The sequence below is a fragment of the Triplophysa dalaica genome, chromosome 10, assembly GCF_015846415.1.
Source record: "Triplophysa dalaica isolate WHDGS20190420 chromosome 10, ASM1584641v1, whole genome shotgun sequence".
Classification (NCBI taxonomy): domain Eukaryota; kingdom Metazoa; phylum Chordata; class Actinopteri; order Cypriniformes; family Nemacheilidae; genus Triplophysa; species Triplophysa dalaica.
Genome location: NC_079551.1, coordinates 22,659,033 through 22,731,121, shown reverse-complemented (window position 1 = coordinate 22,731,121; position 72,089 = coordinate 22,659,033). Strand labels below are relative to the sequence as shown.

Sequence of the window (72,089 nt, the reverse complement as noted above, 5' to 3'; positions counted from 1 at the left end):
GTAATAAAAACTTGACGGCTGTGTTGTTTGCTTCTGAACAATAGCCTGAATAAAAATGTAGTTTCAAATGGAAAGAGACCTCTTAACAGACCTACTTATTTTGTTTGCATGGATAGAAAATTGACTTTCCCAAAAGGTGCAAGTTCTATAAGCCTTCAGTTATATGATCACATTAATAATCTAAAAAAGCAATTGGCGTGTGAACATTTTTATGATCTAAATTAGGACAGTTGTTAGACAAAATAGTATGTTTAAAAAAAAAAGTGTTATTTTTTACTCACCCACTTCAACAAGACCTCCCGGCATCTTTGGAACAATTGGGAGGGATTTCCAGGCCTCCTCATAGACATCAAGGGAAATGTAAAAGGTCTATAAAAGTAATAAAAAGTGTATTAAATTGCTCCATCCGCTCATAGTGGCTCGATTGAATTTTTGAAGCGACAACAATGCTTTATGTGCGAAAAACAGACCAAAATAATGACTTTAATCAACATGTTCGGCTCTCGTCAGTCTATGGTGCATATTCACGAGAGCACTTCTGCGCATGAGCATTTGGTGGGGGCAGACGCCGGCATTCTGACTGACAACCTAGAAGCACAACTCTGTGGTTACAAGCAAAGGTACGCTGTATTTAAGCTGGTCTTTGCAAACTATCTGATGATTTCGATATTGATGAAGACTTTTTGACGTAACCGAGAAAATGAATGCGCATGCGTCGAAGTGCTTTCGCATCTTTATGTATATCCTTATTTGTGTTTCAATGACACCGCGAGGTCTAAAAACATGTTGGACTTCATGTGGGTGAAGAAAAAAAGCACAATTTTGATTTTGAGATGAACTTTGATGAAGATGAAGTCCTCAAATACAAAAAAAATGCATATCATGTAATCATTTTCACAGCTTTTCATGAACACATAGTGTACAGTTCCAAAGTTATAAATTTTGTTTTTCACATAAACATTATTCAAATATCACAGGTTAATTGACTGGTTAGCACATATTACAGAATGCAAAGATTATGAAAAGCTCCTCCTAAGAAGTATTTTATGTTTGGTTTGTGGGGGTTGCAGGCACATTGCATATAGTTGAAATTTAAAGGTAGTCTATTCCTGAAAGATCCAAATTGTTGTGAATTGGCATCTATTTATAGGTGTCACATGTATGACGTATGTATAATTTGCGCGACCAAGGAGTACAATTTCAAAAAGGTTTTCTTTATTAAATTTACAGAGGTACACAGGAGCAACTCAGGAACCAAAACCACTCAAAATCGTAACAACAACAGACAATGAACTGAAGAAACATGGGGTTTAAATAAACAAGGAATGAAATGAAGGAGAACATAAACTAGGTGTGGATCAATTAATAACTACAAACTAGGCAGGAGAACATAAACACATAAACTGAATCAAAACAGAACATAAATGTGACAACATGACAGAAGCCCAACCATAATTTCACTCTGTTATGCTTGTTACAAATCCACTCTTTCTCTAGACAAGCAAACACAGACCTGCCTTTATTAGTGTTAAAAGTTTACTGATTAGGTTGGCTCAGAAGAGCGGGTATGAAGCATGCAGGGGAACGAATTCTCACAGTTTTTTATTGTCCCACAACCCCCTCCCCCCAAAGACGCTGTTCTCTTACTTACAGACAAGATGGCAGGCCATTAGAATAAACCCCATTTCATACCTCAGGATGTGATCTGGGAATAACATTAGGATTAGTGTAAAAAAATGTTAGGGAATAAGGTTTTGGTCTGCTTTCAACTTTGAGCCCAAAAGGAAAACAGAAAACCTGATCTGGACTTTCCAGACCGCTGGCGGATGAATCCACCAAATTCAAGAAAAATAATACGTATTGATTTCACTTTATTTTAGACAATTAACATTTGACATTTGTGGCTAGAGTCTCGATGTCTAATTAATTGTATTGCTGCTCGCTAATTCTGAATGATACTTCACATCATTCAGCTTCTCAAAGAGAAGTGGTCTACTCATTTTATTGCATGCAAAAACATCCCGCAGACCTATTGGAGGAGGAACCTACAGAGCCAGAAAAGAGAGCAGAAAATTAACTTGACTTGGGCCAGCAACAGAACACATTAACAACTGCCTATCAACCACACAGAAAACCCTACCAACCGCATGACAACACAAAAGGGGTCATACACAAAATACTAGCATAATGGCTGATTTTTTTTAAAGTAGAATCACATATACACATGCATGCTCATAAACTGACAGTATAAGTTTTAATAAAGAACAAGCTTTAACCAGCTAACACACATCATTAAAATGCTGTTTATAACTCATGTTCTGCGACAAATAACTCAGCACAGGATAGTTTATAACTCAACTGTTCATTTTGATTATATTGATTAAGTTGTAGTTCCAATATTTCAAAACCGTATGCTGTTGATTTGTCTCCCTTTTTCTGCCAATTACACATAGATGCTTTGTGACCACAAATTCAATTAGGACTGGGTGTAGGGATCTTGGCACCAAAATTAAATTTTGCTTCCCGTCCTGAGGATCGGAAGCGGGAGTCACTTTAACCCCTATGAGTGGGCACTTCTCAATTAGGAGGATTAACGCCACAGGCCACCGTTGATCTCAAAGTTGAAGGACGGGAAACCCAGTGCACCCAGTGGCCACTCCCCTTCACTTCCCATTCTGATTAAACTAATTATCTCAGATCCCCTTTACCAATTTCACTCCATCTCATCTTATTCCCCAACCACGCCACCCACCCAAACACATTCGAGATATAGACTCTTCTGGTTGGCAACCTCAGAAGATGTGACAGTGTAAATATTATATCTGCCAAAAGTACAGGAAATAACGAGAGGCCATTCACACCAGTCATATGGCAATATCGTCTTTGGGTGAACACTTAGTGGCTGACTACATTCCTGAGTTCTCTAAAAAACTGGACTGACAGAGTCGCAAGGCCGAGATCGAAATTAAATAATGTGTGTGATATGAATGTGAGTAGGCTAAAAGCCAGAACTCAATTGCAGCTGTAGAATTTAACATTATATAATACAAGAATTAAAGAAATTCCATGAAAAACCCTATTTGCAATCTACTGTAGGAATAAAAACATTAAAAACAGCTGCTGTCAACTTGAATAGAAAGGAAAAAATCCTCCAAAACTAATGGCTATTCTCAGGTATTAGTTTCATATTGCTTACATTAAGAAACATTGTATCTCCATATTTTGTGATGTTTAATCATTATTATCAGTCACCCTTTATGTTGGTCACTGCATTTTGCAAATATCTAACCAACATAAAGCAATATAAATTGACAACACAGTACGTAATCATTTAAAAAGTCGAGCGTTTATCCATTTCCTGAAAAACAGAGAATTTGGACATACGAGGTTTCATAACGACAGTGAGGAGTTTTTAAATAGCCAAGAACAATTAGCCCTGGAACACACTAGCATGTTGTGCCACTGCTTCAAATAGCGCCAACAGTGCTAACACAGACAAAATGAACACTGACCAACATTCAAACACCCCTAAACATTTCTGACCATCTGGTTGGTGTCCCAGGCTGAAGTTAGACTGTTTATTGTTATATCTTTATAACTGTATTTTTGTTGATGAAAATCTAAATACAGCAAAAAAAATAATGTAAATATTTCAAACAGTAATTTTGACGTATGCTTCCAACTGCAAATGATGGGCTCATTTCGGAGGCATGCTAGCGCAAATTTACTGGCGTGCCTCGAAGCAAATGCGTTTCAGCATTGCCAGCAGCACAAAGCGCTCTTGTGAAACAACGTAACTTGAATGTCATGCAATGAAACTTTTAAATAAATTCTGGGTTCAGAAAAGCCATGAGCCAAATGACAGCCATGCCACACCAGTATTATCTCCATTTTAACACCTCATGTTCCAAACGCAGATGATTGAATGTAACAACAACGTTAGTTAGGACTGCACAGAGCCTGAGCTCATTTTTACTAGTTAGCACCAAGGAGTTGGAAGTATAAACAGGCAGGAGGATAAGACACTGTCAATAGGGTGTGAAATTCCGACAGAGACCTCCATCTGGCTAATAGCAGGAGACTCGTCAGTGCGTCTGCCCCGCCATGTGGGTTTTCCTCCCCTGAGCATGTCCTGAGGATTTAACTGTGCGCCACAGATCCAAAGCCATGACATCCGGAACCACACGACTGACTGCCCGTAGGCACTTAGTTAAGAAAAGACTTCTTGTCCATTGTAATTGTGAGGTCATTAAGGTCAGTGACAATTCCTCATTAATGGGCACGAATAATCAAGACTTAATTTTCAGGATATAAAAACAATGCACAAGGATTTGTAGATGTGAAATTTCAAAAAGAATTATAAAGCTTTGTGTTGCCTGACCTTTGCCCATCAGCATAAGAGCCACTCACTTGGAAAGTAAGAATGTGAATGAAATAGCAAACATCAACTGTTTGTTTTGATGTACTGGCTGTTCTGTGGTGGGTAAACCTGAAAATTTACATCACAAATATAGAATTAAGTAGAAAAAGAATCTATGACACTTTATTCTTATTTACAGCAATATACTCGTGAGCAATTCAAGAGAAATTGCAACATTAAGCCGAATATACAGTTCTGAAGCCGACTGCAAGACAATTCACAGTGATAATACAATTTCTTTGGATGGATGGATGGATGGATGGAATATTTCAACGATTATTGGTAACATTATATGGACACAAAACCAAGTCTCAAAATATTTTTTGTGTTCTGCTGAAGAAAGAGCAGTTTTAAATGATATGCAGTTGATTGATTCTCTGAATGAATAAAAAAATGATGATTTACTTAAGAAGGTGTCATTCTGTTTGTTGATTTATCTGTTGAAAAAAAAAAACATTTTATTAAGGAGATATAGCGAGTGCCAATATATTTCCTGAAATTAATAAACTGTATAATAAATAAATGTAGGTTGATTGGCATCTCTGGAAAAAATTGTCCGTAGGGTGTGAGTGCGTGAGTGAATGAGTGAGTGTGTGTGCCCTGCGATGGGTTGGCACTCCATCCAGGGTGTATCCTGCCTTGATGCCCGATGACCCGAGGTAGTTCGGATAAGCGGTAGAAAATGGAATGGAATGGAATAAATAAATAAATGTTATTGAATAAGTGATGACAGAATTCTTCGTTGAACAATCCCTTTATAAGGTTTGTTGCAACTGGGCGATGATCATCTATGCTATTTGCAACTGAAGGCCTCAAAGGAAACCTCCTAAAAGGAGTTTCTCCTAAAGGTTTGATTCTATAAATCTCACATACGTTGGTTAATTTAGTGGAAGTTTAGTAGTCAGAGAATTTTGTATTCATGACAAATACTTAAAAAAATCAACATATTAAACTGATTAACAAAGCGATGAGCAACTTTCACTCCGGGTATTGTATAAATATGATTTTTACATCTCCTGTTTTTGACACAGTTTTTTATATTAAATAAATAGTCTCAATGCTATTTCTTTTTTACTGGGTCATTTCAGTTTAATGCTGTGATGCATTCTGACGTAAAATAGCTTATTTTTGCTGTGTAATAGCTAAGGATCTGGCCCTCCAGGCTGAAGATGTTAAACCATTTCACTTTCAAAGATAGTGATCTAAACATTCATTAATTATCTCGCTGAACACGGTGTTCAAAGATGGGACAGATTCTTGCCCCAAGCTGGCCATCTCGTTTCATTTGAGTTCACTCAATATGAAAAAAATCTATTTGTTTCATCAACTGTGAATTCAATTTGCAGTATGTTTTAATATAGATACACCTTTGCCCCCAGCACCAAGGAAGGGTTTGTCCTATTCTAATTTGATTAAATGAAAAGAGAGTGACCTTGATAACGGATCAAGCTTGCACTATTAAGAACGATGAAATAATTTTTGTCATGTGATGTAGGCCTAGTTGTTTTGGCTGCTCTCCAGTTGTTTGGTCTCAATTCTACATAGCAGACATTTTTAATTACTTTTGCAACTTTATAGGATTGTCTAGTTTTCTGATGAGCAAAATCTCTTTTTTCAAACGAAAACATATTAGTGTGGATAAGGTCTTAGGGGGTAAGACCACACCAACTCCACCAAAGACTAATAGAAAACAGGATTTCAACAGGTTCATACAACCATCACACTGCATTTGCTATTTTTTTCAGTTTATGTTTTTGTTCTGAATGCAAACATTGCTTTTGGCACTTCTGCATTTCATTTGGCTCTATAGTTTATATGTTTGCAATATGACAAACATTTTATCTGAGACAGACGATGCTTCCAGCATTTTTTTGGGCTAACACTTTACTTAAAGTCTTTATGTTTTATACATTAAAAAGGGTTATTAAAGAATATGATGCATTATAATTGTAAATAAAATGTGTTGTTAATGTTACAAATACAATTATTCATAAGACATTACAATGAATTATAAGGTGCATTACAAGGCATAATCAATACATTAAAACTACTTTTATAACGCATTATACAAATATTCTTTAAATAAACTGTACTTTTTTTCTTTGTGGTCAAGACAGTTCCGTAGCCATTGCTTGGCTTAGGGTTATTGACTGAACTGACCAATAAGTTATTCACAATTAAGTGAAAAAGATCTGAAGTTGTGACTGCTATCTTGAAAGCACTTACACAAATTGATGAATAACTAACTTGGAAGAAAATGTGTAAGTTAGCCTTCCAGAGTTGTGTGCTGAGAACGATAGCAGGATTTGTTAAATGTTAAAGAAGTTAGTCTCGACTAAACTTACTTAACAGTGGGTGGGCAGGGAAAGTGTCAGAGCTGAAAGTAACCCTGTATTTACTCACTGCATGTCAACAGTGAGGAATGCCAAACGCAGAACCATTCAATCTGTCATGTGACATCATACTTGTGAACTGGGCCAAAAATATACCATGTACAACTGCTCTGCAAATACACACAATCTACCAGGAGATTGATGTAAATTCTGACTAATAAAACAATATTTAAAGATGTCTATTTTGTTTTTCATGCTGACACAGTATAATTATGTGTGTAATTGTGATTAGTTTTTATTTGGATTTCTTTATCGCACATTTCCTTAGACTGGTAAGCCTCTTGTGTTGTAAAGGGGTAAATCTTGAATATTAACTGGCAGTTTCTACATAATTACAAGCCTGTCTTTCCAAGGATGATGACGACAGAATCTGTCCTGAGACCAAATGCAGGAAGTCTCGGTCTGTGATTATCTAGCGGTGTATATTACAGAGAATTTAGACTAAACAAGGGACCAGGTGAGTTCTAAAAATGCCAGGGAGGGAAAAAGCACATATAATGCAGTCCAGTCTGCCTGTGGACCGTCACAGCCGGGGTTCACTTTGAAATACCAGGTGCTCGCTTGTTGACGCCAGGCATCCTGAGTGTTTACATTTCAGCATAGGAGCCAAGAGAAACTCCAGACACCCTTGTCATGCTGTTTGTGAGACCTGCAGCAACGCTACACCTTCCCTAAGGTACCACAGAGAGGATGTCTGAAGACAAAAAGGCCACAATGCCCTAAAAGTGATGCTGATCTTATCCAACACGCTGCCAGAAAGCAATGCAAATGACCCCAAACAGCAGAGGCTAAGGTTGCAATTGTCACCCACTTGATCTCAGCTTGGGAGGTCAAAGTATGGTTAAGTTCGTGTTTTGTATTTGATGATTTGTCAACGTCAGTCTCATTTCCATCACCTGTAAGATGTACAAAACAGAACTTGCACTCTTATTAGTGGCTTGGCTGGTGTTTGAACTATATGGGTGAGAGTATGTGTGAATTACCTTCTTTTTCAATAATTTTTCCCTTTCTTTGGTTGGAGCTGTGTGTCACAACACTCGCCAGTGAGATTTAAAGGCGACACGTTCTAAAGCTGAGATGAAACACAGTTTACATTCAAGTTTTCATTGACTGCAAAAGATTCTCATGAAGGACGAAACATGTGGCCAAATTAATATATATTTAAGAGGGAGTTGCATACCATTTTTTAGACAAATCACGTAGCTGTACAAATAGTTGTATGTCTAATAAACTAGATCAATCTTCATCCAATACCATTCATCCATTTTTGACTTGGATAAATACTGATGAGAGAATTTGCTCACTTTACTGACAAAGGAACATTTGCATTCGCATGTGTCGCCAGACTTGTTAGTGATGGTTAAACCTTGTTATTTACCAATATATGCAGAACAATTTGGACAGTTATTTTCCAACAACTGGGCTATTTCTAGTACGGAGGGCTCTATATCACTGTCAGTGTGAAGATTCATATTATATATCTCATTCTTTCAAATTGGAGCTGTAATTCAGGTAGGAAACGGTAAAGCATGTGGAATACTTTCTGCATTTGGGTTGCGTTAACCATTGCTCAACATCTCCAGGTGTTTGCTATGAAGTGAACTTTATGAAGATTCATGAGGTCCCAAAACCAATGTGACACTTGCAGAAAAATAACAACGACGAAGTGTGTAGATGTTTCATCCTGTCAAAATAACTCCTTCCTAAGCACACGCATCAGTCAACAGCCCCTTGCTCAGAAGATTCCGAACATCAGTCGTATTGAGGGCTTTTGTGCATTCCCGGTCTGACCAAACATCACAGAGCACTCTGGTTCCCATTACCCATAAGTTCTTGATCTGAGAAATATGGGTGGTTTCATCACACACTGCACAACAGTAGGGGACCCATGTTAAAAGTAGCTTGCCCCTAATTCAAACCAGACACATTTGTGGCGAGGTGCATTGCAATAAATACTAAAGAGAGCTTTTCACCAAGGTACTTCTAGTATCATTCTCTGCCACTAGCCTGCCATAGCACTGAAAATGTTAAAAACATAAATCGAATTAAATCGGATCTGAAGAATCGCAAGGGGCTTGAGACAGATGGGGTTTTAATACTCATATATCTAATGTACTTTTCAGGATGAAAAATGTATCAACCGACCTTTGGATCACCTCAATCCCATAATAACAGAGTGATCGTATCCGCAATGCATTTGAAAATGAAAGTGAATTCCCCCTGACCCCTAATGGCCTGCTTCCTCTGGGGCTTAAAAGCGGTGTTGACATTGACCTACGGTGATCGACTATTAATAGTCATTTGCTCAGTACTGGTGTGGAGCAGCTGGATATGTAGAACGGGCGAAAAGTCCAAAGAGGAGACAGAATGAGATTGGGTAGACTGTTCTTTATATTTACATTGTGTTCATATTCTCTAAACAAAATTGTTTGGCGTCTGGATGATAGTGCCTATTTGTTATTGTGATATTAGGTTACGAGATGATTTTACAATCATTTTGCTTTTTGCTAAGGCAAGCACCATAACAACTATTGCACATATAGTATACAATCCTTACACTTTATTGTATTGTACATGAGCAATGACAAATCTATCTATATATTTAAATATATCACTAAAGAAAGAACCAGATACATCCAGAGAATATCACATGAAGTTATAGGCAGCCACATAGCAATGCTCTAGCAACCATCAGGAATTCCTTGTTAACAGCATAGAAATGCCCCGATGACCACCCAGACTACCCCAGCATCATTCAAATGGCACTACACATTTCTTTAATGCCATTTATTGGGCAAATGGCAAATGTGTGACTTTAAATTTGTCTTAAATTAAGTATTTCATGATTAAAAATATGTATGTTTCTAAAAATCTGCATATTTTGGTACACTTAAGAATAACAATATTCAGTAATTTTTTTTTGTTATTTATTTATTCAATATTTCTGGTAAGACCTTTTTATGCTACCTACCAGGAAAACAGTATTTAGAAAATTTTCAGTTATGTTTGTTTATACACTGTTGTCTTTGGCATGGTCAGAATGCTCAGGGCAGCTCACAATACTCAAGGCTGCAATTACATTTTGTTCTTTGAGACAATGTATTTCTAAAGCCAGAAACTTTCTCAAGCCCTTTACTTAAAGTGGGTGAAACCTGTCAACCAATATTTCACGCTTATGCCCTTATTTACACGAGTCCATACATGCCAGGTTTGAGTGTGTGTGTGTGTTCCTACTTTAGCTATTTTTGAGAGGGATGTGAGGTTATTTTACTGGTTCTCACCACTGATCTATAAATGAGTGGATTGCGTATGATGTCATTACACTGAAGCTACCGCGCCGCAATATCGGTATGCCCAAATGTTCCATTAAATTAATATGGAGTTATCACGTATCAATGATAAAACAGTAACTTACCAGTCCCTTTTATCTAAAGTCTCACAGCAAATGCTAACAACGAAAATGTTTTAAGCATGTAAATGGTTAATTATTTAAAGTCTTGGATTTTCCCGTCTTATTATAAAGAGTGAGATACGTACATTTTCACTACAGTAATCAGATGAGCAGACTAACGAGACACCTCAACATATGACAAATGTGCCTATTCTGAAATCTTAATACAGATAAATAGAGGCTGTATATGTTTTTTAAGTCATAAAGCTTTTATCCCATGTGCCATGTGCCATTACAACAGTGTGCAATACAAACTTCCCTTTTACATTGTAAAACATTATTCTGAATCGTAGTAGATTTCATGAAATTAATTAAGTAAACTTTACTTAATACAACTGTGTTCTTGTTTTTTAACCATATTGTAAGTTAATATATCCGAAAATATATCCGAATTCTAAATGCACAAATAATTGAGTGAATTCGACTAAATTTTATCATGTTCAACCCACTTAAACTTGTATAAAGGATCTTCACTTAATTATTTTGTGGTGGAACTACATTAATTATTTAAGTTAATTTCCTTAACTGAGCATTGAATTTAGAGTTCCCAGCATGCTCTGCATGTGACACCATGAGGAGAATCATTTTTGTGAAAAAGTGCTATTTTATGTGTTTAAGAAAAAAATCAAAGACTTGATAGTATTTATTGTTCAGTTTTCTTTAAGATTTAGAAGATATTCTGTTTGTGTTTCTGAGTTTCGTGGTTACCATATTTCGGAACAGAGCTGCTGTGCTTAGGTTGTGGGAGAGCTCATGCTGTGTGTTTTTTCACACAGTGAACAGTAATGTTGCTAATGTCAGTCCTAAGTCAACTCTCGGCTAACTTGTACATCATATATGTTGTTTACAATAATAAATGTTAAACTGAAGTTAAAAAAGATCAAGAAGTTAACTCCAATGCTCAAATTAGTATGTTGTCTTGATTGTGACGTGCTTAAATAATAATAAAAATAACACAGCTCAATTCACCTCTTGCCGCTGGTTTAGCGTTCTAGGTGCAAACCAGTCATCTATATACTGTAGATCAGTGGTCATCACTAAATTAAAGAATTATTAGTGGTTATGTCGCGTTTCTCTTTAGGTCTTATGTCTTGCATAAGTTTGTCTGATGGTTAAGTTTGGGGATAGGTTTAGGGGATTTATTATATTCCATTATTCCAGGAGAATAATGATAAATATGTAGCTTGCCAACATAAAAGTATGATACACCTTAAGCATCTGGGGTAAGAGACAGGGAAATAAAGCAACCATAATAACGGCGCATTGTGTCAAAAGGAGGAGTGGGGTGTCCATCAGCTGACCTGGCAATGGATTTTGCCACATCGAGTGCTTCCACTGTTGATTATACACTGAAAATCAATTTTCTATACTGCCATTCCTATGTAGGGTTGGAGGGAGTCCTGGAACCTATCCCAGTATATCTCAGGCAGACGGGAGGGAAACGCCCAAAACAGGTGGTCAGGCCATCACAGGCCTAATACACATACAGTGAAACATTCACGCTCTCACTCACACCTATAGGCAATTTAGAGTCTCCAGTTGAACAGAACTGTGGAGAAACTGTAGTTAACTGATAGAAACCCACGCTGGCACAGGGAGGGCATGCAAACTTAATCCAAAATGGCCCACTCGGGTCAGCCAGGGCTCATGCCCAAACCCTCTTGCTTCAAGATGTGAGAAAGCACAGATTCCAGAATATTAAAGGAGTGTATGAGCGCAGTTTTCTGACCCAGAACAGCATTTACTTCTGTTAAAGAACACAGTATAGTTTCAGGTTGGGTAAAGCCTCCAGCCCGTATGCCCTTTTGGTGGAAAACAAGAATGTGTTTCCCAGACTGCAGTTGATCTCAAAATCTTCAAAGATGGCACCTCCCACCACACTTACAGCATACACTGCAGAGGAACACAATATTCTTCTGTCCATATCGTATTAGCACTGCTGTTTGTTGGTCCAGCATTAAAGCTGGGGGTAAGCCAAGTGGGAGGGGGGATGCGGGGGCTAGCAGGCAGGCCAACAGTGGAAGGGGATCGGGTGAAAGTTTGAGATATTTCCACATGTCTGCATGGCAATAAAATGTCTGCCACTTTACTTATTGAGTTTGTAATGAACGCCAGGTGTGCAGTCTGTTTTTTTGTGGCACTTAATGGACATTAAAGCAGAAAAAAATCCTGCCATTTGATCAAAAACAGACTTTTAAATAAACTATTATAAAATATAGAGAACAGCTATTACCGTTCAAGGACACAATTAAATCGAACGAAAAATCTCTTGAAAAAAAGAGTTAACATTGAAAACAGTTAAGGACAAATAACCTAGTAATAAAGTACCTGCTAAATGTAAATACAATGACCCTCCATTTATTGTTTCATGAATATACAAAGTACATCAAATTTCACTCCGATCTTTAAACAGTGGAACAAAGTCAGGCTTATAAAAAACAAATAAGACAATTCCAATATGGAATTGTTTATTTTTTCCGGTATGAAAACCTCATTAGAACTGAAGCAGCCTTGCACTTTTTCAGTTAGACATTCACTCATAACATTACTAACATTAGCATTGAAAAGAGAATTTCAGATGTAAATCTGCAGTATATTTAATTGGTTATTTAACAGTTTATTTAACATGTTAAAAAAGTTTAAAGTAACCTAAATCTTTTATTTTGTCAATTTAGCCTTGTTTATAGACCAAAGCCCTTACCCACACATATTGTTATGACAAACAAACTATTTTAATAAAATAGAAATCACTAAAAATAACTTAAGAAAATACAATCAAAGACATTTTAGTTTGAATAAAGTAAAGCAGTATTGTTGGACACCATATTACTGATGCAGCTCTAGTGAAAAGTAATTAATTTGTCTTGAGTATGGTGGACAGAACGCATGGCATTTACTAATAGTTGTCTATGACACGGGTAAAAACAGTTCTATCATTGATAATCTACCGAAGCTGCTGGCCTTATTACAAAAGCACAGAAGAAGCACAATTTAAAACAAATCGAAATAGCAGAGCTAAAAATTATTTATTTTATTGGCTATAAGAGCTCAGCTAAAATTGATTAAAGGACATGGGAACATTTGGTGTAAATCACTGAGCCATGTTGAGTAACATTATATTTATCTCTTACTGTATATACTCACACTCAACAGCTATATATATTTCTAGATTTACATGGTTTAATTTTATTAAATGGGGAAAAAGTGAAATCCATAAAGAGTAACTGATCAAAACTTTGTTGCACACACATTTTAAACAGCACTGCATAAAACATTAAATAAATAAATTTGAATGTATCACTTTTTATGAATATTTTTTTTTCAAATGTGCATCATTTCTGTTTCAAAATTTGCTATATCATTATTAGGCAAACTGTTTAAAGGTTTGGGATTAATTTAGCCAAGTTTGTCCAAACCTTTGAGTGACAAAGTATAATTGTAAATGCGAAACTGACAAAATTCTTATAAATTCACAAGCAAAAGATCATTGACATGACGTAAACGTTACTGCTACCAAATTCAACAAATGTTGTCTAACAGTTGTTTCGGTATACTTGGTGTGACATCACATAAAGTGATGGATTTCAGAATAATAATATAATATAATAGAAATGGGATAGTTACATAAAAATGGGAAACAAATGTATTGCAAGAACAATACAATCTTAAAAATAAAAGGTTCCTCAAAGGTTCTTTTTCGAACAGCATAATCCCATATACACGTTTCTGTTAACGTTAATTACGGAAAGGTTAATCAGACCATATGCTAATAAAGAAATGTCTCCTTTTAAAGGTTTTGACTGAAATGTTTTTTTGAGGAACCACACATTTAAGTCTTATGGGACCACTGCGAATATGTAGCATGTTCATTTTTATGATGGTAATTCATAAAGACAAGTAGCCTATTTATTATTGCAAAAAGTGAACCGTTTTAACATGTTAAAAATAAATGTGTGCTGACATAAATGCTTCAAGAGCCGCAGAGGGGCGCTCTCACCCTTTCGAGCTCGCCAGATGATTTCGGGGGAAGATCCAGAAGAATGACTGACAGCTGGTTTTAAGCATAACTCCTCCTACCAAAGGCTTTCTCTCTCCGTCTTTCACTCTTTTCTTGGTTTCAGAGAAGCCGATTTTCATTCCAACGCACATGGAAAGGCAGAGGAGACGCAGCGATCCCGTCTCAGATGGTGAAACTCGCTCAGGGATTTTACGCATAAAGCCACAATAAGGTGATTTTACTGGACTTACACTGGGACCGCGTTGTTATCGGACTACAACAGAATGCTGTTTGAGGCGCACTTGACATTTTAACAACTATTGTCCGAATAAGGATTTCCTAGTGAAACATCTATAAACTGACACGCATGTTTTCCACTAATGAAAAATAAGGAGCGTACATTCATTGGATAAGTTTTAAACCTCCATCAGCGCAGTTTTAGATATTTTGCACATCGGCTGTCGGATTACACGGACTCAAACGTGTCTATATGTTCAGAGCGTTGTGTTTTGTGGAAATATAGCTGAGAAGAACAGATCTGAAGTTGGAGAAGAAGGTCTCCGAAACGGGACTGAGGGTCTGGGGGATTTACCAATCTCCTCTTGGAGCTCTACTTTCATGTCCAAACTCTCTGGTTTATGACAATGGATTATTTGCTGTTTTTATGCATTTTTTTGCTGCCTCTGTCATCGGCTGTTGAAGGTAAGATATTTAACGCTCTGCTATTTCTCATAATGGTTTTACGCATCCGACCGATGAACAATCTAGGTGGCATATTACGGGTCGATTCTTATTGATGCGCGTATTTAGTATTTTCGCATTGGTCCCAGTGAATAATAATAAGGAGGTTTTTAAAGCATTCATGTATAGGCAAATAAATGCAGCAACATGCGCATTGTCTCATACTTTCCAAAAACGCAGGGATTTGATCTGACCATCAAATGGCACCAATACACATGCAACAATACTGCAAAACGTCTCCCTTCTAATTGTTGTTTATTTTCTTTCACCAAGACAATAGTTTCCGTTCTTCCAAAGGGAAATGTCTCTACAGGGAGTCTCACCTCAGCAGCGTCTGTGTCAGACTATCCATGAGCCCAACTCCATCTGTGGCGTGTCGTTGTAACGCGCTTGTGTTTTTTTATTTTTAAAAACTAATTTAATGAGGTTTGGAGAATACATTTAAGCAATAACGTGATTAAGAACAACATTTTATTGTGTCTCTATAATAAGTCCCGGTCTGATGAACTTTCGCCAATCATGGTACTTCAGTGGTCTCAAAACTATTTATTTTCGTGCTTCTTAATCAGAAACATGATTTATTTGTATGGTAATAATTAAAATCATTAATGATTTAATTAATTCTGGATCTGGACCGCATTAGTCCTCCAGACCTATTGACACCAATGTAAATGAAAACGATTGTAATAGATTTTAAGCTGGAAAATAGTGTCGGTTTTTTTGCCTTTAGTATTTTTAAAAACAGTATTTTTCGATAAGCATAAATTCATGATGTTTTTTTGTCTGAGACTCAAAACAACACCCGGGCTATTTAATAATTCTTAATAATTTAAATCCCTACTTTTCAGTTATTTTTGATAATGCACTATTATATACTGTACATACAGCTATATAAGGCGTTTAGAATTGTATCATAAACCTAAAAAGGCTTACTTTAAAATGTCCTTTCAAAGACCCGGTTACTTTGGCAGGCGTAGCTTTTGCTTTCTCTTAACAGATTACTGCTTTATCTTCTTTTAAGTTTAATTTGTATTCTTTTTAATATGTTAAGTGGATAGATGGACCTGGGACGTTATATTCGCTTAAAGTTTACATGTCGTTGGCAAAAGGAATGGTAGGCAGTATACATATTCCTGTTCTAACATGGTAAAAGTCTTACTCTCATTAAACCTCACAATCATTTAGGATTTTGTCCAGGAACTTGTAAAAACATTGGTTTATTGTCTGATAGTTTGTCGTCCGTGATTCATTGAGAATTAACTCAGATCTAAGATAGCTAGCCAATTATGTGACGACATGTTGTTATGAGCCTACCCAAAAAATTGCTATGTTGTTATTATATTGTATTTATATTACTCGGAATTACTTTTGTTCTTAATTCTTGTAGTTTTGTGTAAATTTTGGGCCATGGCGATTTATCTCCTTTCAAGACCAATTTGAATCTCAAACAAATAAAAACTGCAGAATGGAGCATATGGATTTGAATGACGTATTTTATGAAATAATATGAATTTAGATGTGGGGCTCATATTCTCCTTAGCGTGACAGTTTGAGTAGCCTAAAATTGTGGGCGTGAAAGACCCATTTCCAGTTTACGGCTCAAAAACGAATATGGGCCACCTGAGCTCACAAATCACAGTGTTAAAATACTAACACAACACTTGTTTGTCTTTTCCGCTCAATGCCTTAAATGCACTATTTTAATTAAACCAGAAAAAAAAACGTCATTGTGCTGTGCGCATCAGCCGTCCTCGTGTGCTTTTGTAGTGATAATGCAAAGGTAAACCCAGTTAAGGCAGAATTTACACCTTATTTAGGCCAATATGCTATTAAACACCATTAACATGAGAAACAAGAAAATAATTACAGGAAACATCCATCGTTGAAGAGCTGGACTTTGAGTCTAAATGCAAGGCCTTGGGAGAAGATCAAGCAAAAAACATTTAGCTGTGTTTAGTTGTACACATATAAATGTCGCTTAAATATCTAATAATACTGTCCATTAACATTAAATCAGTACAACTACTGCTACAATAAAAATAATATTGATAATAAATAATGTGTAGCTACTTTAGCCTAGTCATAAAATTAAACCCACAATTATATTTATGAAAATGCATTATTTACAAATACAATATATATTTTTAATTGCGATATTTTATAATTTATAGATTACAACTAAATTATATTGTTCATTATTATTATTGAACAAAAACATTATTTTTATAAGTAATAGTACTATTTATAGTGGTTGAAACGTATGCTATTTAATCGTTTTGTAAAAATTTCGTACACAGGTGAATTATTGATCTGCTTTTCACACATTTTGTAATCACGGACTACACCCTCAATATATTCAGTCAAAGAAAAGCGCACCCCTCTATAGTAGGCTATATATTTTACACAAATTATGTTGCGTGTGTTATATTCCTTGCCATATATATAATTTTTTAATACTTTGAAATGAAAAAGGCTAAAAAGACGCAAGTAGTAGGCTTAACTGACCGCCCAGTGCCATTGATTTGTTATGCGAATGTCCTCATAGGTGATCTAAACAAACAAATAATAAACAACATGTACTTATTTATAAGGATATATAATATAGATCTAACTAGTATTTCTTTATCTTTACCATAACATGTTTATAATAAAACTGTGCAGTTGTTAGTTTTACCTGACCCCATTACTTTCGTTCCTGTAAGCTAATATAGTCATGTTTATTTGGTCATGTCAAATAATATTTTTGCTTGGATAATTCAAATTAAATGTAATGCTATACCACTAATTATAATTTTGCATTGTTGCAGTGCAGCTTTACAGTGCAGATACAAACAAGTAACTTAATTCAGATATCATCCCATGACAAACCATTTGTATAGTGTACAATATGTATCACACTGTATTTATAGGTTAGGCTAGATCAGTTAACGTTTATTTCTATTTCCAGAAGTTTAATTTATTTTTCGTTACTCGTTTAAAAAAAATACATATTCTTAATGTAAGAGTTTTGTGTAAGAGGTATTGAAATGTCATATATTAAACACAGGGCCCGCTGAGTAGATTTCAACTGGGTTTGTTTCAGACCCTTGTAAGGAGCTAACAGGGATCTTTGATTAAACTTAAAGATGCTATGAAATTCAGACAGTCATAATCACACCCTGCTATTCAACATAACAAATGCTCCATCAACGTGAACTAGTTGACATTACTAACCTACGTCAGCATTTATAACATTTTGAGCTCAAGACTCTGCTGGGAGAAAAACCTGATCGCATTCTCAGCCTGGCAACAAATAATAACCCATACAGAAGCCAATGTTTAACCAAGAGGTCTGTTAATTGATGAAGAAGTGGACGGGATGCCGACTGGAATGTAGAATTCGCTCTTTTTTTGAGAGTCCACTCAAAAGGGCCATCCTGGCAGCTGACGGAAAAGGCCTTTACAGAAAACGAGGTCTTTGACACTCGCGACAGTGTGAGGAGAGAATGTGTCTAGGCCTGAATAGTGCCAAAATCCCCCTGGTGCTGTCTGCAGCTACTGAAGCGGAATGAGAGAGGGAAATTGAGAGCAAAAGAGATGCAGAGAGAGGAGGAATTGAGAGAAAGAGAGACATCGGACCTCGATTTCTGTCTTCTGTTGGTTAGGAGCAAGATGAGTGGCGTTGGCAAGGGATATATCTGCTTCCAAAATGCCTTTTGAAGACGGGGCGGCGTCGCAGAATACCCAAACAAAGTCACATGATGACAAGCCTGATAAATTTTACTTTTCATTTGAATGGCTTTCCTTCTCAGGCCTAGGCAGAAGATTTTTTTAAGTTTTAAAATGGCTCTGGGACTGCAGGCATACAAAGGTTCGATGAAATTTACACAGTACAGGAGGACTTTCTCCTTGCTTAGGAATAACTATGAAAGTTGCAATATTCATGATACTTTTATAACTGTCATTGGTTATTTAGTGTTTTATGGTTATTTAAAGGTTGTACTGCCATAAACTCTAAAACAAGTAGCACAGTGAAAAGTGGTGCTACCAGCATTTGTCCCAGCACGCTGAAAGTCTTGTAAATTGGCCACTGTTTAACCCCAATTCTGACATGTTTTTCAATTGTTTATACAACAATTTGCACCAGAAGACACAGGATAAAAAAGAGGCAGTTTAATACCAGAACACTGAATGTGAAACCTTTAATCATTCTATGAGCATGTAGTGCACACATGCGTCAAAGTATGAATAAACACAAGTTCCACACAACGAGCCCAGAGGACAGATTGGAGACGAGTGATCGTCGCATGTGCTTCATGATAATTGATTAACTCATCCCGAATGATGAAACTTGGAGTGAGAAAAATCCTCCAAATTTGGATAGTTTCTAATCTCTTGCTGGACAATTTTTTTATGAGATTTAGGGAATGTGGCGGATTTAGTAACTTTCACATTTTACATTTATTAATTTAGCAGATGCTTTTATCTAAAGGGACTTACAGTTTAAAAAGAAGAAGCAGATTTGTTAATAATGATTGTATCTGTCAATTTAAAATCGAAGGCTATGTACTTCTCAAAATCAATAAATATTATAATCCACAACCTTTTTAAATAAAAGCAAAACTATAAAGTTTACACATCTAATTTAAATGAGGCAATGTGTGATGTCAGAAGCCTTGCAGGAAATGGCTAATGTTAACATTAGGTGCAAATGTCTGCTTTGATTATCAATGTGTAAACGTGTTGGGGGTTTTAGGATTAATGATAGCTACTAAACTCTATGGTCTAAATAAGACCAGGCCTATGGATTGTTAAAACATGCTCTAAATCTCTACACCAAACGCAGAGATCCCGAGGCAGGGGCCCAAAAGAATACCAGCCCTTTACCCTCTCTGTTAGCCAAATTTGCATTTTTGCTTCATTCTGTTCAATTACTCATCTGTTCACTTTATACGAATCATACCATGAAGGTGTATTTCTACCCAGATACAATATCTCAAGATGGTAAATATATTTAACTATATTTATTGATATGTTAAAACATTTTTAGAATTAGTTAAAATATGTTATTTCCTTATTCGCATTGTATATGTTAAACAGTATAAAAAAAAATATAAAAAAAAACATACAGTTGGCTTACAATGTCTGTATCTTTAACTATGTTAAACAATGAGGACAGCAGACATTTGGCTGACGGCAAATGCAACATGAGCAGATGCTAAAAATACCTTTTGGATGAATTTATTGTATTATGAACTGGTGTTAAACAGGAATGCTTTTGTTCCTTGCTTGGTCTGCCACCTTTCCATTTGGTGTCTGGAATAAAAGTGACAGAGATTCGGCAAGGTGTGAATGCAGACACATGAGAAACTATTTGGTTCATGTAGTAAAGCAATCTGAGGGTGGTTCATGTCTGTCTGTTGTGTCTATGTGAATATTTTAAATTCAGGCTAAATGTTATAGATAGTTAATCTGACTCATGAAAACCCAAATCACGTGCAGTATGGATGTGGAGAACATTGTAATTTTTTCTATCATTATCTATCACTCTCTCTTTGAATTGGAAACATCTGAAGTAACAATTTACATTTAATCAAACTTTCTAGTGCCAGGAATTAAGGCACTGTATACTTTACTGTACAACACAAAATTATCACTTTATTGCCATTTCTGCAATTATCCACTGCTGCATGGATTTTTCAAAAAACATTTAAACATGTCAGACCAAAGACGACACCAGTATCTCTTTATTACAAAAAACATACCAAACATAAGTTTAAACAGTATTGTATGATATGCCATTCCGATGGACACTTAATTTCCTCCATCATTCCTTACCAGCAATCTGTACGCCCTATCCATCTTTCTCTTGGCCCTTTCCAAACATGGCATCCAATTTCTGCAGGGTCACCACCCACATCCAATCAGAGTTTCCCAATGAATTAGTATGACTGATCCATTTATGGCTCGTTGTCAGGCTTGATCGATCACACTTCCATGTCACTTAGCTTTTCTGGCAACTAACCTTTCAAAATGTGCCAAGCCTTCTAAAGCTTCATTAGCAGCTGTTTTTATGACTTATTGGTTCCTATTTCCTGTCATTCATCTGAAAGTTATTAGATTGTATCTGAACTGCTTTGAAGAAAAGGTGCTCATCACCTCTCACGCACAGATGAAATGACATATTTCAGCAGTGACCTCATAACTGCCATTTTCCAGCACAGAAATCTAATGCCAGAGCACCAAAGAAGGGCAGAGGTGATAAATATGAGGTATTCTGTGCAACCCCAAGTAACTACGAGCCACAGCCAGTGGCTTATCTGTTATTAAAGTGCCCTCAACCTGAACTGGAGAGCTCAGGACACAGGCAAACAAAGGGACAGAGAAAGACTCTGAGAATTGTCCGCCATCCAAAAGGCACTTGGTACAGTATTGGTTGAGCAGTTCGTGTGAAAAGGTGCTGAGTGGAGACACAATGGTAACAGACCGAGGCTGGCCAGATGGGGTTATGAATGCAGTAAAAATTGAGGCAGAGCTCAGGACAACGAGAGCAGAGAGTTTTCATCTTCTGTCTTGGACAGGGGCCACAGATCTCTCTCTGCATCTTAAATTTGACTCGCTCTGCCTTGTTTCTGTTTTTTCTGTTATTTCATCCGCAGTACTTGAAGAAAAGTTCTGAACTGTCCTTTAAGGATATAAGGGTTTTTAATGAATTTGAAAAGCCAGCGAACATAAATCAATGACGGCCTTGAACCTGCACTTGGGATCAGCTCCGTGACAGTTGAAAAAGGAGAAGAATGTTACAATCTGCATACATAAAAGAAAAACTTACAGCAATTTTTTTTAAAGGCCGATGGTATCTCGTATGTGGCAACAGTCGGTAGTTTGAAACTGTCATTGTTTTCAACTGCAAACTCGTATCTAATGGTAAAATAGCATTAAGATGCAAATAGGCAGTGAAAAGGTTGACAACCCTGAAAACTAAGAGAACAAGAGCGGGAAGTTTACAACCCCTACCCCCAACAGGTGGGTTATGTCCAGGTAGACTAAAGACAGGTAGACTAAAGACAATGCCCTTCTTTCTGTACTCATTTCCTATCTTTCTCATCACCTCCCCATCACATCTTATGTATACTTTCCCACCATCCCTTCCCTGTTTCCCAGTTTTCTCTGGACACCTTATGTGTCCATCTCTTATCAGGGAGAGCTCCAAATTGTAGTATTATTCTTCTATGTGTTATCTAACCAGTGATATCAGAACCCCAGACAATTGGGACAGAGCCTGTCTACCCACAAGACCTCTTTTCAGTACAACTATTGATGAGATTTGTGTGTAAGATGTGTGTTTTCTTTCTTCAGAACTCTAATCTGTCACGGTATCCTTTGGGATCAAGTTGTACGTCTATATGCAATGTAAGTCAAGCTCCTGCATGAAAGCTTTGAGGTCTTTTGATACCTTGTTGCTCATGGCATTTAAGAAAATCTGAGAGCAGGTTCCTTTGCATGACATCAGAGTAAAAAAAATGAACACCATACTGCCGTAATCCCATACATCGCTTGAAGGCGAGTCAAACTGGGGTCTCTAACTAAGAACTAGAGCAACATGGCATAACGAAGTGACGCAAACTCTCCTGGGGTGTGAAAGCAAGCATATTGATGTGAAATGGAGCCAGCACTAGAAACAAATTAAAATATCCCATGGCCAGATGGGGATGCTGGACTGAGGGGCCATATTTATATCATGGGTGTGAGAAACACCACAGGGAAACAGCTTCATTGCCACTTTTGCCAGTTGTATCCTCAGGGAAATAGCCTAAAAGGATGGTGATGATGAGCGATTCAATTTAGCCAGGCGTCGTTCAATGCAGCAGGCCAGGAGGAGATGGTTGCTCCCTTTCCATCAAAACAGGTTGGCGATCGAAATCTCGATGGACAAGGTTTCTCTCCCTTAGTTAATTAAGACGGCAATTTTTCACTGTTTTTACTTATTCATAAATCATCCTTTCGATTTCAGACGGCTTGGTCTAGAGGAGCACTTAAGGGGGATCTATAGTTCAGCTTTGTGTCTGCTTAATGAATCAAGATGCTGCGACAGAATATACAGTACTTATTATTAAAGAGCATCAAGGTGCAATGTTTACAGATTTTTTTCGCTGAACTTTATGTCACTTTTGCAAATACAGTACAATTTGATGACCATAGTTAAGCGTTTAGAGTGAGTTAGCGACATATAGTAAATCTCAATTTAGTTTGCTTGTTTGCTTAGAAAAGCAGACCACATTGGGTGGGTTTCTAAAAAATAGTCAGTTTATTTAGTCTAAGTAAGCACATATAACATCTTAATACTAGAGTTTAAAAGTTATTTGAGTGTTCCAAGGCAATACAATTTTCCAAGAACTTTGGAAACCATCAGTGTTGACCTCCATTGTATGGACACCAAAACCATGGAGACATTTGTCAAAATATCAGCTAAATATCTGTTTTGCATAAGAAAGGGTAATGTACAGGTTTTGAATAACACAAGGGTGATTTAATGATTAAATAATTTATATTTTTGGCGAATTATCCCTTTAACATGCCAACTACTGAAATTCATTTTCCTATCATTTCCTTTCATCAGTTTTTTTTCTTATCTACGTAAAACAAATCAGTGTCATCCTTCTCCACCAGCCTGTTTTGAAGTTATGAGGGACAGATTCATAGAAAACTTGTTGACTTATACATCCGTCTTATGAGGAAGACGTAAATACAGGGTTTTCACAAATATACACTATATGGTAATCCCATCAGTGACGGGATAGCTGACTTGTTTCTATGAGTAATCTATGCTGAGGTTCAGTCCACACCCTGTGGTTCTTTTGATGAGCACTTACATGTTGAACTCATCGTGCTTGGAGACCACCAAGAGATGTGACATACCTGAAACGCAGAAGGTTACATAAAGTTTCCAGGCAGTCAAGGTGTGGTTAGAAGGTCTGTAATTAGAGCCGAGGCCAAGAAGTTTTCATGACAAAACGTCTATCTTTGTGTGTGTAGTGGCTTTTGTGGATCTCTGTGTATGTGTTCCAGTGTGTGAACAATCCCAAACGTCTTATCATCTATCTACCTGTCAATTGCATCTCTTAGCACCTGTAGTTCCTTAATTGAAGGCCGTTCTCAGAAATAATGTGTTCTGCAGCTCTTGTTTTTGTGCCACCTTTGCCATGTGTGGTGTTTGTTTCGCAGGCCTTTCACATTACTGCAAACAAACCACTGCTTGTACATATATACCACAGTGTCTTATTGATGCCATTTATTGGTTCATTGTTGGTTCAGTGCAGACGCTGTCAAAGCAATGTGTTTGACTTATCAGTCAATGATTGACTCAAGATTGTGCTAACCCTCCGAGTCACCTGCACTTCAGACTCCTGTATTTCCCATTTCTCTCATATGCCACCCTTGTTGACTCTATTATCTAGTGAGACCATTCACCTTGATTTTCAAAAGGTGTACTACTGTCTTTAAATAAGAGTTGTGCTGTTTTTTAGTACCATGTTTCCAGCGACGCACACACTGTTGCTGTATTATTATATAGTTATTTCTGCTGGAAATGCCACATTGTTTAAACGTCACATAAACAAAGTATTTTTGATAATGAAATTGTTATTTATATTTTACAAATGAAATGTAGTTCATAATATTTGACATCTTTACTTTATTTTTGAATTGACATTTATTTTTATCCATATTTCAATAATAAACTGTAAAAAATCAAATCTTGTTCAAATAAAACAGAAATTTTCTGTCAGCTGGGCACCAGAAATAAACTGTAAAATAACAAATTCCCTGCTGTCTCTTCTGTAGATGTTTTTTTTTTACATTTAAAGTAGAAAATCTGTAAAAAAACTACAGAAACATTTAAGGTAAAAATTGTAAGCAATTATACATTATAAATCTGAATGGTATGATACATCTTCACAATTAAAGGGATAGTTCACTCAAAAATATTATATACATATATATATAATTGTTTCTTCACCCTCATCTCATTTCAAACATGCATGACTTTCTTCTGCAGAACACAAAAGAAGATATTTTTAAGAACGCTGGTAACAAACAACACTGGCCCCCATTGACTCCTCCATCTCAAAATCCCTCTCTCCATCTCACCAGGCCCTCTACTGAGACCCATAAATCAATGGAGCTCAGTAGCCTGTTGGGGGTTTACCGTCTGTAGGGGGTATTGGTGGCCCAGGCTCCCCAGCCACTGGCTTTAGTTACACATCAATGAAGGGTGAATAATACATTAGTCAGCCCCTGACAGTACAGCTCTTGTCAGGCAGGCAGACAGAGTCTCCCCCGGCCCTTCATCAGCGCATCTGTGCTATAATCAGTCCCTTGAGATGTACCTCATCTTGGCCTACCTCTCTCTCACCTGATTCACTTACGGTGTATGCAAATATTATGATATTTTAACGCTCGCTATTGGGGGTTAAGCAGACGTTGTCTACAAAGAAGATGGAGAATGAGCGCAGCTGTAGCGAAAAGAGGTTTCATCAAACACTCTGTCCAGGTCTAGAGCTTCAAGTCTAAGTTACCAGTTTGATGCAGGAAGAACATGTGCTGACCCAGGTTGGGAAGCAGGGGCTGCGGAGTTAAATTGTAATGGCATTTATAATCCAAGAACCATAATCATAAAGCTTTCCTGTAGCTCAGTTGTAAGAGCATTGCGTTAACAACGCAAGGTTGTGGGTTCGATCCCAGGGGATTGCAAATACCTATGTAAAAGATAAAGCAATGTAAGCGTCTGCCAAATGCCTAAAAATGTAAATAACATTCTCTAGAGTGTGATTTAAATACAGAGATGTTCACGTGACTAGCACACCCCATTAGAAAAACATACACACTCTCCCTCCAAATATATCAAGGCTTTTATTTAATTGTTCGGAGACATTTAAACCCCTGGCCATATGGGGAACCCTAGAATTGGATGTCAACCGAACTATCAACCTTCTCCAGCATAATTGGCCAGAAATGAACTTCCATCACTAATACCTTCTGTCCCAATCTGTGAGTCAATTTGCAGTAAGTGAAACACTTAAGTGCACGATCGTGCCACCGCCAATGACCCAGATGCCCGCCTGTGCTAATCAGGCAGTTGTTGCTTTTTTAATCAACAGCCAGAAGTCAGGGGTGGAGCCTGCTTAGAATCAGAGGGTCACGTCTAGCAAATAAATGGTATACAGTGTGGCCGTCTGTGTGTTAAAGAGTCCATTTAAAGAGGTCTAACGACTCAAGTTATTACCACATCCGAGTGTGAGATTAATCAATTGAACGGGAATTAGGAGATATTGCAGACCGGCGTGCAGAGAATCATAACCCACATTTTTGCTTTAGACAGAATCAGTAAGCACCTGGGATCTCGCAAATTTTTACACTTGAACATAATTACTTGAACATAAAAGAAGATATTTTGAAGAATATAGGACAGTAAACAGTTCTGGGTCACTTAATTTTTCCTACTATGGTAGCTAGTCAGTGGGGTCCAAGAAATGCTTGGTTACATGCATTCGTCCAAATATCTTTCTCTTTGTTCAACCAAACAAAGAAATGTATACAAGTTTGGAACAACTTTAGAGTTAGTAATTCATTTTTTGGGGGTATATAAGACACACATAGAGTCCCAATAGTGATTAAATTCTTAAAGACAATAATTCTAGTGTGAATATTAAAGCTTTTAATTAAAATTGCTATTAAAAGTCTTCATGTTTGTTTAAAATTTATGTTTCATGCTTTGTAACAATGCACAATTGTAAAGAGGGCTATAGAAAGGGGGGTAACACAAAACATGTCCAGTGTTATGTGATTATTGGTTGTGAGAGAATTTACAATGTTTGCATGGGCCAAATGTTGCTGTTCAGTTATTTCTAAAGTGCCAGAGTGTGTTAGCCAGAAGGAGTCTTTGATCTATATGAAACCACAATGAATGAACTTAAAAATGATAGTGTCCCTTTCACTCAGGAGAGCTCCCAAACCCACCTAACCACACTGAAGTCATCGGTCTCATTCAGAGCCCCTGTGTAGGCGTGTGTTTGTGCATGTATTTGTCGGCTCAACAGTCACAAAGGCCCTGCCTAACCGCATTCCTGCTGGTTACTGCCTAACCTTTCTTTGTTGTTGCGGCCCTGACCTGAATCAGACAATGATTGGGCAGGTAAACATTAACCAGCAGCTATGGGCATAATGAGCTAACGTGAGAAGAGCTAGTCGGAGAGACCTGTGCCGCCTCAGGCTAGTTTGTCACATGTGGTGAAAAATGTAAAAGAAAGTGGGACCAAAGAACATCAGATAATAACTTATATTACGCTGTGGTGAGCTGGAGCCATTAGACATGTTTTCTTTGTACAAGCAGGTAAACCACAATGTATCCTAATAATTATTATGTAGCACGGCAGCCAAAACTGAGGTATGGATTTGTTCTCATGTCAGTTGTTCTGCAGCAGTTGCCAATGCTAATATGTGACGGCGGTGGGGAAGGGTAAAGGGAAGCTAGCATGGTTCTCCTGTAGTAGTTAATGTTTCCAGCGTACGCGATGAAAAGGAATCTATCTCAACCTCACTGGCAACCACAGACAGTATAGTTGAAACATTATAAAGCGATCGAAAGCCACTGGAATGCCGTGAATGTGGACCACATCAGTCCAGTAGCTGCCGACAAACAGCTGTCCCATGATGTGAAGCAGAAATATCTTATTATATTTAACAGTCATTAGAGGTTACTGTATTTCCTTGGCAAAATGATGTTTGACTGATGACTATATCAAGAGAACTTTACCTATTATTCTTTACCTAATACCTCCGTTTCATTTTTCTTCATCCAAGATTTTTCAGGTTTATAACAGGGTTGATCAACAAGATGAGTACTGAGGTCAACAAGTTTTGTATGTTGTAATATTGATTTTTTGGTCATTTAATTAGCATCATGTGCTTTACTGCACATGTGCAACACCTCCAGCTGCCATCCTTGTTCACTCACTCGCATTGTATATATTGATCATAAAGAGTAATGTCACATCTTTGACACCATCCCAACATGTCCTGTAAACATCGTATCTAAAGATAAAAAAGAGAGAAGCCGAGGGGTTTCGGGGGACTTTCAAAAATCGCCACTTGAAGTACCTCCTCAGTGTTATGCCATGGCAAACAGCTCTGGGTGGTCCCCGGGGATTATGCTATTACCATATATTTAGCCTGGATGTCTGCTGGATGCCTCAGCAGAGGTATAATGAATGTGTCAAAGGGAGCAGGCTGTCGGAGAGATGGAGACGAGTCCCTGGACAGCTTCTAGAGCAGACAGTTCTTTTCTGCAGCTGACAGGCAAGGCCAGTGGGAAGCTCTGTGCCAAAATACCTTTATAATGAACCTAGAATGGTTAAGTCAGGAGTAGTTCTTGGCGTGTTCTTGGCTTTGACTACAAAACACAATGAGCTATGAGGAAATACACAGATATTTCCAAAAACAGCACATTGAGAACATTGAGGAAGGATGTATTTCGCATTTTCTATTTCATATTATTATTGTTTTTCATAGCAATACCAAATGCCATTGTTTGCAGTGTTTGGAAGGTGTTTGTGTACCCCACCAACTATTTCACTAGGACCTTTTAAATGCCCCCCACCCTATTGCTTAATGAACATACAGCGCACAGTAGATTCTCCTCTCTACATAGAAGGGATCTCGTCTTCACAAAAATAAATAAATTAAAGAACATTCTTCGAACTATCTAATAAATTATGCCAATTTCGTGCTGTCCTTTTTGATTTATGTACAGAACATCTTCAATACAGTTCATAACACACAGCTACCAGATGCCAGATTTTGCGATGTAGCTTGACTGAGATCTGAGTTGTGGGTAACGACGCATTGTGCTCTATTGAGCGTGGAGGCATATTTCAGACCGTTTCAAAAATACCTTTTCAGTCGCATTGGCAGACTTTAATTCCTGGCAGTTTATTATAGCCAGAGTAGAATTTCAACCAGAACGAGAAAATCAATCAAAACACAGTTATCGCGATAATGGCTGATTATGTCTTTCGCTTGAGGAAAAGGAGATGTGTTTGACAATTGGTTAAAATGTGCTTATACCAAGCTGAGCCAATGGTAGGATTCGTCACGCTCGCTGGATTGCAATTTTCCTCAAGAATGCAGACTCTGTTCATTTTTTACACGACTTGGGGGCTTTGGATTTATTTTTAGGTAAAACAAAAGCAACATCACTTTTCAAGTGATTCTTAAAGTTCAGACTGTAAGTGGTAATTGGACAAGCCAGCATTGTTAAATGCTGTTGTACGCATAGCTGTGACTTTATACAATAATGTTATTGCCAAGCTACTTTAAACAGCCTACAGCTAGAATAAATAACCATATAATATTAAATTATATGTATTTTTGTATAGTTGAATAGAATAGTTTATTCTGATTATATTACTGCCCTGCGATCCATCCAGGGTGTATCCTGCCTTGATGCCCGATGACTCCTGAGATAGGCGCAGGCTCCCCGTGACCCGAGGTAGTTCGGGTAAGCGGTAGAAAATGGAATGGAATGAATTATATTTAGTGGTGGGCATAGATAATTTTTTTTAATCTAGATTAATCTAGATCAATTCCAAGATTAATCTAGATTAAAATGGCTCATTTGAATTCTGCCGAGGGCATTCAGTATATGTGTGCTACCCAAATAATGACTAAAAGTAAGTCTTTGAGAACGGGTTTCTCAAGCCAGGTGGCGCATTAGACCAGGGGCTCATCTCCTGTTTCCAAAATGCATCACAAACTGCTTGAAAAAGCTGTTCTACTATGATAATTGGTGATGAAAATTAAATTATGTTCAATAAGATGAACTTGTGTTTACTTCCGTATTAGCTAAGGGATGATTTGCGTTTAGGTGGTACTTGAGACTGGAAGAGCTCCTACAGTACATTTACATTTAGTCATTTAGCAGACGCTTTTATCCAAAGCGACTTACAAAGAGTGAGGGAGCAACAAGCGATATGTCATACAGGAGCCATAATACATTAGATCTCAATACAAAGTTACTGGTTTCAACTAAAGCTAGACCACTACCTGTTTAGAGAAAGTGTTTTTTTTAAACCAATTCCGCATTGCACAAGGTGCAAACAACCTTAGTCTTGTCGATGTTTCCATTGGGAAGCTTCTTAAAAATTTATATTCCCTGAAGCAAACCCGGCGGCTTCATAGCTGCATCCATGTTACCACGTCACGTTTGATGCGGTAATTTCAGAGTAACGTTATGTTGTGTTCAGACCAAACGCGAATGGCGTGTCAAGCGCGAGTGATTTATATGTTAATGCAAAGAGCCAATAGACCTACTTGCTGCGCGAATCGCGCAAATGAAGCCCTGGTTATGAGATGATGAGGCGGCTTCTGCTTCCGCGGATGACGCGAATCACGCGAGTTGAAAAAGATCGTTCTCGCCCCGTACAGTGCAGTTAAGCTGGTATACATCCGCGCTAAAATATCAAGGTGAAAGTCATCATAGCTTGCGTAGTATAGACCTGCAGCTCCCAACCCAACTTTGAGAATAGATTAACGGCGACATTTTTTTTATCGCGCGATAAGAGTCTCACTGCGCCGTTAACGGCCCACCACTAATTATATTACTCATTTATTTGTTCTCTTTACCACTTATAACACATAACATTATTGTATTATGTTATATTATGTTGTGAAATCAGCGAAACACACCAACTCCTATGAAATTACGGCTTTGTTTTACATTGACAATGACTAAAACTAAATGTTTGACTCAAGAAACACAAAAAACGTTTTCCAAAAATTCTTTGTCATGTCATTTTAATTGTTCCTTACAAAACAAAATTTCTAATCAAGACCTTTACTCACTTGCATAAATGTTTAAAAGGTTGATATGTCGTACCGTCCCTTATAAAACTTCACCCATCCCTGACTGTAAAGCTGTTTACCTTTGTCTGCTTGCATTTTTCAGATGGGCTAGTCAAGTCATTTGTATTTATTGTAGCTGGTCCTGCTCTCCGCTGGCAGTAATGGAGACCTTGGCGTTATATGATGGACAGACAGACATACAAACCGAAAAAGGGGAAAAGGAGGTTTTAAAGATATAAGGGAATGATGGAGAATGGAGTGAATGGAAAGGCTGTGATCAGCGAGGCCTGTCAAAATATTTCCTGTTGACTGATTCACCATCAGACACTGGGGATAGGAGTCAGAGATTCAGAAATCTTAACAAAGAGAGTTAGCAAGTCATATTGCCTTCAGCCTAGAATGTATACTTAATATGATGGAAGAGCTGCAAACTTGATGTGAACTTCTATTAATAATTCTAGTAATACACTTCTTGCCTGTATCATGAAGAATCCTATGATGCATAATGGAATTAATTGTGTAAAAGCTATTAGATAGCAACTAATGGCTACTAAATATAAACTTAAATATATATTTGATTGACAATTTGACCGTAACTGTTTTGCCGCTACATAATTTCTTCCATTTGTGTTTATTCATAGCTTGAATTTTTGTAAAATGATTAAAAAGAAGTGAAGTCATGTGTGAGCGAGTAATGATTAAATAACTTTTTTATGATTGTTGTATACAAAGTCAAACAAAAAATGTAGACACAAAGAAACATCAGATGCTCAGATGGCATCTGTGATGCCTAAACATGATGGTGGGGTGTATTTCGTAATCACATGTTCTGAATAATACTGTATATGAGGTTGGCTGTCAATTTGGGCTCAGGAAACCGCAAACATCACACCATAAAAGTCCATCTGTCTATCTCTCTGATCAACAAAAGACTGTCATTAAATGTTGCGTAACGATACCTAAAGCGTCAACGCTACTGAATACGTCATAGTTTTTAGTGTATAAAATAAGAACAAAAAACTGCATGTTTGCATTGTGGCCAGAATAATTCCACTGAAAATACGTAAAAGAATGTATTAATTGATTACATTCCCATAGTGATGTGTGTTAAACGAACGGCTCCCATTTGGAGTGAAATCTGTAATCGAATCAACATTTGATATCAGAATACGCCGACGTGTTAGCTTAAGTGCTCATTAATAGCTGATCATGCTTTATCGCTGTCTCAGAGCATCTTGTGTCATTTCTAGGCACAACAGTGTAACTGATGTGGGGTATTGTGACTCTAAGACTAAGTGCATTGGGGGATATGCACTGAATTCATGGGTGTTGACCACAATGCATTGCAACTGCTGGGTTGTTCGGGTGCAGAGGGGGTGCTGAGAAGGTCTCCCTGGGTTAAACGGATGACATGATCCCCCAGGTTCTTTAGCTCTCACAGTCACAACGGCACGGAAATGCTAGCTAGGACACAATTTTAGACACTCAGAACACATACTTGCGAGGACACCTGGTTAGCAGACAGTTGCCTCAGGGGCTCCCTACTCATTAGATTGCTCTGTAATTAAAGGCCTTGGAAAAAGAAAGAAAATAGAAAGAATGAAAAGGTAGGAGGTGGAATGCCCATTTCTGAACAGATTTACACACGTGCACATCACGAGACATGCCTTTAATTTTCATCTCTCTCAGTATGAACCCTACACACTTGTCTTTGTACTGTCTGGGGTCTGGCTACTGAACTGGACTCCATTTGATCAAAGCAAAAAGGCTCATTTTGCACCATCCAAATGTTGACTTCCAAATCAGGCCCCCTAAGACTTGGAAACCCACACTCTTCTAAAGTTCTTGAAAGATCTGATTAACACAACAAACAAAAATGAAGCTGGCGACCTTGCGCTCTTTGCCACAGTCCTGTCACGTGGGACTGTTTATCAAGAAAATGATCAGAAAGTTGCTTCTATTTTTTTTTGACAATCTTTCAACAATTCAGCAGCTCTCAGATATTAAATGAAACAAAGATTGTTCTACTTTCTCTTGTCTGAATTACTGTAATAGAAAAAAATCCAGCTTTTTTGATGGCAAAGCCCATGTATGCCCCTGTAGAAAACTCTTGTAGCTCACATAAAGCTAAAGTCATGGGTCGATTTCCAGGGAACAAACATACTGATAAAATGTATAAAGTATTTAAGTCGCCTTGGATAAAGACGTCTGCCAAATGCATAAATTTAAATGATCAATATTTGTTAACTTGCCCATTGTAAGCCTTTTATTAGCGTCAGTCCTGTGACATCATTACAAAACACTGGCAAAATAAAATTACAGAAATATCTGTAATTGACACTTTCAAGTCACAAGCTGGAAAATGTTGTTATAAGACAGCAGAAACTCACAGGATATTCTGCAGCATTACTTCGATATCATTGACAGTGGACCTTGTTAGTACATAAAAGGTCAAAAGAGAGAGTGACAGGCATTATGCTATGACTGATGGCAAGTGGACGCATTGGGATGAGGCGTCTCCTTTCATGGAATTCCCATGGAGGATTCAGGGTGTTGGAGATCCAGGCACCTACATCAAGAACCGTCAACCAATTAGAGATTGCACGCCAACTCCCCAAAAGCAACCCTCTCTTCTAATCACCACACTCCAACGTAGTACAAAAGCCCAGGCTGCTCACCACATTTCAATCTAAATAGATTCCCCCCACCTTTTTCCCTCCGACCTCTTTCAACGTCTTTCCCTGTAACCCTCCTCCACACACACACACTTTATGCGGGCTTTACCTAAACCCCCAAGAGCTAATAAAAGCAGCAACAAAAGCGCATACTGAGCAATCAGTCTAATAGCTTTAATAAGTTTAATGCAGTATTTTCCCCATACTGTTGACACATCTGTCTGTTGGGAGGCAAAACAAAGCTCAAGTGTTTGAAGAGAACGACGTTGTGCCATGTGTGGCCTCCCTTTCGCAGAAGGACACAATAAGGACTTCTAGTTTGAGATGCCAGGCTAAAGTTTGCAAACAGGGAACTATTTTAGAAATTTCATATAAAAAAATCTACTAAGAATCTTCTAAATCTAATTTTTATCTATTCAATAATAAGATAAGAAAGCAATGAAACAGAAGTAATTAAACAGGATGTGAGTGTTTTTTTTTTTTATGAATCACAGATTAAACAATTCTACATTTACTAAACTGTGTATATGCTGTTGTGCCAGGCAATGCAGAAACTTGCCAGTAATTAAATTGAATGTTATTAGCATTTCACAGTGAGTGCTGTTCATACATGAAAAATAGAAATGTAATCGAGATGTAAAATTCTTGTCCGACAATTCGAACAGATTATAATGTTTATGCACTTATTTTGTTGCTTTCCGGGTATATGGTGGCTAAGCAATAAACAACTTAAACAGAAAGCAACAGCTAAAGCCGAAAAAAATGTTGGCCTGAAATCCTGTGGTGATCTCTCACCTGTGTGCCCACACAAATCTGAGTCAGTTCTAAATCCAGTGAAGATGAATCCATCTATAAAGGTGGTTTCGTTCACATAGCCTTCTTTTTAAAAAAGATCCCTTACTGGAACAAAGGCATATTTTAATGTGCCTGTAAATCCACAGAATGCATGTGTTTGTGTGTTGTTCCAGAGAACAAGTGTTTGTCTGCTTTTCTCTGTTATTAAGCCTGCTCTGTCATTAGTGGATTAGATTGTAAGGCCTGACCTTTCTTACATAAATATGTGAGTGCACGAGTCTGTTTTAACATGCAACTCAGAGTGTAAATTTGCCATTGAATATGCTTATGTCTTTACACACGTGTTTAGTGTATCAACAATGAATAATCGTTTAATCATGCTTTGATACTTCCGTTTTATTCTTCAAAACATCCGTTAATTAATTTCCTCTACAGTCAAATATTAATTTTTAACAAAGTTCATATCTTAACTATTAAGATGTTAACAAGCAAAACACAGATGAAGAAGCCTTATCGTTTATTAGTTGTTGATAAAATAGTTAAAAAAATCATACAACTATAAAAATAACAATCAAACATTAATATCTGGGTGTATTTTAAATACATTTACATTTATTCATTTATCAGATGCTTTAAATCGAATTGACATACATGACAACAAGTGGAATAAAAGCGTTTTTTAAAGGCAATAATCAAAAAAGTCTCAGTATTACAAAGGTTTACACAAAGAGTTAATATTTGACTTACTTATTAACCATTATGTATTATAATGTTGAATGATTTTATATAAGTTATGTATGTTACTTTTAACACAATGTAAAGAAAAATAGGTGATTTTATAATTGATTTACCTTTTTACATGTACTTTCATGGCGGTTAAGTACACAGGGGTGAATAAAAAGAACCTTCTTATGGCTGTTAATTTATGCGTCAGTCTTATGTTTCACAAATGTTCTGCCTCACTAACTCAAATTTATATAGTGTGCTTCATATGCTTGGGTTTATGATTTAAAGTTGGACTGTTTAACTCCCAAACACCGTTTAATAATATAGATATACTGGCTGGTTGTACTCAGATCAGATTTTCTCATTGCGTGTTTAAAGACTAGTCTGTCAGGTTTCGGCAGGACCCATAATTCTTCTTTTTTTTCTCCAGAGGAAAAACAGGATATAAACCATTGGCTCACTGTAGTTAGAACAAAACTTTCCCTGTGTGGAGACATTTTAACTGTAGCAAAAATCAGCCGTTTTTGCTGATTTTTTTGTTTTTGTAATGGACGCTCCGTATCACTGTCGGCTACATGCTGGAGCGTGAATGGATTGTCGCATACAGGGCACTGCCCCTCGCCCCCCTGACTGCAGCAGCATGGGGTGAGGGGTGGGTCGCCCTCTGCTACGTTCTCTCTCTTGCATTGAGTCAGGACTGCTTCCTCATCTAAAACCATGCTCAGCTGATACAATGCTTGGCTTAGCTGTTTTTCAGTGCAGCTTACAAATTGCAAACAAAACAGAAGCCCGCAGAACACTCTGAGTCAGTTGCTGCACACTTAGAAACGTTCCACCTATTTCACTGAGACAGAACTGAGACTTAGGAAAACAGTCATTCATTTTTGATCTGTTTTCTTTGGTTTGGCATTTTTTCTCACCAGTACCTACATGTCATTTTTCAAGTCGATCCTGGCAGCTGACTCTTTTTAAACCATGAAAGCTTTGGAAGAGTTTGTTTAAATATCAGCGGGCCAATCCTTCAATGACAGGTTAGACGGTCCCAACACAATGCGTGTCATTGGATGGTGACATGTGAGAGAGAGATTTGTTTTATGTGTTTGAGATAACAGTAAGCTTGGTTATTCCTTGGATATCGGTTGAGTGGATTCATGGGTGGCTACATTCTTCACGCAATTTACATGCATTTATTTAGCAGTCACTATTTTTCAAAGTGAATTATCTGTGTCACTGCTTGTAGATGACAGGTACGTCAGATGCTCTGTGAAGTCTTATGCATAGCTTTGCATGAGTTTTTATAGACAGTTATTTTCTTTAAACACTAAATATCTTGCTTTAGCATGCTTGATTGACCATTCTGGTGGGGGACACATCAGCTCAGATTAGCGTTTACGCGACAAATGCGATGTGGTTTGAGTGAGCCAATCACAAAGTGTTTACACTTGTATTTAGTGTCCACTTGTAATAGGATTGCCCGTGACGGATGTAAAATGTGAAATGTGCTTAGTCTACCACTCATTTTGGAGTGCAAGAGGACATTAGGATTAAAAAAAACTTTTTGCATCCTAATATATGATTTTGCTATTTAAATCAATCCCATCCATGCATTTTGGTATAACGTAGCTGCAATGCGCAATTGTAACAGTCGGCTGTAAGTAAACCGTCAAAGCAGGTGGCAGAAGGTAAAATGGTTGTCTCAATGTGTTCGCCATCTACGCCAAGTGAGTGTACTTTCATTATAATAAAGACAGAGAACTGCACATATGGCTGGTGGGAAGAAAATTGAAGAACAGAACAAAACAGACAGACAGAGCATATTGGGTATTGATGAAATTGTGCAGATCTTCCTTTGTGAGTTTTATGGTGTCGTTCCAGAACTCCTTTGCTCTGTTATATATCCTCTCGAGTTTTACAGCTGCTAGCTTAAGGGTGCAAGTGTTTTTTGTGTGTGTGTACGTTCGGGAAGGGTAGCGGGTTATCTTTCAAAAACACTTAGCTTTTCTTTCCCACCCTGCAAATACACGGTTAATTAAATCTAATTAGAGGAGGGCTGTCATAAATCTTTGACAATGCCTTCTGGATCACCCACAAAGCTGTTTTCCCTTTCCACCATCTTTTCACTGCTGATTAGCATGATAGTGCTTCTCTGTTCCTGCGCCCATGAATGTCCCGCAATGCATTCATATCTATTAACAATATGGACAGTGATAGTTATATGATGCTTGCACCTTTTCCACAGCGTGAAATCAATTCTTTAATTTTAGCCTTTAAATTCATGATATTTTTCCTATTTTGTTATGGCTGAAATATTCTGTGAAACTTTATTGTTTGTCTGCAGAAACACTGATGGACACCAAATGGGCAACGACGGAACTTGCCTGGACTTCCCATCCTGAAACTGGGGTGAGTTTGAATTTTTGTGTGTTTATTTTGGAGCCCATTACTTATATACAGCTCTTTCTGCAGTCATAATGAAGGGTACAGATCATAGGAACATGTCCAGTTCACATTTCACCGCAAAATGAAACTAACTGAAATTTTGCTCAATGAAATGATCAGATTTCCACTATTAGAAAAGGTGATTCTCACCGGTACTACAATTTAAACTATAATTTGGCATCAATTTAAATTACTGTTAAAATACCATGTATAACATAATGTATAATAAAAAGCTATTTCCTTAGTGATTTTGTGTAAATCATTCAATCAAAATGCTATTAAAAGTGGCCGAGTTACAGTACTTTAAAAGTGGCAGAGTTACGGTACTTTGTGTGAAACACAGGAAGTTCTGAGTTAAATCAGATAAAGGCAAAACCTAGATCAGATTTCACCCGTCTCACTATTATTCTCTGGAAGTGAAATTTGTGCCCACAAGCCATTGACCATAACAGCAAAAGTATGTTTTGCTCATCTTTGACAATAATCTGACACTGTTACCTTTTATTACTTTTTTTGCTTATATTCATCTAATAGCCTGTAATTTAACTTTGTTGCATGTGTCCAATGCCCCCTTTCTGCCCTCGGTCATACCGTCCCAGCTGTTGCATACACCCCTCTCCATAAACTTTACTTCCGAGTAACTTAGCACCAATGTGCCGAGGCGCAGGAGCAGACCACTGTGACACAAATCAGCCACAATCTCACTTTCCCCGTCCATATATTATTCTTGTAAATATCCCTCCCCACTCCCATTAAAGCACTAAAACTCCCACTAACACAATGGGTCACAGCACGGCCCACTTGACACCCCAACAGATGCCTCTATTCAGCCCAGCCTTTTCCCTTCTGCACCCCGTCATGCACACGGCTATATGTTTCACCCATTCCGCCCGCTATACATTAGGACTGACAGGAAAATGTGGCACCAGTGATGCATTTTCTTACATCTTACTGGCAGCTTTATTTCTAGTCTCGTAAAGAAACATTTCCCTCAACGAGGTAAATCTCACAAAACACACAGGTTAAATTTCAACCCAAATTATAAAATCAAAGTAATACATTGCATTAGAAAATGAAACTCATTTTAGGAATGGTTTGATTTTGTACATAAAGCACATTTTACCTGACAATTTATGTTTGCTAAAATATATGAATATATGAAAATAGGTAAATAAAAAAATATATATGCAGATGTATATGCTAGGCTTCATTTTATTATTTTCAAGACATTTTTATTTTAATTTTTGTATATTTGTTTTCTTTACCTTGGGATGAATTATGACCCAGTAACATCCTTGACAGGTTTTGCAAAAGTCACCTACTGATTTAGTTGGCACAGCTACACCCTCTATATCTCTCGTCTGTACGTGTTACACAAAATTGTATGGTATGTCGCGCCTAGAAAACTGCAATGGGAACGGTGCCCAGATAATAATAAAAGTGGGGGCAAAAAGTTGGAATAAATCCCAGCCTGGTTCAGCATTTCTTTTTTTTCTTTCCTATTTAATCTGTCTTTATTAGTTATCAGTCAGGCAACTATAATGGTAGCCATAAACACAGATAAATACAGTGTCTGCATTTAGATTGTAAAGGAAAAATAAACATGCTTGACCCGCTTTTAGCATGTTCTTCCCCGTGCCTCGGGGGTTTCCTCCGGGTACTCCGGTTTCCTCCCCTGGTCCAAAGACATGCATGGTAGGTTGATTGGCATCTCTGGAAAAAATTGTCCGTAGGGTGTGAGTGCGTGAGTGAATGAGTGAGTGTGTGTGCCCTGCGATGGGTTGGCACTCCATTCAGGGTGTATCCTGCCTTGATGCCCGATGACTCCTGAGATAGGCGCAGGCTCCCCGTGACCCGAGGTAGTTCGGATAAGCGGTAGAAAATGGAATGGACCCGCTTTTACTTAAACACACTGAACGGCTGATTACTCAAAGATCAACAAACCAAGACAGAGAGCACTAATGCACTATATATATTTATATAATTCACATTTAAAGTCATACAGCATCTTCATCTAAAAGTAAATTCATTACCTCTCTCTGACTGAAGGGGAAAATACGGAGCGTGTTTAACTATTCATCAAGTAAAATTGATGAATGGGAACTGAACTTCTTTCCTGCATCCTATTTAATTCATTAATCACGGAAAGAGGAAAGTTTACTGTCAGGTATTGGTGCTCTGTAATCCCCAGACTCAGTGAACGCCGACCCAATGTGTGCTCCCTCAGCTCCCTGCTTCCCCTTCACAGCAATTTATTCCATGGAAGTAAATGCCCATTTACACCTCATTCTTTCTCGTGTCCCATTGACCAGGTGAAGGTTATTGATCCCTGCACCTCTGTGTGGAGAGACTGTGATAAAGTAGAGATTTCTGGAAGCTCCGTCTGCCTCAGGCCCCTGGGGCCCTGCAGGGATGAATGGCCTGTTCGCACCACATCCATTTTGCTCTGTTAATTAAGGCCTTCAACTCGAAACACAGTCTGTTATGGTCTGATCAAAAAATCTCTAGATGCTTTGCTAGTTTTGTTTTTGGCCTCTTTTTTGTTGATTTATCATTGCTGCTTGTTTAAGCAGGCCTAAGCTGTTTAAAACTGTGTTCAACCTGACAGAGAGATGATTGGCTATGTTAGTTCCACTGCCCACATTGGCATTGGTAGCCATATTGCATAAGTGTTTATTTGCATGAAGTTCAATTTTATTCTATCTCTTTGCATCTTCGATGATTGCCACCCTTTATTTTTCATGATATCAGCAACTGAATCACTGTCAGTGTGAATGACTCTTATTTTAAGGACACGAGTATAAGAGGTGCAACTAAATTATGCATTTTTAAAACCCCAATGGCAATAAACCATTTATGGAAAAACGCTACCAATATTCTCCAAAGAAATAGAGATCGTGATATACATATTTATCCCACAAGATTTTTTTGCCTTAAAACCGGTACATAAAGTGGAAACCGTTTTGTAAGTGGATTGTATTTAGCGTATTGCTCCACATGAATACAATGTAATCATGATGTTGTAATTGAACGGTAATTGATTGTGAAGTGATGCAGAGAGCACACGGCACTCAAGGTAGGACGTAAACATCCACTTGTTGTTTTGTTCGATGGAGTTCTGACACTCCACGGTAATTTTGATAAATTTGCCAGGCGGCTTTTCTCATTGAACTGGTGAACGCAGATGAAAGACCTGTGTGCTACTCTCCGCTTAATGGCGCTACGCATGTGCGTAATTGAAAAGGCACAAACTAAAAACGCCCCAAAATTTAATTTCCCCTCTCTTTCAACCACCCCATTCACTCTTTCTCAGCGTGTTCCCTCTGTTATATTGTTTCTTGAGCTCTGTTCCTGTAGTGTGTGGAACTGGAGTTACGAAAGAGCAATTTATTCCCTGCCATACCTCTGTGCAGTATTACACTTCAGAAGTTAACTTCTAAAGCTCTAGATAACATCAAAATGAGAACGGTTTCATGTTTTCGAGTGACAATAAAACATATTGTACTGTAGGCTACTTTATAGATAAGAAACGTGTTATTGCTATTGCAGCATATTATAAATGCTACATTTCTGTAGACATTAAGTCACAAGGTGACCTTATATGTTGTTCTATATCTGTGACTTAAAGTGTTATCTCTTTTTTGTTTACCTTTTTTATCCTTTTCACAGTGGGAGGAAGTAAGTGGTTACGACGATGCCATGAACCCCATTCGAACATACCAAGTGTGCAACGTTCGTGAGCTCAACCAGAACAACTGGCTTCGCAGTGACTTCATTCCTCGCAAGGACGTTCTCCGTGTGTATGTGGAGATGAAATTCACAGTTCGAGACTGCAACAGTATTCCCAACATTCCAGGATCTTGTAAAGAGACATTTAATCTGTTTTACTACGAGTCCGATTCAGATTCTGCCACCTCCACAAGTCCGTTTTGGATGGAGAACCCTTACGTTAAGGTGGACACAATCGCTCCTGATGAGAGCTTTTCTATGTTGGAATCCGGCCGGGTCAATACTAAGATTCGCAGTTTTGGTCCACTTTCCAAGGCTGGCTTCTACCTGGCCTTCCAAGACTTGGGTGCTTGCATGTCTTTAATCTCTGTCCGCGTGTTCTACAAAAAGTGTTCCACATCAATTGCCAATTTTGCAGTCTTCCCCGAGACAGCAACAGGAGCTGAAGCCACCTCGCTAGTCATCGCCCCTGGCACTTGTGTGCATAATGCTGTGGAAGTGTCTGTACCACTCAAACTCTACTGCAATGGAGATGGAGAATGGATGGTTCCTGTAGGTGCCTGCACATGTATGGCTGGTTTCGAACCTGCAGTTAAGGAATCGCAGTGTCAAGGTGAGTGCTGATATATGTGTTTTTTTCTCACTGTTCAGTGTTGTCCCAGTATCACATTAAGCCACATGAACAGATCATCCTATTTTTATGAAGTTTGTTTGCCCTAATGGCAAATTTGGATATTCAACCTCGATTTAAGCAGAGCAAGCCAATGAATAAGTAAACAGTCCTTATGTCTATCAGAGTGAAACATTTTGCTGAGAGAAAAGGAGGGGTCTTAATGAATAACATATCAGGTTCAGGCTGAGGGGAATTAAGTTTGCGTGTAACATAGCCACGGTGAAAGTGAGCAGAGCGGACAGCGAGAGGTCAAGGGTCAAATGGAGAGCCGTGAGTGAGAGGAGACTAGGAATCGATTCTCGGACCAAGGGCAAGAGCTGCAGTGAAACATTAATGAAGAGTGTGAAATGGAGAGAAAAGTAACCCTGACAGATAAGGCATCAGAAGTTTAAGGGCAGAAAGAGACAGTTGGTTCCAGCATATTATAAGAACTACAAAGACTGAAGAGTAAATCTCTGGGGTAAAGAACTAAATTAAATGTTGTACGAAATGATTGATTATCGATGCCAGGTCTTGAGGGAAACATTATTATTACCGTTGCTTTTGAACAAATTTCTAAACCTAAGTATTATACGCGTAACTTAAGAGCACCATTTTTGATTCAGATGTGCTCTATTGTCTTCATCCAGTAAGCAACCACTAAGAACATCCTAGGTACCACATAACAGAAAGCTAAAAAAACTCAGAATTTAGCAACCGAACAGCACTGCTATGGCAACCACCCACAACAACACCCCAGCATTGTGGCAACGAGATTTGCTAGGGCAAGCGCCATTTACAGTTTACTTAAGAAATGTAAATATCTAGTTGTCAAAATAATAAAACGTTTTCCTAACACTCCCAATTACATTTTGAGCATAAGCAACCCGTGGGGAAAAGTGGGCGATCCTTAGAAATGTGCTGCCTGATGTACAGTTAAAAACCCATTTGTTTGCTTGTGGCGGCTCAAGGTGAAAGCCCTGGCGGCTGAGTCCTGATAAAACGTTCTCTAATCAAGCCAACCGGAAACTAAAAGAGGGATAAATCTCTGTCAACTTTTGCTGTCTATCTCTCTCTCTCTCTCTCTCTCTCTCTCTCTCTCTCTTGCCTTCATCTGAAGGCCACTGGTCTCATTAATACCCTGCCAGAGTACAGTTAGGACATTCACATGAATATTAATCGGAAAGTGCTCCATATTTCCCAGTTCTTGCTTCTGACTTCCAATTTGCACACACATTCTAATCACTCCCTTAAGCTCTATCTTATGCTCCTCAATGAGGGAGGCAGCACGAAAGGTTTTGGCAATAGAGTGTGAGCAATTGAGTGTGCTGGAGAAAGAGTAGAAAGATTTGCATTTCTTTGGGGTTTTTTCACCTGTCTGCTCTGTCAGGAGTGCTGTCGGAGGAAGGTGAGGATGAAAGAAAAGGGCTGACTTCTTAGCTTCTTAGAAGCGATTAATCAGCATTTTCAACCCTTCAGAAATTGGCACAACTTTTTTTGAAGGGGGAATTTTGAGCAGTTTTTCATGCAGACTACAAGCTAGATTGTCTCATTTGTCTCTCAAAGACTTAGTTGATTTACATACATTTGAAATACGAGGAAAATCACAGAGACTCATTAATCTCCAAAGCGACATGTTACGTGTGATAAACTTATTTGTGAGGCTTTATCTTTATCTCTGCATGATTCATTTTCGAAGTTCCTTCCTCACTAGCTGCTACTCCTCTGGACGCCTTTGATTAATGGTTGAACAAACAAGCTCCTGGTTAACTAAGTTAACACAGTTTCCCCGCGCTAATGGAGCCTTGTGTCAATATTGCACATTCTGAGAACGAGAACTTAGAAAGTGACCTCAGGTTTTTTTGGCTTTGCATGCAATCAGTTAAGAAACCAGATGTTCAAACCGACTCCTTAAAAACACAACAGGTTTTATTTGCCATCCCACAGCGGCTACTGATAAAATGGCTGGAAACTGGCGTCGTACAACATGCCAGCTTATAATAAATATAAAATTGTCTCTTTTACCACTTAACAAGAGAGTTTGACATTCAGAGCGGAAAGATCAAAATGCCATTGTGAACCCTCTACATTTATCAGAGGTGTGTTATAATGTGTACACAAGCTCTGTAAATTGTGGCCGATCTCCACAAAGGCCAAAGACCTGTGAATAACACCCTAATCTTTGTATTTCTAAGATAACCGATCAAACTTTCCCTTGTACCCTTCGATATGCTTTGTTTGGCTTGGAGAAACATTTCCTGTGGTACAGCATCGACATTTGCACTGTTTGAGTATCTATTGAAGGACTTCATTTTAAAGACTGCTGGCATTTGGAACTAACAGCCATGTGTTTGTAATTGAAGTTGACACTTAGCAGACGCGCGTGGGGTTTATGGGCCAGAGTATGTTGTTGGAACTCGTCTAGTCATGAGGGGGTTATTTCCCCAGGGGAAAGCAACAGCAAATTAACATTGCCAAACAAATACGTAAGCAAGAACCAGTGTGCATTTATACTTCACAATTCCAAGGTTGTAGGAATCAAGATGGAAAGTATTAGCCCATGTACAGCAGGCAAGAGGGTTGAATTAAGGATCACATTTTTACAGTCCCATAAATTGTACTCACATCATTGTAACATCAAAACATCGCAAAATAACACATGGCAAATTTGAAGCTTTAGAAAAAAAATACATGGTACCTAAACAATATCATCATTTTACGGTTCTCAAGCTACCGTTGTGTTTATCTGTGATAGTTAAAGTTTTTTTTTAATTGTTCTTTTCTTGTCAGCTTGCAGTCCAGGCACTTTTAAATCCAAGCAAGGTGAGGGATTCTGCTCACCATGTCCACCCAACAGTCGGACAAGTTCTGGAGCCGCAAGCATTTGTTCCTGCCGGAACGGCTACTATCGAGCAGATAATGACTCACCTGAGTCAGGATGTACTAGTGAGTGACTTTATACTCAAACTCTCCTCTTCACTCTCCATGACATAATTTTTGACAAAACTCTGGTATTAGTTTGCATACTTTCATTTTTTTCAGCTGTTTTTCACTCTTTTTTCTGTCAAACCAAAAAAATGCATTTCCCATGTGAAAAGCACTAGTATATCTTGGTTGTTTTATCTTAAAATAAGCACTGCATTTTTTTGCAGCTGTCCCCTCAGGTCCACGCAATGTCATCTCCAGCGTGAATGAAACATCGCTGGTGCTTGAGTGGAGCGAGCCGCGTGACCAAGGTGGCAGAGATGACCTTCTTTACAATGTTATCTGTAAGAAGTGTCTGCCCGAACGTGGAACCTGCACTCGGTGTGATGACAATGTGGACATCTCTCCCCGGCACCTTGGGCTGACCGAGAGACATGTGACCGTCAGAAACCTTCAGGCCCACACCCAGTACAGCTTTGAGATTCAGGCCGTCAACGGAGTCTCCAACAAGAGTCCATACACACCCCAGTTTGCATCTGTTAACATCACCACCAACCAGGCTGGTGAGGATAATGGGTTTACTTGCTGGGATATCCAGTTTAAGATGGCACTTTTTAATCAAAAATATTTGGAAATATATTGGAAAATATAATGAAATATATTAAATCATTCATTTCCAAGTTTTGAAACCAAGGCCTTATATTTTTCAATATATGAAACGGGGCAATTCCATAAGTATTTTAAGGTTGTAATATACAGTATAAACCATGACTATTTCCTAAATGTTTTCAAATATGTATCAAGTTATAAAATATATTGACATATAACAAATCGGAAAGCATATTTTCAACAAAAATATATATATATATATTCGTGCAGAAGGGCAACTTTAGTCTGTTTGACCAGATAGCAGCTTGTTTGTTGAATGGTCAACTAGCTTACCAACTACATGTTCGAAAGAAAAAATAGCAGTTTAAGCTGGATTTTCCAGCAGCATTTTATACATTTTCTCTAACATATGTGCTTTCAAAAAAGGATATTGAAAGACTCTTTCTTTACATCCTCTCTGGCTCGAAATAGCAAACCATAATGGGTTCAAAGAGAACACTTCCAACCCACATCACTCTACCCAAAGAGCTCAGCCCACAGAACGCATCAACGCTAGAGAGCAATGCTACAATGCTCAATAGCTAAGATAAGCTAAAGTGTGTTGGGATAGCGAGATGTGGAGATGCATTAACTTTCATGGCTACAGCCTCTTGTTGTGTTAGCTAGGTTTGAATTGGACACTGGACTTCTCAGGGTCACACACCCTTAGCTATGCATATATTTAATCCTCTCTTTAGCTAGCAGCCTATGTTAGAACCCAGCTACAAACTGTTTGCTATCAGCGATTGTCCACAGGAATTGTAATATAACCTGAGCTGATATTACGCCTGGCTCAACCTTGGGGTGACATGTTCACCCACATAGCATCCCATCCCCATGGATCCTGAACTCATGAGGGTCTGTGATCAGATTATCAAGCCATTCTCCCAGGGCTGTGCCTAAATATTCATCCACCATTTAAGACAAAAAATAAATATGGGCGACCAGCTCAAGGGGCGTCATGGTTACTTCCACTGTCTCCGCAGGATGAGGCCCCTTAATCCCGGGGATGAGAGTAGGCAGTGGGCTGCCCATTGAGCATTGTCTTAAGGGTGTGCATTTTCTGAGCAAAGCCTGGGTTAGGAGGTTGATTGTGGGATGGGGGAGAGTGTGCTTTTGAGGAGGACTGACAAAAAGAAGACAGAATAATAAAGAACCACGACCAAAGGATCAAAGAACCAGACCTGGGGATTAAAACGCTTTTAACAAGTGAGGAATAGAGACAGAGGCAGAAAAGTAGGCAATGAGAGCTACTATAGTGTGCAAACAGGACTTGATAAAATCAGAAACCCAAGATGTCAACATCAGTCCTGGGGACAAATGAGGACAGTACAGATTATGTAAAAGCTAGTTGTGAAGATAGATGAGGTGCTAGAGATGCACACACAAGAAACAAGTTCAGGTCAAATTTCTGCTATGAAAATGGTTCTTATTGAATTGAAATAAGATAATACTCTAAGTAAAAACATCCGATCCGTATATTTTCTAAAACTATGATCTCATCACCCCAGCGTGCAAAGTTGGTGTGAATGCTCCAAATCTTCCTCTCCATTTTTAGTTTATCTCTGTGGCAGAATTATAGCCCCACATACTGATTTGGCGTGTATACTTCATCGTTTTGAGACGGTTTAGCGGTTTTGTGCGTATGCAGATATTTTTTTAAAAGATCGGATAGGGAAAACTCTGGCTTCATGTGGATGTGGGCTAAACCTTCCAGTTTGTCTGTCATGGCACCTTTCAGATGGGACTTAAAGGTCTATTCTTTAGTATAGAGGCAGGGGCCCTGAAAGGGCCCGAGACAGACAGCTGACTCTGTCTGATACTTACACTTCAAAGCAGCTCTTTGGTAATCCTGAATCTGATCACAATCTGATGGAATTTCAGCTTTCATTTAAATAGGATTTCTCCTATTTCCCCACATAGCTCCCTCTTCAATTCCTACAGTCCTCCTGATGGGGGCCTCAGCCAACACGATGAGTCTCTCCTGGCTCCCTCCTGAAAAACCAAATGGCATCATCTTGGATTACGAGATTAAATACCATGAGAAGGTAAGAGCCAATGCAAGTCATTGAAGCGAAGGGCATTCCATCACAATTCTACTACTGTCATCCTGACAACAGCATGAACCCTTCCTCTCTCTCTCTTGTACCCTAACACTCTACTCCCATGCTCCTGCTTAAAATCAACTCCCTCCTTTGAGCGCTGATACCGCGAGGCAGTCGGTGCTTGGCAGGGATGGAGGCAGGAGGATTTGCATAGAGGAGAAGAAAGGCCGGGCATATCTGCAGCGTGTTTGATGTGTTGTACTGACAGATTTAACCAGAGCTGCCAGACGCTTTTGGGTACCGGCTGGTCTTATATGGCTTGTTTTATCACTGTTCCCGCAGGACCAGGGAGAAGCAATTGCCCACACGATGACTGCCCAGCGTAGCTCGGCACGTATTGAGGGTTTGAAGCCCGGCACAACGTATGTGGTGCAGGTTCGGGCGCGAACAGTGGCAGGGTATGGCCGATACAGTAGCCCCTCCGACTTCAGCACCAACCACCAAGGTGTGTAAACCATATATTCCAATAAATGTTTCTAAAGATGAAATGTTTTTTTCATATGCCAGATTGGTATTTATTCAACAATCCTGTGTGTTCACCTGAAACCTGCCATCACTAGACACAGACTTAAATTTAGAATAAAATGTAAAACCATGTGTGCAGAATTATAAGCACATCAATCAAAGCAAATTGAATAAATGTTTTTTTTTGCTATAGAAATATTTCACACAAGGAGAAATATTATAAACAGATTTGACCAATGTGTCCCTAATCTATACAATATTAATATTTCAATATTTTGTCTATGGGCTTCTTTACATGCACATAGCTGATTCAGACAAGACGCTACAGGAACAGTTGCCGCTTATTGTGGGCTCTCTGACGGCTGGCCTGGTTTTTATCATCGTTGTTGTTGTCATTGCAATAGTTTGCCTCAGGTAAGGAGTTAAACATTTATATTTAATATATACTGTTTGAGGTTTATTAATATTCATTAATATTTGCAGTTTAAGATGAATTTGTAAACTGTAGCCATTAGTCTCAGATCTACACGTGGTTTATATTACATCTCTGCAATATTTATCTTCTTGATCATTGGTACTGGCATTCTCCATCTCATGGCCACCTTCCATTGCCACAGTTCAGAGGAAGGCAGCTGTTTATTTAAACCCTTTTCATTCAGAAATTCTCAATTTCCACCTTCTTTACTTCAGATCAGCACAGTGTCTCTGTATTTTATTTTGCCTGCGATTTAAAAAAAAAACTAGGCCTTGGCATATTCCGGAACAACATTTGAATTGGAAATGAGATACAAATCACCAGCGGGTATTATTGGCCTGGTTACTAGTTAGACAACAAAGGAACCACATTAACATGTACCAGGAGGGGGGTTGGGTTTGTGTGGAAGAAGGAATTAAAAGACTAGGATGAATTAGTGATTCCTTAACATGAACAGGAGGGCTTAGAATGCTACTGTTCCTTAAGGTTTTTCCTAGTTGTCTTCTATTCTGTCAACTGAAGTGACGCATATCTTTAGGCTAAATATGTTGTTCTCTTAATTTTCATATCATCCCCCTTCATAAATTGACCTCAATTTATGTCCCTAAAGGGACTGGCTGGCAAGAAATACAGGTCCAATCAAAATGCTTATTTTACAACAGTTTGTGAGGAAATCATAACTTAATTTATGATCTTTGGTTCACAGGAAGCAACGCAATGGCTCCGAATCAGAATACACCGAAAAACTGCAACAATACAGTAAGTCTCTAGATATTTTACAAGGTCTGTTCTGACTTTCTGTGACTTCTATATTCTATATTATGGCAGTGTGATTCATACGGCTATTCAAACTATTGAATCCCCTATAGTCACTCCGGGAATGAAGGTCTACATTGACCCTTTCACCTATGAGGACCCAAATGAGGCCATCCGCGAGTTTGCCAAAGAGATTGACGTTTCCTGTGTGAAAATCGAGGAGGTCATTGGTGCAGGTAACCAACAACACAAGCTCCTGAGCAACAGGGGGAAGACAGCTAGGCACACCCAGGCCATACCTTTAGAGGACTTCACTCCAAGCGGTACTTCAAACACCTCAACCCGCTCAAAAAACAACCTTTGCACTTTACTTATGTCTCTAACGGCTTTACTTACAAGATGTAGCTTCTGAGGTTATCTTCAGAGCTAACTATAGAGCTGCCGTTCCTGCTACTGCCCCCTGTTAACTCACCAAACCTGATGGAAAGCTGCCAGAAAACTAATGGTCCTCCTGACCTGATGACCTTTTAACCTCTCCATCCATGGGTCTCCTTCCTGACCTTGAGACCACTTCCCTTTTTATCTTGATTGTAATATTAGCTATAGAGAAGAGGAATGTAGTGAATACTTTGAATTTTTATAACCAAAAGCAGCCAAACTTGAACCCAGAAAACAACAAATAAGGCCTTTTACATCTAGCACTGCTACCTGAACCCATTGCTTCCTAGCTTCAGCTAAAGTGACAAACCCCCCTCCTGCGATGTCTTTACCAAACCCCTCTTACACCTATGTCTTCTGTTCACTCTCTGACACATCTGTCTAGAGCACAGACACAAGCCATCCAACCTCCCCAAGCTTCTGTCCCCACCTAATTTCACCCCTACCATCCTTTCTCCCTCCAGTGGCTAAGATTCCCTCTCCCTGCACATTGCCCCTTCCTTTCTTGCCTTACTTCTTACATTTCCTTTTTTGTACCACAACCACCAGCAACTTTCCAAGAGCTTTTGCCACTAAAGCATTTTTGACATCCCTGCCCCTGCCCCCACCCCCTGGATACACTCCAATAGCCTCACCTTCAGCCCTGGCTTCTCTTGCTGTCTCCCCCTGCTTCCCCCAGGCTCCTTGATTTTAACCAGTAATTCTCCCTCTCCCCTTTCTCTTCCACACTCCTCCACTCTTTCCTCTCTCCACTCCACCCTTTCTTCCTCTTTCTCGTCTGTCTGCTACTCATGTAGGAGAGTTTGGGGAAGTATGCCGTGGACGTCTCAAGCTCCCTGGACGTCGTGAGATCATTGTTGCCATCAAAACTCTGAAGGCAGGCTACACGGAGCGCCAGAGGAGAGACTTTCTGAGTGAGGCTAGCATCATGGGCCAATTTGACCATCCCAATATTATTCGCTTAGAAGGGGTGGTTACCAAAAGCCGGCCAGTCATGATTGTCACCGAGTTCATGGAGAATGGAGCGCTGGATTCTTTTCTGCGGGTGAGATATTCCAGAAGTCATAATAATGTTACAGTAAAGTTTCATGATTGGGTTTCTGTAGCAGAACATTGTGGAATTGCAAGTATTTTTTTAAAGGGAATTATGTACTTCATAAAATGTTACTGCATAATCTAATTTCTCATCTCACAACAATACAACACAGAAAGTGTAGCTGCTAGCTGTGACATTCAGACATGAATCAGCTGTTACATGAGTCACATCCTGAGGGATGACTGGTTAAGAATGAGTTTGTGATTCCTCCGCTCTTCCAACAGCTAAATGATGGCCAGTTCACTGTCATCCAGCTAGTCGGAATGTTGAGAGGCATTGCAGCTGGCATGAAATATCTGTCTGACATGAACTACGTGCACCGAGACCTGGCTGCACGTAACATTCTAGTCAACAGTAACCTGGTATGCAAGGTGTCTGATTTTGGCCTTTCTCGCTTTTTGGAGGACGATCCCAATGATCCCACATACACCAGCTCACTGGTTAGCAATCATTTCATGTTTCAATATGTATAGCAGTTTAAAATTCTCTTTAGAATTTTAAAGATTTACTTAAATTGAGTATTGCATATAGGAATTGTTTTGACTTGTTTCTCTCTTCTTTATCTTAAATGTGTGCTTCTCAGTGATAACCACAGTGTGTGTGTGTGTCTGCGCGTCCATGTGTGTGTTTGTGTGAGTTAGTGCGTGTGCATATTGTGTGTGTGAAGTGTTTTGTGAGCGGTGTTTGATTTGATGTGCGTGTGTCTGTTTTCTGTGTTTTCACTTGTTTTTTTTTACTTTTTTAACATAAAATGTTTTGCTTTGTAACAATGAAAATTTTAAAAAGTGCTATATAAATAAAGTTGACTTGACTTAAAATGACTGGCCTATAACTGAGGTTAAAAATCTGTATACTTTACATCTGTAGGGAGGAAAGATCCCTATTCGCTGGACAGCTCCTGAGGCCATTGCTTACAGGAAGTTCACCTCAGCCAGTGATGTGTGGAGTTATGGAATCGTCATGTGGGAGGTGATGTCATACGGCGAGCGCCCATACTGGGACATGAGCAATCAAGATGTGAGTTTTTTGTGATTTGTTGCCCAACTATTCCCTATTCAATTATTGAACCGGTTTATCAGGATTTTCTTTTTTTGTGTTTGTAGTAGTGTGATGAGTGTGCTGTGCTGTAGCTGTTAGACTGTTTGCACTGTAAAACCCTATTGAGGTGTTCTAATAATTTTTTCCTTCCATAGGTCATAAATGCAGTTGAGCAGGACTACCGGTTGCCTCCACCCATGGACTGCCCCACTGCCTTGCACCAACTCATGTTAGACTGCTGGGTTAAAGAAAGAAACTTGAGACCCAAATTCTCCCAGATTGTTAACACCCTGGACAAACTTATTCGGAATGCCGCTAGCCTTAAGGTGGTCACCAGCACACACTCTGGGTAAGGGCACACGTATTTCTGTCAGGTTTACTACAGTCAAAATTCATGAATACTTGTTGAACTTTAAATTGTTGGTAGGGATCTGTTCTGGGCAAAAAACTCATGAATAAAGGCATGAATAAGAGCAGGGAGAACAGCGATAACCCCCCTGAGGGGAAACAGAAAGGAACAAGCAGATGTCATTAGTTATTAATAGCATTTAAGTGTAAAACATATTGTAAAGTAATTGAGATTGTGACAAGGAATAACAGTTGAGTCCTAATTGAAAATGTGAAGTGGAGCTGGGGATGGAGGAGGGTAATTTGCTCCTGAGCATTGCGGTAAGTTGCTATTAGCTGAATGAAATTTAAACAGAAATTGTGATTACTTCATATTTCTATAGGCTGATGAGGATCAGCTGATTCGAGCTTGACTCATGTGACCTGCCAGTACTAACGTTATACGCTTGATTTAAGGCGTATTTTCACATAAATCAGATTTTCCATGTGTTCAGCATAGCCAAGGTCGGTTTTTAGGGAACACACAAACTGATAAATGTCCCGAAAGATGCAATCCATAACTGTTGCCTCTACATCAATATCTCTGTTTGAAAACATACAATGAAAGGTTAGTTTATGTATTTATCTTTTTCTGTGCTTATTTTACAGTTAAATACAAAGATTGTTTATATATCTGCTTAATAGCTGATTTTTTTCAATTTTTAGCAAATAAAATGTATGGATTGCAGCTTTGATTGCATTACACGTCACTTTGGAGAAATTTGGCCTAAATGAAATTGTTGGGCTTTTACCATTAGCTTCTCAACTAAGTAAGCTTTATAAATACTCTGTTGACTCACTGAGTCTGGTTTTCACAGTTTCAAGGGTCAATAAATTAGCCCAAAGTCACAGAGGCATTGGAATTAAAAGACAATCAATTTCAGATCATTTTCTATTGACAAACAATTTTATAGGATGGGAAAAATGGGGTTTTGGAAATTAAGACGACCTTGAGTCAATAAAACATTTGGGATAATTGCACAATCACAAGGCTATAGATCTGTTTGCTTGAGATACTTGCTTTGGTCTAAACTAACTATAGTCAGTTCTGTTACAAAGACCACATAAACCACCCTCCACATATTATTACATGGATTGTTAAACACAGATTGTCAGTCACTACTGACAACCGGATTTGGACAGATTTTTTTTTTCTTCACAGAAATGATTGTTTAAAAGTGTAAGAAACAGTTCAAAGTTATATGTGGTTTTAAAGGGAAATTGACCCACCTCATGTCTTGGGGAAGGGCCATTGACAGATGGGAACTTAAAGGGCTGGTTATACTCGACGCAGTCGCTAGTTCGCCTGGGTGCGCGCGGCAAATATGACGTCATCGCGGAGTTAGTGGAAGTTCGCTTTGTGTCCGCGCATGACATTTTTTGTGACTCGAGCGAAAAGTTCGCGCGGCGCCGCAGTCAACATGAAAGCTTTGAAGAGATTTTGGCTGAACATGTACGCCTGTACAGACATCTTTAATCATCATTATGTCTGTTTTATATTGTATTCAGAATAAAACAATATTTATAAACATTGCTCTTTTGAACTGTTCTTATATCTTCTCATTTTATAAAACAAAGACATCCAATAGGTCAATCTATGGCAATGTAAATTTAGCAGTACCTAACCAACAATATGTAGAAATGTGTCTGCATTATGCACAGAAATGAATTAGTGAACAAAAAGTTTTTGATGTAAAAATTTATTAAATCAACAAACAACAGTTTGAAATGCATTTCCCCGTCCATCACACACATCTGCTTCACAAGAGCGATGTATTCTACATCTCCACGTTCTGTGGCATGCAGTGGGCGAACATTCCATCTCCTTTTTCGCCCTTTTTTTAATAGTCCTAAATTTATCCTAAATATCCTAAATTTCCTTGATGATCTGATCTAATTCTGGTAAAATTCCTACTTTTCTTCTACTTCCAGCGGATTTACAGGACGATTTCGTTTGTACGCCCCCTGTCGTTTCAAAGAATATCTCTACGGCGAATGCGTCAAGTATAAACGTCTCGTCTGTTTGGGGAGTTTCGCTCGCGGACAGCGGAGGCTCGCGAAGCGGAGCCAGGCTCGACTATAAGGGAGCCTTAAGGGCCTTAAGGGAGCCACTACGTCAACGATCAGAGGATATAGGAAGAGTAATTAGTTAATGTAGTGCAAAGGCTGGAATTGTTTTAATTAGCAAGTAACAAGATTTTAAAAGGGCCAGTGGAGAGGTGACCCCCCTGCCGGGCACAATGACAGAAGATTTACAGTTGCTGCTGTGTGATGCATTCCTACTAAACTGGGATGGTTTTGCTACAGTGTACATTAGAGAAACAATAACAGTTTCTGTAAATCTTGTATTAAGGGTTATTTAATTATTCATAGACCCTCGTGATTTGGTGTCCCTGTAGGGTTTTCCCGTGAAGCACTACAATTTAAGACATCAAGCTCTAACAATGCTCTATTAAGAAAAGTTGCCTTCCAGGTTAAATGACCACAAACCCTTCAGCCCTAAAGGCAGCTTATTAAAAATCACTCTTCCCATCCATCTACAGACCTTCTCCTCAATAGAGGCTCTGTTCTATCCTTATTAACTTCTTTCCTCTCCTTTTAATTGTTAATTAATCTAATGCCTTCAAAAGACAGTGAGGTTCAGCAGAGCAGAGAGCGTTGCAGGCAGCGGGGTATTTGCGCTCAAAACTTTGCTTCACTGTACCCACTGCACAAACAATATCGTTGGTTATTATGAACCAAATTTGGACAGTTCAGATCTGGGCTCTGTTGGTTTTAATCTAACCCGTCTACAAATTGTATGAAGATTGATGCTTTTGTGCATTACATTGAATGTAGGTGTGTAACTAGAACATGTTTCAGAATCAACATCATTGTTGATCTTGAAATAACATTCATTTTCACACAATTAATCCTTTTCGGGGAAAAATCTATTATTGTTTAATAATGATGTTGATTCAACTTCTTATTCTACTTGGGTATATGATGTTGTGTTTAAGCAAACATGATCAAGCCATGTGTTTACTGCGTCAAACTAATCCACACCCCCCGAGCCTCACTCTGAGAAGCACCCACACCTTCTTTGAAGTTCTCTCAGATGGGCCTCTGCATGTCTCCAGCCAGTAAGCCACAGTGGCACGTTCAGGCCCTTCAGGACACGAGAGGTTGTGGTCGGGGGTTTGGGGGTGAGGTTTCGGTGGTGGAGGCCTGGCGTGACCTAACCCTCTCTCTCTCTTTTTATCTCCACTCCTCTCTTTTTCTGTAGGGCCTCCCAGCCACTTCTAGATCGCTGTATGCCTGACTACACCACGTTCACCACTGTGGGTGACTGGCTGGATGCCATCAAGATGAGCCGCTACTGTGACAACTTCCTCAATGCAGGCTTTGCATCCTTCGACCTGGTAGCCCAGATGACCTCCGAGTGAGTGGCGTGGTCCTTAGTCTAAACTGTTCACTTTGTTTTATATGGACACACATTAGATCATTATTAGGTCTTTGCAGATAAGTCACCTATACGTCCCCTCATAAGTCCAAAGTGCAGGGCCATTCAGTTTGGTCATGGAAGACCACTGTCCTGTTGAATGGTGTTCCATCACTTCCTTAATACACCTGTGCAAGGTTTTTTGAGATATCAGGACAGTGGCTTTCCATGAGTGGAGCTGAATAGCAACATGCCTGGAACAGAATATTAAATGCCATCAGTTATTAGAAGGGTTTAAGACTGTAGTCGTTCTCTTCATCTCACGCTTTTAATATACAGTAACATTTTATCCACTGAAAATGGCATGAACAAAGAACCTTACAAAGGTCATCACCCAAAGGGGAAATATGAGATTTGGAAGTCTGTTAAATGTCTAGGTAGATGTGAAGAGAGCAGTTAGTATCAAATAAACGTATAAGGAAAAAATTATAAATTCATCATACCCATTAAAGTGTAATAAAGGATAGAAGCAGGGGTAATTTGTTTCAATATGGCAACTTGACATGAAGACCAGTCAGTGGTTTTCTTCTGCTCTTAATGACTAGTAATTCTCCTAATGGGCTCCATTTATTATCATTTTATCCACCGTTGTTGGCTTGATGGGGCCAACAGAGTGAAATGAGAGAAAACACATTTATGTCGTATGAAATTACTCAGCTTTTGCCATGTGTCTCCAAAAGTCGGTCTTCTCAGCTTATCAGAAGATATAGCAAGATTTCTTGACTCGCATGTTGCGGTGTAAAATAAAACTCTGTGCATGGATTGGATTTCCTCAGGCATGAAGGATACAAGATTTTCTTCTCTTTATCGTAAAGCCCGTGGTATGGTTTTGTACAGTGTAATGACCATCTGTCTGTTGTGCATTGAAATATATTGTTTCTGTGGTTCAACTAGTTGCTCTTTCTAACCATGCTATGTGGAATTTGACATCTGTTGCCTAAGGTGCAAAAACTAGCAAATAATTGACCAACTTTTGACCTCCTGTCTGAGAATTGGCTTTTTTACCACAAACTTGTCTCGGGTTTAGCCAAAGGGTGGGGCAGCTCTATTTGAACAACCTGGTGCAATTTGCTCACCTGTCTACATTCCCACGGGAGTTAATTGCTTAGCACCACTCTGTTTTTGAAATATATATTTTTTTGTCGTCTTTTTCAACAGAGATCTACTACGGATAGGTGTGACATTAGCTGGCCACCAAAAGAAAATTCTCGGAAGCATTCAAGATATGAGACTTCAAATGAACCAAACGTTGCCCGTCCAGGTCTGAGTTACGGCAGGCCGCAGAACTGTTATAAAGAGAGCTAGCGGACGAACCCTGACGCCTGATCATCTCTCCTAATCGGATGAAACTGGCTTGCAGTGCCTCAGACAACCCTTTCTTTTCCATTATCCTGTTTTCCTGTTACGACTACATTATTTTATACCCAACAGGATTAGATAAGGTTATTTTGTACTTGTTTTTAAGAACAGAGAGAAAAGTCTATATCCCATGCCTGCCTCAAGAGGCTCCGGTGTGGGGAGGCATTTGCATGCGTGCGCGTGATCTTTTCTTCAGTGAGGCTGGGTGGGACACACCCTATCTCCAAAGCCTCCCATAATGCATTTCTCCCTAAAAAGGACACGGAGGGCAGACTCTCCTGAATGAACGCTGACAATGGATGAGATACTCCTCTAATAGTACGCATAACTTGAAAACACAAGACAATAAACTGAATAGTGTGAATATAGGTTCACTGGACACAGAAATCCCTCCAATGCTAGCAGATGTTTTATTGTGTGTGTGATTTTGTGCATATTCCTCATCTTCATATTGAAGATGTTTTATTTGAAGGCAAATGCCTCAAACCGATAAGAGGGAAAGCCACAAGCAGGGGAAAGAAGCTCGCAAATGCCACAGGACCGGAATACGAGGACGTTGCATTTGTCCACTAGGTTTAAACTGACAAAAGGACTTCCTGGAATACACCTGGTGAACTCAGGATGCTCAGCTGCATTTATCACTAGATGATTTCCATTTTATTTGTCTTCCTTTACTCAGTTTTAGCTTCTGTTACATGTTGAGTTGACATTAGCAGGTCATCAATTATTATATCAGGATTCCTTAGCAGTTAGGATGGGGGTCTTTGATAACTACACTGCTAAAATCTGTATCTTCTTTATTATTTTACTTTTTTTCTGTAGTAAAATATCTAAGCATCCTTATAGCAAGATATCTGTAAAGCAAAATTAATAAACATCATCACAATATTTGAAACCAAAAATACAATACATGAAAACATTCGTACCCCATTGGCATGTTTTTAACCTTAAATCGGAGACAGATGTTGCACTGTATCTAAGTACATTTATTATTTTAAGGATGTTTAGATTTTGTACTTGAAAATAAGATAAAATCTGATTGGGAGAATACATTTTTGCAGTATTTGAACTGTTAATCACTGGCCTTTGTGCATCTGTGTGTTCGAATGTGAATGTGTGTAAGTTTGTGTGTGAACGTGTAAGAATTTTTCACACAATTTCTGTATATGATATGAAAATTAAGGCATACCATGAATTGTGACAAAGCTGTATTATATATTTATATTCAGTATATAAAAAATAGAAATGGAATTTTATTTAAATTTCCCATGGTCAAAAGATTTAATTAATTTAAATCACCTTTTAAACAAACAATTTCATTAAAAAAAAATTGACACTGCATTCAGTATGTTGGCATTCATGCAACACTTTTTAACAAACTGAAAATAAAACAGACATAAAAGAACAATAGACACATTGTTAAAACATTTGGCATGGTTTCATGAAACAGTGATTTTGCGGTGGAATAATGATTGGAGAGGAAGTTCATTGAAATTGTTGCGAAAGAAATGAATAGGTGTTGAACGTATAATCAATGTGGGGCAGATCCCTAGTAAATCTCTGCTATATTAAGGCTAAGCCTTTCCGTCATCATCACAAAGCAAGATTGTATCATTTCTCAGAGATATCCTATTGTATAGTTCACTCACCAAACATTTTGTTCATGTTTTTTGAAGTCTAGGACATCCGAGGGTGTTTTCCAATGAGATATTTCGCTACAAGTGTGATTCCATGAAGTTCATGTGACAAGCAGGATACATTATACTTCTTGACACAGTCAATTTCTAGAATGATGGCGTCTAGTAGATTTATACCGATCAAAAAGTGTCTGGTCTTGTTTCATCACAGAGGCCAGTTTCTTTCCAACCTATTTATGTTCTGGTCTGCTGAGATTAGTTAAGTGAAATGCAAAACAAGGTGTTTCGTTAGTTAAGAACTAAAGTGTCAAAGTTAGGAAACAATGTAGGAAACTGTGTAGGAACCAGTGGTTTGTCGAGTCTAGTCTGCACAGTAGCCTAACCTGTATTTTAGTTATTTTCAGTCATTTTAATCATCGAAAAAGATCCTGTGTGCCTCTTTTTTTCCAAGAGATCCATGTATTATAAACTTATAAAGTGATTTCTTTCTGTCAAAATTTTATAAAAGAAAACATCCTTAAGGATGTTTAGGATCTTAAGGATGTTTGGCTTTATACTTGTGTAACCACTTTCCTTAAATTTACTGTCTGCACTGCTACAAACTTACAGTGCAGTAAACTCAGCTGCTTTTGTCACATTCAATACATCTGACAGTATAATCTCTCTTAACCGGATATGAATGTGTGAATGTTTGTGTGTGGTAGTGTTTGGGTAAGGTGCTACTGTAATTTTTTTTAACTGAAGCAATTTTGGAACAGAACTTGCATGATTTTGGTTCAATATATTTGTGCCAATGGTCTCCTAACATCATCTCTATCTTCTCCTCTCATTTCTCTCTACAATATCTAAGATGTTTTTTCTTTTTCTGAGCTACTATTTTATAATAAAATCAAGCAAAAACGTTTTTTTCAAGCATTTAAAACTTCTCATTACATCGCAAAATCAGCGAAGTGTCTTCAGAGTGCTGTACTTGTATTAAGAGAAGCAACACATTTCATGATTATTTCTTTTTTTTCCCAAAAGCATTGAGATGTATTTAATGTATAAGACAAACAAACAACAATTAAATAATGCATTCTTGTAGAAATATTTTTAAAAAACCCTTTTGCAATTAAATTATTTAAGAAAATACATGTGTTTGCTGTGTGTCAATTCTTGTGTCCTCAGTTGGTTTTGACGTGTTTAATACCCAGCTTCAATCTGTTTTCTGTAATTGTGGTCCTGCCATTCTCTGGCTAAGTGCAACTTTTTCCAGACATGTACAGGCCACAGATTACTACCTAATTGAAAACCCTGAGGATTTTTAAGAACGTCCTTTGTCTATAAAACTTTGTGTATTGGAGAGGAAGCTTTGATCTTTACAGGTCTGACACCTGCCTTGCAGATATGGCTTTTGTGAGAATATAGACCTATATAAAACACTGACCTATCAACACAAAAAAATATTATTGTCACGTTTTCCAGTTTTTAAAATTTTTGCTAACATTCATCAGATGAAAGTGATTTTAGTAAGTGAACTTAGTTCCCCATGGATTCAGGTTACATCAGAGTAATCATAGGTCAAATTCATCACATTTGACGTCCACAAAGTGTCCAAACGATTGTGTTGAAATTGTGAACATTTATTGTTTTACCATAAAACCTAAAAAAGTCTTGTCTTTTATGCAATAACATTCATACATTTTTAAGTATGGTTTAAGTAGCATCCCATAAAATGTTAAAGGGGCACTGAATGTGTCAAATGAATTAAAGCTCTACATGAAGTTGATAGCAGTACTAGTACATACGTTCAGGGGTCCTTTAATGCAGAACTACTGGATTGTTGCCTGCACTGAATGTAGAGAGAGGAAGAGAGAGGCATAAAAAAGTCAATCTTACCAAACCAAACCCAAGTCTGCAACCGTTCCTCAGGCCCTACTTCATAATTGATTCAGTTAAACAAGCCCTGACAGATATCATGAGGCAAGAATGTGATGACACAGTGCTTGTATTGTGTGCTATCTCTTCAATTTGCAATGGCAACCAGCCGCTGTCAGTGTCTGCGGTGAAAACCGTGACATTACAGCGGCTGGCACTCACACAAGAGCCGTTGTCAGATTGGAAAAGGACACGAAGGTGTTTCAAAGCGGGATAACCACACGTTCAATATGGCAAAATGTTTTGACAACAGCAGACGAGAGACGCCATAAAATGATGAAACTATGGTGCACAGGTTTTCTGTGTTTACAGATACTTCTTAAACTGACAATCTATTTATCTATTTTATTAGAGATGTTTACTCACGTAAGTATTACTGTTGCTCATGCTTACGGTCAATGATTACATACACCTCTAATAGTATTGAAAAAAGCAAACACACTTTTTTTATTTTTTCTATAGCACATTTTTCATAGTTGCAAAGCAGCTTAAAAGAAAATGCATTTCAGCAGAAGACAACAAAAAACTGTTTGGAAATAAGGAAAATAAAAATAAATGCACTGTGTTTTGCTTGTAGAAATGATCATTACAGCTTAAGAAACAAGAGAGGCAGAACAGCCCTAAACCTAAGCAAAGCTTTTCTATATGTACTTTCCTCTTATTCCCATTAGATTCGCCTTGTTCTCCACCCACTACTTTCCCCCTCACCCTGTTTTCAACCTCACCCATCTCCTTTGCTCTAATCCCTTTTTCTTTTCCGCCTGGTGCAGAGGTTCGGCTAATTGGTCACGTCTGTGCCGCGACACGGGGACCTGACAAAATTGTTGGACAAATAGTGTGCCTTTTAGCATCAGGCCTGTCGCGGCTAAGCAACATGCAGTCAGCAACTGACTGCGAATGCTAATTACAGGCCCAGTGCCGCAGTGTTTAATTGGAAGAAGGTTCCCATAAGATCACCAGTGTTGGTGTGTGCATGTGTGTAGCGCACAAATGGATAGCAGTCTATGTTTACAGCTGGGGCCAATGGTGAGACTGCAGAGAAAAATATGTACGACTCCGTCAAAAAACAACAAAGATATCTTTATCGTTGTAAGTTTTGCATTTATTCGAGTGGATATCTGTTCAACAACTCAACAAATCAAAAGCTTTATATGCACTACATAACATGCATTTTTCAAGATAGCTGACTATGGCCTGTTGTAACCACACAGGTCTTACTATTAAAATCAGTCTTATTAATTTGAGTCATGTCTTTGGTTCAGAATTTACATTCATAAAGCATTACATGCCTCTGTTGACTTTATGTAATTGCAATGTATTACACAGGTAAACTATGGAAGGTACACTTGTTTTATGACATTATAATAAGATGACGATCTAGTCAATTTTTGACAAAATACAAAAATGTCCAAGCGGTTTAGCTAAATAGGGATATCTAGTTTTTTTTTTCATTCAGACTTTGTGCTAGGCCCTGCCGTACTTTCTCCACAACGTCAAAAAGGATTATCCCATTCCAACCCCTAAAAGAAAGACTTATCCATCCAAAATGGCAGCCTGCATTAACAGTGGTGCAACAAGCATGCCTTTGTTGAGGTTTTTTGGGCACAGCTGTGTGTCTCAGGCCGGATTAGTCTGCCACAAACTGCCTTTGTCATAACTCAAGCAAAAATTAATTATGATCCATCTCAACGTTTGAAACTTGTCAAGCAGGGTATTTTTAAAGGCTGTAATGTTTGTGGTAATCGTAAATATGTGAGTACATACTGTATTAAATTATGGCTGATAAAAACCTTTAGTGCTGAGTTAAATAATTGGTTATTTTAAAAATGGTTTCTGCCGACTTTGAGAACTATTAGAGTGCAACTTTAAAGTTTCAAAACAAAACCCAAAGAATTGGTTATGGTTTTGTTAGCTTTAAGCAATAACAAACAATGTACAGTGTGTCAATATAAAGTAAAATAGATCAATTTATTACAAATCAATCAATATAACATAAACAAAAATAATAAATACAAACTATAACTATTATTAATCTATTAAAAAAAAAAAAATTATGTTATTAATATGAATTAAATATTGTCTGTGCTATTGACTCGAATGATATCTCAAATTGTGGGGTTTACTAGGCGCTTTGGCTTTTGAGCTAGAAAACATCCACCTATAGATGGCTTTAAAGCGACAACATAAACAAACAAAGTTCGTGGACTGCCCTTAACTTTTGGTACACATTCACAAACAATAGAGTGCCTATAGATTATTTCTACAAATGAAAGCAAAAGAAACTGTGAAGAAAGGTTACTTGGCTAAACTTGTCAATCCTATATTTTGAATTTAGACTGTGATACCAAGCTCAACCCCTATATGTCAATGTCCAATATGGTTACGTTAAATTCGTCCAAAGTACAGAACCCATTCAACAAATTGTTTATTTAATAAATTGAACAAACTGCAAAAATTAAAAAAAAAAATCGTTTGTTTAATACAATCAATATAAAATAAAATATTCATACAAATGAATATTAACCTAAATTAAATAAAATATAAATAGTTATATTATTAGACACTAGGCAAATACAGAGCGGAAGTTAACTGCAGTCCACGCGCGTGTGTCCGATGTAACCGTCCATAGCAATGGTCTACCAACCCCTTAGAAACCACTCAGAACACTTTAACAACCCTCTAGCAACCACATAGCATAATGTAATTTAACTTCCATTGACTCATGAAACTAATTTGATTTAACTTAAAGATTTAGGCAACTGAAATTTGTGAAATTATTTTACAGTGTTTGTGCAAAGAATCATGTTGCTTGAATTTCTGAGCATACATTTTTTTAAATAAACTTGTCAGACGCCTTTATTCAAAGAGAATTACATTGCATTATCCAATACATTTTGTTTTCAAGTAGGCCTATGTGCAATCCCCAGGGATCGAACCCAAGACTCTTGCGTTGTTAGTGCCAAGCTCTTACCATTGAGCTACAGGAAGACAAGTACAAGAGCAATGTGTGTTTTTGAGCTGTGAGGGCATCCACTTTGTCGTGCTTTGTCTCTGTTTTGATTAAAACTAATATAACCGCCACTTGACCATCACAATGAAAGATGATCTTGAGATATGTGGCAGAATGCTGTTCTGTTTTTAAACAACTTTTCACTGGTGGAAAAGGTTAGGCTGGGGTTATCCAGTTAGCAGCTGGCATCTCATTAACTAAATGTTGATATTTAACATCTAGGCACTTTGGCAGATGCTTTTATCCAAAGCAACATACATTGCTGTATCCTATACAGTTTACATAGGTATTTGCAATACCCTGGGATCGAATCCACAACCTCGCATTGCTCTTACCACTGAGCTACAGGAAATCTATTACAGGATACAGGATATTTATCAGTATTAATCAAACTTGAGGCAGATGTGTGATTATTTCCCTGACTTGGAGGCAACTGCAGTGTCCGCTCACCCGTCCCCGAGGGGTTTAAAGAATAGCAGAGATCACCATGTATGAACTACATTAAATGCTAAATGCTAAAATTTAATTAAAAGATCAAATTAATAGTTATATTTTTCTCATATTTAAAAAAGATTATGCTATCTTGTATTATATTCATATTAATTTACCAATATAAATATTGTTATAATAATAAAAATATATTTAATATATTAAAGGTGCCCTTGTTACAGTGTACCCTAAAACGAAGTGTTAACAATAATTTTGTTAGTTGGACTTCTGTGGTTTTGGTTACTCCACAATAGATGGCCCGTGGACAGATTATACTCACCTGACCTAACATTAGTTTAAAGCGTTCAGTTTCAAAGCGTTTCGGGAAAAAAAAATTGAATATGAAAATTTGTTTTGTAACTAATTTTCTTAGTTCCTTATTGGGCAATATTCCTGGAAAAGTATGCATACGGCAAGGCGAAAGAAATAGCCCGCCCACGCCTCAACTGACGAGCGAGATCTGCTTACCTTCAAGATTAGCTGTGCTGTTTAAGATTGCCTGCGATGTGGGCCATTATTCTTGTGACAGAGAGAGGTATGTGTTTGTTTGTTCACTGCATTTCAGTTGTGGATGTAGAAGTTGGCGAATCCCAGGAACCGCTGCAACGCCTTACACCAAGGCGACAGCCTTGACCTTATTATCGTCGGTCCAATGCCTCGAGGAGAAATCGCATGGCCGAGGAATGAAACTGTATCGGTGTGAAAAAGTCGGAGGACCTCTCAAACATGTTGGGTGTGTTCCTTGAGTGAAGGGGAAAAAATACGAATATCGTCCAGGTACACGAAGACGAAACGGTTAATCATGTCACCCAGCACGTCATTACTGAGGCCCTGGAAGACGGCAGGAGTGTTGGTCAGACCAAATGGAAGAACCAAATACTCGTAGTGTCCCGATGGACTTTAAAATGCCGTCTTCCACTCGTCCCCCTCGTGGATGCGAACCAGATGATAAGCGTTGCGGAGGTCTAGCTAAGGAAAGACACAAGCTCCCTGTAACAGTTCGAAGGCAGACGACATTAAAGGTAAGTGGAATTTATACTTTACCGTAATCTTGTTCAAACCTTGATAGTCAATACAAGGGCGTAGGGAGCCGTCCTTCTTCTGCACAAAGAAGAAACCCGCACAGGCTGGCGAGGAGGAGGAGCGAATGAGCCCGGCATGCAACGATACTCGGATATAATTTTCTATGGCCTCTCTTTCAGGAGCAGATAGGGAAAATAGCTGACCCCTGGGCGGAGAAGTGCCTGGGAGTAGGTTAATGGCACAGTCGTAAGGTCGGTGCAGCGAAGAGACATGGCACGGGACTTGCAGAACATGGTACTGAGATCATGATATTCCCCCGGGACCCCGGTGAGGTCGGTGGCATCCACCTGCAACACAGGAGACACATAACCAGGAGAGGGAGCAGGACCAAAACAAGACACATGACAAGTAGGGCTCCACGCTAAAATAGAAGTGTTCACCCAATCAATGTGAGGATTATGCTGTGACAACCACGGATGATAATACCAGTGGGGTTGTGGGGGAATCGAGGATGTACAGCTTAATCTTATCACAACGATTTCCAGACAGAAAAATACTTACGTGAGGAGTAGTTAGGGTTACGGTGAAAAGTGGCATCCCCGCCAGTGTCACGGCTGAGATGGGCGGACAGAAAGGAACGGTAGGAATTCCCCACTCTCGGGCAGTTGCCGCATCTAGGAAGTTCCCCTCAGGCCCGGAGTCGATAAGAGCCTTTCCTATATGGGTAGAGTTGCCGAAGGTGAGGCGGTACGGCAGCAGGGTGCGAAGGGATCTCTCTCTCTTTGGCTGTCATCGCAGGCGGTCATATTTTTTCACTCCCTGTCCTTGCCCTTACTTTCCCTGCTTTTGTCTCTTGTCTCGTCTCGTCTCATCTATTAAGAGACTCTCTCTGCACTGCTCTCCAAACTTGGAAAATTATGGATCTGATCAACTGGTCTCTCAACACAATTGACAACATTTTCTCGGCGAGAAGCTTGGGTTCGGGCGAACCTGTCTGCTCTGACAGCTGGCTACACGATGGACACATGGGAGAGATGGCGGGTCGTGTGTCTGGCGGCTTTTTCCTTGGAGGACATTGAAGATATCTATCTTTTCAGAACCATGATAACAGGTCTTGTGCTGATTGGATTAGGCTTTGCCCTGGGTTATTGAAGAATTCATGAAACGGGAACAGCTCTCCAAAGCCTCACAAGGCTGCCTGTATCGATTGAAGCTGTGGGAAGAGCGGTCAGCATTGAGACTGAGACTATTAATCAAAATATGGTTGTTATCAGGGAGATCTTAACAGCTATGGAAAGGAAAATTTATGGTATAGGAGATCAGAATTGACAATAGACAATGAGGGTTGCCGTGACATTTGGTATACGGTTTCCCGACTAAACAATCGCAATCTTATCTTTTTCGGCTCCCCGGATCCAGCAATGGCCTTGGACAAGGCCGCAGCTGGAAAATTAACCCTCTGAGAGCACTGCAGTGAGACGCTCTTGCATTCCTCCCCCACTCTATAGAACTATCACACACGCACACACATAAAGACATTGCCCTGACCCGATCCCACACCTCGGTAGCTTTGAACCGCTAACCTGACAAGCGGGTCTGTGAATGGTGCCGTAATGGCACTGGACCGGATGGCTGCTTGCCCGAACTGGATTATCTTACCCTGCTGCAAGTCTTGTCCATGGTGTATTATGTGTATCTGTTTTTCTCACCACTTTTTCACCATTTTTCTTCTTAAATCCATTTCGTAACACTATATTTGTATATGTGCAATGACAATAAATTGAATCCAATCCAATCCAAGGGATGGAGAAGGTTTCTTGATGACGCCCACCCGGACTCTCCGTTCTACGGATGGGCGTTAAATTTTACCAGGCAGTGCATAACAACGTGCCCCTCCTTCCCACAGTAGAAGCAGAGGCCGTCCACCAGTCGCTGTTGCTTCTGGGCGGATGTAAGGGGTGAACGACTGATCTGCAGTGGTTCCGGGTCCGTCGACGGACGATGTACGGCGCTGGTCTCCCGGGTGGAATCCCGTTCGGTTTCACCCACGAGCAGAAGAAGCCCCAACCCTACCTGGATCGTGACAAGTTTAATTTTAAAGATGTTTCAGCTCATGTGGAAAAAACATGGAGCGTTTGTTCGTTTCATTTCTGTGAGGATTCAGTGCTGTGTCGTGAATATTGGATCCGATAGGAATGGTGCAGTAATCTTATGTGAGTAAAACATTGTTGTACTATGCATCACTATGCTTTGTTAGAGATCGCTTGATGTGCCAAGAGCACTATTGCAGAAGATAAGTATAACCTGGGGACCTCTAGTCATTTGTAATACTTGCAGAGGTTGTCTGAAGGTCTTAAGAGCTTCAGAATGGGATGGCAGAGCTGAGAATGGGAAGCGGTGACCTGACGAGAGCTGAGATGATTGAGCTGGATAAAGGACGCGGCAACTTGACACGATTTTTCTACAACACTTCAAATGCTATTAGATTGTTAATGATAATCTTAAATATATAATTTACCTTATAGGTAAGTTTATTAATTTTTATTTAGCCTACATTATTTATGTACATGCGTACATGTGTATGTCATGACTATTTGTGAATAATGACTATTGACTTTATTGAACCATCTGGACATGATACTGTGTTAAAGTGATATTTATAGAAATGGTACACCTATACTGTTTTTATAAAAAATAGTCCTTATTCACAATAGTTACTTTTTCAATTAGGGCGTACTGTAGTTTGAATATTCTTACATATAGTCAAATGATATGATTTGACGAAATGGAGCCATGAATAAACCAATCATACAGATGATTATTTAAACAAATAGCAGTGCTAATGTACATTCTATAAAACATATTTAATGATATAACATGGTCTAAAATACAATGTATTTCATATTTTTCCAGTTTTTATGAATTCAATCTCCTTCTATACATATTTGGTCTCTACTGATTGTTCTACATTGTGCTTTCTGTCCAGTTGTTTAACAACAATGCAAAGTTGTGAAAAGTGCAGTAGAACAAAAGGAGAAGTTAACTGAATAATAAGCTGTGTGTAAGGAACAGACCTATAAAAAAGGAGACCCATGGCACTTTTAATCTGTAATTGTGCAACTCTAAAGAACCTGTCCTCATTCACTTCCTTCACTTCCAAACACAATATGAGTAATGTTATTTTTTGGAGAGCTTTTTCTTTAAGTTCTGCGGGAAGCATACAAATGCTAAAGGAGAGACAGAAAAAAAGGAAAGAAAAATAAATGGAGACAGAGCTCTCGATGATGATGAGGTTTCAGTCAAGACTAAACTGTATTTTGCCATGTAATTGCGCTGAAGAAACCTCAGGCAGTTGTCAAAGTGACTGAAACCTAAGAACTTAATTTGCATGAATAAATAATGATTTCACCTTGAACATTTTATATTAACGTGATCTTATATTTAATCTTCATCCCATAGTAGATCAGTTTTTGAGACTGTGTGTGTATAAGTTTTGTGTGTGTTTGTCAGTGTTGGATGGTGGCTGCTCCCTCTGTTGCCCCTGCCATATAAGCCAGAAATTCATTCAGCTGTTGAAGCAAAACTAAAATATTCATGACCAGGGAGACTAACCCTCAGAGCTAACCAGCTTCACTTATCAAACACCTTGACCAGCAGCACAGTTAACTGAAAAAACAACAACACCAGAATACCAAACGGTTTCTAAAATGTCTTAACTCTAATAAATAATGAAAAGAAACTGTACTCAATTTACTCTTTTGATTTTGTCCTTCTGTAAAATCAGTATGTATTGATAAAAATGCTTGAATGTCAACATAATGAACCAATTAGCCATATATTCATACGAGTAGATATTCAAAATGCTACAAAACATATCATACAAATTCAAAGAAACGATCTGAAAAGTTCCCAGGCTATACAAAAAATAAATCTTCTGTGTTATAAATCTGTGCTTTCCTCCCTACTGTGGTTTAACCATTTCTGTTGTGACTGCAAAATCAAAGTTTTTTCGTGAATTACATTAACACTAGCTAAAAGGTCACTGATTGGTTGTGCTTTCCAAAAGTCTTGTAATTGGTCCAAAATCAAATATGTGTTAAGTTTTGTGTGTGTCTTGGCATACAGAGGATTTTGTAGTCCTATAGGGAACTAGGGAAATATCTCTGTCTCCTAGAATGATTAAAATATTTCAATAAAATGTTATAATGCATATACTTATTAATTGTATCTCGTTTTAGAATTTTGATTTGCAACCATGAGATAGCGTGGTTGCATGAAAAAATTCCTGATTCAATTCATACGTAGTATTTATATGAACAATTTTCATACTTTTATGACAAAGGATGAACCCCACAAAGCTGTCATTACAATCCTGACGGCCATTTTTAGAATAATTGACTTTCACATATGACATTAAAATTTAAGACAGTTTTGAAGTAGGAAATTGAAACCAACAACCACCGTCAGAGAACACACAAGTTTCTATACTGTAGCACACACAAGTCCTACAGTATAGTTACTGAGATATAGTCAAACTAATTTTGACAGCACTGCATAATTCATATATTTGGGCCAGAATCCATTGGTTTTCTTATATTGCATTGAGGCACAAAGGGCCTGTTCAAAATTGCTGCTACCATAAAAATGGTTACGTCTAAGAGCAGCAGGCGGAAACCAGAGGTCGCAGCTGAACAGAAGATGTGTCGCTCGGGTCGCCAGCCATAGGACGACAATTTGACCTTTGCTGAGAAGACGCCGCTGGAACGGCGCTATTACACAGCGGGACGTCGTGTTCTCTCTCTTTCCAACAGCCGAGCCCTGCTGTGGACTAACGCAACCTCTGTCTCCTCTACTGACACGTGCTAACACCCTGCTTAACGCTGCTCCCGGTGCATGTCGAGACAAGACTTCCTGTCAGAGCACAGCTGTTCACCAGAACGGAAACAAAATCAACATACACTCTCGATCTTCATTTTGTGATGTAACAAACTTCATAGTATGACTCAGTTTATCTGAAACATTTGGTATTATTGTGCGTTATACCTATATTCAGTTACAAATTTGGGAATCGTGTGGTTGAATTGGTAGCTGATGACACTACACAAAGAGATAAGTATGGAATGATCTAAGAAGTAGGGCATGATTGAGGTGTCATGTAAACATACAGAACAGGGTTTCTGAAAACATATGATTTCCGTATAAGTTGTAAAAAGACTAAACCAAAAAATATTGTACATGTTTTCATCAAGTCTTTTAGATCTAAGACATACTTTACTTTGAGCCTCTTTACTTTTTCACAGGCTTATTGTAAAGGATTCTTTAGTCCCATTATTCCCCAAACTAAAAATGTTCACGTCAAATTCTCATAAATAAAGCTTACTTTTTGGATAAACATTTTTATTTTTCAGCCCTCTCCATCAAACCCATGTCATTCCGAGACTTCTGTTCACTGTCCAATTAAGTCTCGATGGATAACATCAAAGAGCCTCACTAAAAAAAAATTCTCATTGAACATCTTTTTTCGCTTTGAAATGGGCCTACATTAGATTACCAAAGTAAAATGTGTTACAGAAGGCTTTTTATGTTGTTGCTAAATGGGTCATGAGGAATCATATTCCTTGATCATTTGAGAAAAAAGACCTTGTAACTTTCAAAACTCAAAACTGCATAGTAGAGAGAAGGGCATTCATTACAAATGAATTGAAGTGCAATTCAAATAATTTGCACTGACATAAAACTGTTCACTATTCACACTTAATGCAGATATATCACGGAGATCACAAACCACCCAGTCACAACGAAAAGTCACGGAAGTAAATTATTGAAGCATTCATCAAATCTTGTGATGTTTCTAACTTTACATTGCAGCTTGCATGCATTTCTAAAGACTGCCAAAGTTAGAATGTACATATATAAATTTCCATTATGATCAGCTAATTTTCACTGAATGAGTCACAAATATTACCATGATGTACAGTACTTCAATCTTCCAAAAAGAAACCACCAACCCTATTGAAAAAACAGCATATGCTGGTTTGGATTTTATTGATTCTGGTTTGTGCTGGTTTAAGCTGGTCATGTGCTGGTTTAAGATGGCCATGTGCTGGTCCTTCGATGGTCATGTGGAGGTCCTTAGCTGGTTTAAACTGGTCAAACCAACATCAAAGTATACCTAACCCAGCATATGCTGCTTTTTGAACAGGGAAAAGAAACCATCCGTTCATAAAATATGTACTGGTCCAAATAACTAGAATGGTGCCTGATAATCTACAGAACTTTAAAAATATCTTGCGTTATCGCTAACAAGCTTTTAATCACAAAAAACTGTCAATCGCAACTCTGTGCAGGAACAGCTTAGATAATCGCATTAGGTCTGTGTTAATGAGGGCAGCAAATATCATTATGGTGCTGTTCGCTGATAAAGCGACAAAAAAGTTTTAGCCCACTAATTTAACAACCTGCAATATGACAGGAAATGACCAGCCGACCTTAGCCTGAGTAAATCTCCACAATATTTCTGGACACCCTCATTGACCCGAACGAAGAAGACTTACTGTAGCTGCTGTGTGAAATAAAACACGATTAATGATTTCAATTACGCCGGACCTGCTCACATTTACTGGCCTGATGTTGCAGCTGTGGTCACGTAGCAGAACTCATAGACTTTCACATACTTTTATAAAGGCCATGATTCATGATTGTACGGGCTCTGTCTGTATCTTTTTGCTTCTCTCTGACATCTTTGCAGACCACACACATACAGTGCGACTCCTTCTTCTCCAGTCCATATTCATTCACATACTTCTGAAGCTTCAGGGTTTAGAAGAGATATAAAGATGCTTTAGTCATGTTATACTGTATATAGAAGTAGACAGAGAAAAAGGACACATCTAATAGACTTTATAAGGCGTAGCTGTTGAATCCATGCAATTTGAAGCCATAT

At 38.5% G+C, this 72,089-nt stretch overlaps 1 protein-coding gene across 6 annotated transcripts; it reads left to right on the top strand.

Annotated features, from left to right (window-relative positions):
• Nucleotides 1-14,396: 14,396 nt before the first annotated feature.
• LOC130430036 (ephrin type-B receptor 3-like) lies at nucleotides 14,397-59,840 on the top strand. 6 transcript variants are annotated; one of them, XM_056758938.1, is made up of 16 exons: nucleotides 14,397-14,963; nucleotides 37,416-37,480; nucleotides 41,186-41,858; nucleotides 44,688-44,843; nucleotides 45,050-45,385; nucleotides 47,394-47,518; nucleotides 47,858-48,020; nucleotides 48,346-48,454; nucleotides 49,222-49,274; nucleotides 49,385-49,507; nucleotides 50,507-50,754; nucleotides 51,030-51,245; nucleotides 51,673-51,822; nucleotides 51,999-52,192; nucleotides 55,496-55,651; nucleotides 56,870-59,840. In XM_056758938.1, exons 1-16 carry the CDS (start codon nucleotides 14,900-14,902, stop codon nucleotides 56,976-56,978), a joined length of 2,940 nt encoding a protein of 979 aa, XP_056614916.1. In that variant the 5' UTR covers nucleotides 14,397-14,899; the 3' UTR covers nucleotides 56,979-59,840. The 6 variants fall into 6 exon arrangements, with proteins under 6 accessions (XP_056614916.1, XP_056614914.1, XP_056614915.1 ...); XM_056758936.1 differs by having other exon boundaries at nucleotides 49,385-49,594; XM_056758937.1 differs by having other exon boundaries at nucleotides 49,373-49,507.
• Nucleotides 59,841-72,089: the final 12,249 nt, after the last annotated feature.

Excerpts from the sequence above, each read along its gene's own strand:
- LOC130430036 (XM_056758934.1), top strand. The coding sequence starts at position 14,900 with ATGACAATGGATTATTTGCTGTTTTTATGCATTTTTTTGCTGCCTCTG. Across the intron at positions 37,481-41,185 it reads CTTCCCATCCTGAAACTGGG|TGGGAGGAAGTAAGTGGTTA; the intron begins GTGAGTTTGAAT and ends TCCTTTTCACAG. Across the intron at positions 47,519-47,857 it reads AGATTAAATACCATGAGAAG|GACCAGGGAGAAGCAATTGC; the intron begins GTAAGAGCCAAT and ends CTGTTCCCGCAG.